The sequence below is a fragment of the Cajanus cajan genome, chromosome 11, assembly GCF_000230855.2.
Source record: "Cajanus cajan strain Asha chromosome 11, NIPB_CcT2T_4, whole genome shotgun sequence".
NCBI lineage: Eukaryota > Viridiplantae > Streptophyta > Magnoliopsida > Fabales > Fabaceae > Cajanus > Cajanus cajan.
Window position 1 is genome coordinate 11,008,211 of NC_138527.1, and position 72,089 is coordinate 11,080,299.

The 72,089-nt window shown below is 39.1% G+C and overlaps 1 protein-coding gene across 1 annotated transcript; it reads left to right on the forward strand.

Annotated features, from left to right (window-relative positions):
- The first annotated feature begins 42,405 nt into the window (after nucleotides 1–42,405).
- Nucleotides 42,406–60,302, forward strand: LOC109802243 (uncharacterized). The gene is made up of 9 exons (XM_083067307.1): nucleotides 42,406–42,729; nucleotides 42,847–43,234; nucleotides 43,358–43,554; nucleotides 43,633–44,037; nucleotides 44,275–44,326; nucleotides 58,360–58,996; nucleotides 59,129–59,240; nucleotides 59,616–60,099; nucleotides 60,187–60,302. The coding sequence occupies exons 1-9, from the start codon at nucleotides 42,406–42,408 to the stop codon at nucleotides 60,300–60,302; spliced, it is 2,715 nt and encodes a 904-aa protein (XP_082923433.1).
- Nucleotides 60,303–72,089: the final 11,787 nt, after the last annotated feature.

Genomic DNA, 72,089 nt, shown 5'->3' on the forward strand with positions numbered 1-72,089 from the left:
TCAAGCTTTATTTCCGACCCGGACAATTTTAGGGGTCTACAGCTGCCCCCCCTTTACTTTAGTCGGACGGCCTTTTGGTGTACCGGCTGACAAGTAAAGGAGTTGACCCAATTGTCCGGGTGATGCGCCGACCTTCTGACTTGTAGCGTCTTCCGGTGGAAAATTGTCGAGTAGCCTCTCCAGGTTTTGCTTTGCTTGCTGCCCAAGCTGGAAGCTGTGAGTACCCGCCTCTCCAGGCTTAGCTTCACCCTTTGTTCGAGCCGGAAGCTAAGTATCCTTGTGACAACGGTAGTAGTGTGAGTTTCGCCTCTCCAGGCTTAGTCTCGCTCTTTGTTCGAGCCGGAAACTAAGCACCTTCGCGACGACGGTGAGCAGTGTGAGTTTCGCCTCTCCAGGCCTTGCTTTGCTTGTTGCCCAAGCTGGAAGCTGTAAGTACCCGCCTCTCCGGGCTTAGCTTCACTCTTTGTTCGAGCCGGAAGCTAAGTACCTTTGTGACAACGGTAGGCGGTGAGTACCCTCTTTCCAGAGATAGCTTCGCTCATTGCTCGAGCCGGAAGCTGCATACCTCCGTGTTTGTGACGACGGGGTAGCGTGAATATCTCCTTTTCAGGGATTTGTGATGATTTTGTCTCCACAGTCCACGATGCTGCTTCGACGGTTGTTTTTTTGATTTTGTGCCACTGAGGGCTGGATAACGCAGGGATCCGTCTAGGGGATGTGCAGTCATTCACAGGTTCCTGTGCCCCAACTTGCATTGCATTGTTGGTACCCTTGGGGAATTTCTGACTCCTTGGGGTATAGACACAAAGATGCTCTTTCTGATGTGAGCGGTGCCTTATGATTGGCTGACGTCCTTTCGACGTTGGTGGAGTATCCCGGTTATCCTTGTTCGGGTAACTCTTTTTGATTTTCTGATTTTTTGCTGCCTCTGTGTAGGCTGTTATCCGCTGGGGATTCTGGATGTTGATTTTGTCTCCACAGTCCACGATGCTGCTTCGACGATTGTTTTTGATTTTTGTGCCACTGAGGGCTGGATAACGCAGGGATCCGTCTAGGGGATGTGCAGTCATTCACAGGTTCCTGTGCCCCAACTTGCATTGCATTGTTGGTACCCATGGGGAATTTCTGACTCCTTGGGGTATAGACACAGATGCTCTTTCTCTCTGAGTTGAGCAATGCCTTATGTTTGGCTGACGTCCTTTTGACGTAGGTGGAGTATCCCGGTTATCCTTATTCGGGTAACTCTTTTTAATTTTTGGGTTTTGTTGCCTCTGTGTAGGCTGTTATCCGCCAGGGGATTTTGTCATTGGTTGTGATTGGCCTCTTCTGTTAGGCAGATCATCTTGATGTTCAATGATAGGCTGAGAGCCAGATTCCGCTTGGGGAATGATTATTGATCTTTTCGATTTTTTTCTCTTTTTTGAAAGAGTGCCTCTGAATAGGCGAATTATCTTGATGTTTGATGATTGGCTGAATGCCAAATTCCGCTTGGGGAATGATTATTGATCTTTTTATGATTTTTCCGTTTGAAGGAGTGCCTCTTATGTAGGCGACTGGGGATTTGAAGTTCAGTGTTCGGCTGAGTGCCGGATTCCTTTTGGGGAATGGTTATTGATCTTTTTTATTTTTCCTCTTTTTGAAGGAGTGCCTCTTGAGTAGGCGATTGGGGAATGAGGGATCTTATGTATCCCAGAGTATTATTTAGGAAGCCTCTGCAGGCTTAGCCTCACTCAACACTTGAGCTGGAGAGCTATCTTCACTGAGGAAGTTTAAGTCCTTTGACTTGGATATTCTGCTTGGGAGATCGTACTTCCATTGGGGATTTTTGACGATCTTGCTTGATAGCTCTTGCTGGGGATTTTGAATCCAAGAGCATGAGTTGAGGTTCCCTCTGGGGAGTATTATTTCTGCGAGCCTCTCCAGGCTCATTTATTCTGTACAGTTGGGGAGTATTATTTCTGCAAGCCTCTCCAGGCTTTAGTTATTCTGAGGAAGTATTATTTCTGCAAGCCTCTCCAGGCTCAATTATTCTGAAAGAGTATTATTTCAGCAAGCCTCTCCAGGCTCAATTATTCTGAGAGTATTATTTCGGCGAGCCTCTCCAGGCTCAGTTATTCTGAAAGATGTGAAATCTTTGTCTTTTTTGTCGACTTTTGACTTTTTCTGTATGTTTGCCTTTTTTGTCATTCGGCTTTTTCTGTATTTTTGTTGATTTCTGTATTTTTGCCTTTTTTGTTGGTTTTGGCTTTTTCTGTATAGAAATGTCTCAGTTATTCTGAGAGAGTATTATTTCGGCGAGCCTCTCCAGGCTCAATTATTCTGAGAGAGTATTATTTCGGCGAGCCTCTCCAGGCTCAGTTATTTTGAGGGAGTATTATTTAGGCAAGCCTCTCCAGGCTCAGTTATTCTGAGAGTATTCTTTCGGCAAGCCTCTCCAGGCTCAGTTATTCTGTATGAGTATTGTTTCGACAAGCCTCTCCAGGCTCAATTATTCTGAAAGAGTATTCTTTCGGCGAGCCTCTCCAAGCTCAGTTATTCTGTATGAGTATTGTTTCGACAAGCCTCTCCAGGCTCAATTATTCTGAAAGAGTATTCTTTCGGCGAGCCTCTCCAGGCTCAGTTATTCTGTACAATTTTCTTGTTGGATTTTTTGTACCCATGCCTCTTTTCCGTTTTCGGCTTTTTGTTGACTGCTGTCATACACAATCAATTTTTCCTATTTTCTATTTTATGCAATTGCCTCATGACGAGGTCTTTGAAAATTTCTTTATGGCCAATACGGCCGTATCCATTTCAGTACGCCCATGTTGAGTTGAAAATTTGTTCATAACCCCAATTTTAGTACGGGTGTACTGAACATGGTACGGGCGCATTGTTTTTTCTGAAATTTATATTTTTTATTTTTTTTGTTTTTTCAATAAACAGAGAATAAGTGATCTTCCAGTACACCTATCATCTGTATGCATGTATGCAGTATGATGCACCTAATTCTATTTGATTCTTTTTTCAAAAGAATTAACCGATGCGTTTTTGTGTTTAGATTTTGCCATTCCTCCAGACGGACTGTGCTCTGCCGATTTCTGTTACCGAGGAATGATGCATATTTGATTTTGGTGTCATCAACCAAATGATTCTTCCCTTTCTTTAGAAGATGTGTCAACCCTCCTATTGACCACTATATCTCCATGTTTCCACTAGATTATTCAAAAATTGTTGGGACAAGAGAGAAAAGAAGGAAAGGATATATTTTCAAAGGTTTGTGTTTTAGAGGGGATTATTTTATTTTTGAAAAATGGTTTTTGTAAGAATGGCTGGCCATGGTAGGCTTATGTGTTTAGGCTTGTTCGATTAAACACTTATGAGGTTAAGCACATCTTTGTTATTAATGATTGTGTTTTGACAACTTGGATAGCTTTTCTTGAGCCCCTTGTTGAATTCAATTGATGGTACCATCATGGATTTATTTTGTTTTTTCTTTTTTTTGACGGCCCTAACTTTTGCCTAAAACACCCATTTGTGATGTCTTAGCGGGCTTTTGTTTTTGTTCATTATTTTGTAACCCTAATTTTTGCCTAGGTCACCCTTTTGTGGGATTCCTAGCGGGTCTTTTGGTCTTATTTTGTAACCCTAACTTTTGCCTAGGTCACCCCTTTGTGGGATTCCTAGCGGGTCTTTTGGTCTTATTTTGTAACCCTAACTTTTGCCTAGGTCACCCTTTTGTGGGATTCCTAGCGGGTCTTTTGCTCTTTAGGATTTCTTTATCCATGATGGCACTTATTGAGGCCAAGAAAAGGTGCTCCAAGTTGACACACACATTTCCACATAAAAATGATGTGGGTTTATTATTATTAAGATGATTTTAACCTCATTCATGTTTATTCAAACAGGGTTAAAATAATGTGGTCTAGAATTTTATTGCAAGCGAGAAAAGAAGCAATAAGAAATAATAATGAATGATTTTATTATAATCATAGTGGAAACATGTGCCCTATCGAGGCTCGGGGGTCGGGCTGTCCCCGAGGAGTGATCTCTAATAGTCACCGAATTTACACATCCCTATTAGAAGGAAAAGGACACTCGATGACGACAACCGGCCTCGACGATTGTGAACCGGCCTTCCTAAAGATCTGGCTTAAAGAACGTCGAGAAGGATCTTGGTTCCTCTTCGTCCTTTGATCTTTGTTAGGGTTGTATCTTAACCCTTGTTTCCCCGGATTGTCTTTGATAATGGGTAGCTCCGGGATTCCTTGGGAGTCCTTGCCTAATTCTTGTCTTGGCAAGTATCCGTTCTTTGTGAGCGTATGAGCTACCTTCTTCATTTCTCGGGGAAACGTTTCAACATTGGCGATCTCCAATGCTTGGAAGGCGGTTTCTAAAGCTTCCTCTGCTGCATCCACATAAAGTATGTTGGATGGCTTGCTGATGAGTATGTCATCTTTAGCTTGTACGGTCACCAGTTTGTCACCCACTATGAACTTGACTTTCTGGTGGAGCGTAGAAGGAATAGCTTTCGCATCATGAATCCAAGGTCGGCCGAGGAGACAGCTGTATGCGGGAGTGATATCCATCACTTGAAATTCGACGTTGAAGATAGTGGGTCCAATTTGGATTGGAAGATTGATCTCTCCCACCACTTCTCTTTTAGATCCATCGAAGGCTCGAACGATCATGTTGCTCGGGCACATTTGGATTCCCTTGATTGCCACTTGCTCGAGCGCTCTTTTTGGCATTACGTTCAAGGAAGATCCATTATCTACCAAGACTTTAGTGATGTGATACTCCTTGCACTTTATAGAGACGTGCAAGGGCTTGTTGTGGTTTGATCCCTCGGCGGGGATTTCTTCATCGATGAAGGTGAGGTGATCATTAGCCTTGATGTGACTAACAATCCCCTCAAACTCGTCTTGGGAGATAGTGTGCGACATATATGCCTCGTTCAAGACTTTCAACAGAGCTTGCCGATGCGGTTCGGAGCATAGGATCAACGACAACAGAGTAATCTTTGCTGGCGTCTTATGAAGTTGATCCATGATGGAATACTCGCTCTGTCGGATATATTTTAACAGCTTGTCTGTCTCCTCCTCGGATTCCTTATTTTCCTCGGTTTTTTCCTCTTTTTCTTTCCCTTTATTCTTGGGAGTTTTGTCATGAAGATCTTCGGGAGTGTAGATCCTGCCACTCCTAGTCATGCCCCCAAGTCCAGCGATGTTGGAGATATCGCTGTCGGCAGAAGAGTGGATGTCGTATATCCACGGTACAGCCTTATTTGATTTGTAAGGGAAAGGCCTTGGAACTGTGATCCTTAATGGTGTCGGACCTTCCCCTTTATTCGTCTTGATTACCAACAACGGAGTTGATGTGCGCTCGCTTGGCGCGGTTGTTGGCTTACACTTGATAACGAACGGCGTGCGATCCATTCTTTGAACATACGCATCGATTATTTCTTTCTTTTTATTAATATTTATTAATGGAATACTAGGAGAGATGTATGAAATGAATAACTCCTAGATCCCTCCATGATCTATATGCATGATATGAGATGATGGTGGTGGATATGCATGCATAGTGTTTATTCAACTAAGCATTATCATGTTTTTAGGATGTTCCTAAGATGATGCATGATATTGCTTGGTTTGGATAAATAACCCTTTTTTCTCTTTTTTTTTTTTTTTTTTTTTTTTTTTTTTTTTTTTGGTATTTTTATTTATTATATTTTTTTTGTATTTTTGGGTGAAAAGGGAAACTACCTATATGAATGTGATGAAGGTAGATGTTAACACCATGCAATGGAAGATCCTTATTCCTATTTATTTTTATTTTAAAAGAATAAGAATGTTGTATGTTTAAAGAAATGCAATGTATGCTCAAACAATTTCACATAAACAATGCACAAACAATTCACTCATCCACGAACAGTCACGAGCGAATCACGAGGTGGGGGTATCCTGCAGAAAAGTGCATATTCAAGGTGGATCTAACTGTTCTTACCAGTCTGAGGCCCCCAAGGTGCCCCCATTATAGGGACCCAATTCCTCTCGTCGTGGGTCGATGGAAAGTTCCAACGCACCGTCGGACTTAAGTTCATGGTTATCACCTTGAGTGATGTTTTTCCGACAACGGTCTCGTAGGCTCCTATAGACCCATTCAACCGGCCGTACTAACATCCACTCCCTATGGATTACCACTCATGCCCCCGGGTATAGAGGGAACTGTTGTGTGCAAAGGTTTGTGCGCAATTTTTATTTCAAACAATTGCGGAAATTTAAACAAACAACAGTTATTTAAAGCCAAATATATAAAGCATGTTATCATACAAGCAAGGGGTAATGAAGTAATTTTAACTATTATTTGTTAAAAATAATCTGTCACTAAATGGGACTGACTCTCGAAGCGTCCCCAGTGGAGTCGCCATCTGTCGCCACCGGCCCGAAACGGGCTTTCGGCATTCGCGAAGGATGGTTGGACTCGTTTATTTGTTTAAAAAATATGGATTGCTAGAATGACGTATTCTCAAACTGAGACCTTGTCAAACGAGCAATTTTATTAAATGATTCACCAATCCATGTTAATCCCAAGCGGGACCCTCCATGGATTAGTGGTTTTCGCAAAAGGAGGGTTCGTGGAGTCGCCACCAATGTTTTACTCAAAACATTGGAAAAAGGGATAAGGCAATTGATTTTATAAATCAACTTTGGCCATTACAACCAGAGTCGGGTAAGGGAGTCGGTTACGCGTGGGGAAGGTGTTAGCACCCCACAGCGCCCCTTTCGGGTTCCCTATGACAGATTATATTCTAAAATAACAGTATAAAATTACTAAATTACCCCTATTTATTATAAGCGATTATAAATTAATTATCTACATGATGACAGTTTAAATATGCACACAGAAAGCAGTAAAAGGAAGGATTTAAGAAGAAACCTCTTGAAGCGTGCTTTTATATATTGAGTAAAACTGGGAAGCTTTTTGGCGTTCCCTCGCTCTACAAACTCGCTCGCTCCTTCCTAAAAACTTTTGACTATGGAAATCCGGAGGATTTCCCTTCGACTAGGTTCGAATCTCCAAGCTAAGTGCTCGGAATTCCAGAACTTCGTCGGATCGACTCCTAGAGAGATTTCTAGGGCAGAACACTGCTCAAAAACCCCAGAATACTCAAGGAGGGAGTCAAAACTGAGTGTGAAAGTGTGGAATGACGTCCAATTGACGTCATATTTATAGGGAATAGGCGCAATACGGCCTACAGGAGCAATACGGCCGTATTGAAATTTTTGAACTTCAATACGGTCGTATTGAGTTCAATACGGCCGTATTGAAATTCAGAAATTTCAATACGCCCGTATTGGTTTCAGTACGGCCGTATTGAAGTTTCAGAAACTTCAATACGCCGTATTGAGTTCACTGCGGCCGTATTGAAGCTTCAATACGGCCGTATTAAGTTCAGTACGGCCGTATTGGGCTTCATTCCCTCCACTTCCTTATTTTGAGCTTTTCTAAGACCTCTAGACCTACAGAGAACCCTCCTAGGGCCTTCCGGGAGTCCTTCTGGCTGATCTTCCTTCAGTCTTCGAGAGTCTTCAAGCTTTATTTCCGACCCGGACAATTTTAGGGGTCTACAGGGGTGTAGACACGAAGATGCTCTTTCTGATGTGAGCGATGCCTTACGATTGGCTGACGTCCTTTGACGTTGTGGAGTATCCCGATTATCCTTATTCGGGTGACTCTTTTGGATTTTCTGATTTTTGCTGCCTCTGTGTAGGCTGTTATCCGCTGGGGATTCTAGATGTTGATTTTTGATTAGCCTCTTCTGTTAGGCGGATCATCTTGACGCTTGATTTTTGGCTGAAAGCCGATTTCCACTTGGGGAATGGTTTATTGATTTTCTTTTTTGGATTTTCCTTTTTGTAGGAATGCCTCTTGAGTAGGCGACTGGGGATTTAGGGATCTTATGTATCCCAGAGTATTATTTAGGAAGCCTCTACAGGCTTAGACTCACTCAATGCCTGAGTTGGAGAGCTATCTTCCACTGAGGAAGTTTTGACTGAATATTTTGCTTTGGATGATCGCGCTTCCATTGGGGATTTTCGCTGATCTTGGTTTGATAGCTTTCACTGGGGAATTTGGCCCGTGAGTGGAAGCTGAGATATCTCTGGGGAGTATTATTTCTGCGAGCCTCTCCAGGCTCAATTATTCTGTATGATGAATTGGTTTTTTTGTTCAGCCCGAGAATGCGAGCTGAGACGTCTTTTGGAGAGTATTATTTCGGCAAGCCTCTCCAGGCTTAATTATTCTGTGGGAGTATTATTTCAGCAAGCCTCTCCAGGCTCAATTATTTTGTGAGAGTATTATTTTGGCAAGCCTCTCCAGGCTCAAGTATTCTGTATGGTGAGAGAGTATTGTTTCGGCGAGCCTCTCCAGGCTCAGTTATTCTGAGAGTATTATTTCGGCAAGCCTCTCCAGGCTCAGTTATTCTGTATGATGCTGTTGATTTTCTGAATCTTTGTCTTTTTTGTCGAATTTTGGCTTTTTCTGTATTTTGCCTTTTTGTTTTTTGGCCTTTTCTGTTGACTGCTGTCATACACAAGCAATTTTTCTATTTTTTTTTCTTTCTATTTTATGCAATTGCCTCATGATAAGGTCTTTGAATGTGCAACTAATGTGTGTGTGATGCACAAATGAAAGTTTGATTATTTTATTAATGCTTTTTAGGAAAATGAATGGCTCTCCCTATCCTTCTTTTCTTGGAGGAGTTTCTGTCGTCGACGTGAGGGAATATTTTTGTGAGCCTTTTATGCAGGAGATTATGGATTTTATAGGAACCCCTCCAATTTTCTTTATTGACCGATTATTATACAATTTTTTAGAAATACCAATTTAGAGGCATAATCACATGGTCAAGAGAGAAAAGAAATGAATAGATATTTTATTAATATTCACAAGTGTTTTTACAGAAAGATATACAGAAGGTAATTTCTGAAGAATGGCTGGCCTGGGTAGGCTATTTACATTGGGCTTAACAATTATATCTGTAATTGTTGCTCCGTACGTTCTCCTAGTTGTCTTGGGTGATATGCCTGAGTCAGGAGTGTAGACACTGCAAGACGCTTGCTTCTAGAAGATAATCACATGAATCGCCTTTCGGTTTTCGATTCAAGCGATCGTCGCTTGCTTTATTTTTATGTCTTATTCTTTTGCCCCTAACTTTTGCCTAGGACGTATCCTAGCGGGGATAAATTCGCCTTTGTTTTGCCTAGTACCCTTGTACTGGCGGGCTTTTTATTTTGCCCTAACTTTTGCCTAGGACGCCCTTTTTGGGTTTTCATCCTAGCGGGCCTATGCAAGCAACGTCTTCAAGCATAGTACTTCTTTACCACGTCGGCGTTGACTGGGTATCGAAGTTCTTCTCCATCTATGTCTGTGAGGATCAATGCTCCTCCGGAGAAGGCTCGCTTCACCACGTATGGTCCTTCGTAATTCGGGGCCCACTTTTCGATTTTGTCCTTTTGGGCTGGTAGTAATTTCTTCATTACCAGCTCTCCCTCATGATAGACTCGAGGGTGGACTTTCCTGTCAAAAGCCTTTTTGATCTTTCTTTGATAGGCTTGACCATGGCATATGGCGTTCAGCCATTTTTCTTCAATAAGGTTTAACTGGTCATATCGGCTTTGAACCCATTCTGCCTCGGAAAGTTTCGCTTCCATGATTACCCTTAGAGAAGGTATCTCAACTTCAACAGGCAAGACCGCCTCCATCCCATAAACGAGGGAGAATGGAGTAGCTCCTGTGGATGTGCGCACTGAAGTCCTGTATCCATGGAGAGCGAAAGGTAGCATCTCATGCCAGTCTTTGAATGAGACAACCATCTTTTGCACTATCTTCTTGATATTTTTATTGGCTGCCTCGACTGCCCCATTCATCTTTGGTCGATAGGGGGAAGAGTTGTGGTGTTGGATTTTGAACTCTTGGCACAGTTCTTCCACCATCTTGTTATTTAGATTGGATCCATTATCGGTGATGATTTTATCAGGAATACCGTATCTGCATATCATATTCTTTTTGATGAAGGATGTTACCACCTTTCGGGTCACATGAGCATACGATGCCGCTTCTACCCATTTGGTGAAATAGTCAATGGCCACAAGAATGAATCTGTGCCCGTTGGATGCTTTCGGCTCAATGGGTCCAATAACATCCATGCCCCACATTGAGAATGGTCAAGGTGAAGCCAATACGTTGAGTGGGGTTGGTGGGATATGAATGTTGTCGGCGTATGCTTGACATTTATGGCATTTTCGCACATATTGGTAACAATCCTTTTCCATGGTCGACCAATAATATCCCGCCCTGAGGATCTTTTTAGCCATTGCGGGCCCGGGAATGTGGGTACCGAAAACCCCCTCATGAACTTCTTTGATCATGTTTTGGGCTTCGACTTGGTCTACACATCTCAACAAGACCGAGTCATAATTTTTCTTGTAGAGGGTTTCGCCGACTAGCAAAAATCCCATGGCCCTTCTTCGGATATGCTTCTTGTCATTATCACTGGCCATATCAGGATATTCCCCTTTTGTCAAATATTGCTTGATGTCATGGAACCATGAATGATCATCAACTACTTCATCTATCAGAAGGCAAAACGCTTGCTTATCATGCCTCCGGATATTGATGATGGGCATTTCATGCTCATTATCCAAGGCGAACATTGATGATAGTGTGGCAAGAGCGTCGGCAAACTGATTTTCCTCCCTTGGAATGTATTCAAAGATGACACTTTGGAAGAGTTGTGTCAAATCTTTGATGTGCTCAACATATGGTATCAATTTGGGATTTCGGACTTCCCATTCACCTCGTAATTGGTAGATGACTAGGGCCGAATCACCAAATACTTTGAGCTTTAGGATACCATTGTTGATGGCTGCTTGGATTCCCAACGCGCAAGCCTCGTATTCTGCCATATTGTTTGTACAATCGAAGTTGAGTCTTGCCGTTATGGGGATGTGTTTTCCTTGTGGAGAGATTAGCACTGTGCCAATCCCTCGTCCAAGCATGTTGGAGGCTCCATCAAAATACATGGTCCATGCATCATCTTTAAGCTCTTCATGTTGTAGATGCATTATATGCTCATCGGGGAAATCATCCTGAAGGGATTGGTAGTCGTTGGTCGGCCCGTGTGCTAGGTAATCAGCTAGGGTACTACCCTTGATGGCCTTTTGAGTGACATGTATGATGTAAAATTCTGATAACTGTACTTGCCATCGGGCAATCTTCCCAGTGATTATTGGTTTGTCGAACACGTACTTGATTGGGTCCATTTTGGAAACCAACCAAGTAGTATGCCTTATCATATACTGCCTGAGCCTTTGCGTTGCCCATGCTAACGCGCAGCACGTTTTTTCTAGCGGCGTATAGTGGGTTTCATAATCAAGAAATTTCTTGCTCAGGTAGTAGATGGCTTGTTCTTTCTTTCCTGTTTCATCTTGTTGTCCCAGCACAGCCCCCATAGACTCATCAAGCACCGTCAAGTAGAGGATTAATGGTCTTCCCTCGACAGGTGGCACCAATACCGGTGGATTGGCCAAGCACTGTTTGATCTTATCAAAAGCTTGTTGACAATTTTCATCCCAAACTTCGGAATGATTCTTGCGCAACAGCTTGAATATTGGCTTGCACGTGTCAGTCAACTGTGCGATGAACCTTGCAACGTAGTTCACCCTGCCGAGGAATCCTCTAATTTCTTTCTCAGTTTTAGGAGGAGGCATTTCCATTATTGCCTTTACTTTATCAGGGTCCACCTCTATGCCTTTTTCACTGACGATGAACCCGAGAAGCTTACCCGACCGGACTCCGAAAGTACACTTAGCCGGATTTAGCTTAAGCTGATACTTGCGAAGCCGATTGAATAATTTTCTCAAATATTGGACATGATCCATCTCATCTTTTGACTTTGCGATCATGTCATCCACATATACTTCAATTTCTTTGTGGATCATATCATGGAATAACGTCACCATCGCTCGTTGATAGGTGGCACCCGCATTCTTGAGTCCAAAAGGCATTACCCTGTAGCAAAAAGTACCCCAGGGTGTAATGAAGGAAGTCTTCTCGCGGTCTTCCACATTCATCTTGATTTGGTTGTACCCAGAGTACCCATCCATGAAGGAATAGAGTGTGTTTGTGGCTGTATGATCCACCAATGTATCGATGTGAGGTAAGGGAAAATCGTCCTTTGGACTAGCACGATTAAGATCCCTGTAGTCAACACAAACTCTAACCTTTCCATTCTTTTTAATGACTGGCACAATGTTAGCCAGCCATTCGGGATACTGGGACACAACCAGGAACCCCGCGTCTAATTGTTTTTCTACCTCCTCCTTGATCTTTAAAGACCATTCGGGCTTGACTCGTCGGAGCTTTTGTTTGACGGGTCGAAACCCTTCTTTCAATGGTAATTTGTGCTCGACGATATTAGAGTCCAAACCGGGCATATCATGGTACGACCATGCAAATACATCTTTGTATTCCTTTAACAACTGGATCAATTGCTCCCTTATTTCATCACTGATATGGGTTCCAATATTGACCTCTTTTATTTCTTGGCCTTGCCCCAAATTTACGGTCTCCAATTTTTCTTGATGCGGTTGGAGTAGACGAGCCTCTTGATCTAGCAGTCTTTGCAAGTCCGGAGAAATGGTCTCCTCATCACTGTCCAACTCAACCCATTCATCCTCAACTTTCGGATCCCGGTCGGAGCGAACAATCACAGACATAATTGTTTTATTGGTTCTGTTTAGGTTTAGAATTTATTAATATTAATGAGAGAAAGAAAGAAAAGAACAAATGAGAGAATAATGTGTGAAAAATGCCTCTTTATTGATATGTATTAAAATTTGTACAAAGACCCTTATTTACATGAAAAGGTTCTCATGATCTCGGGTACTGATCATGAGTCCCAAAAAGAAAAAAGAAAATTAAGGAGGGGCCCTATCGTGGCTTGTCATTCTCTACTCCTGCTTTGGTAGAGGATTCTTGCTCACGTCGGGTGCTGTCGAATCGAAGGTGACCCACCCGGCATCAATAAGGTCTTGGACCTTGTGTTTGAGAGCCCTACAGTTCTCCGTTGAATGTCCTGGTGCCCCCGAGTGGTATAGGCATTTATCTTGTGGTTTGTACCACTCGGGATAAGGTGGATCCATCTTCCTTGGTGGAATGTAAGCTAGAAGATGAGCTTCCACTAACTTCGGCAGGAGGTCGCTATATGTGGTCGGAAGTTTATCAAGCTTCCTCACAGGGTTATACTGCGACTTTCCTGACTTCGAAGTGGAAGAAGATGAAGAAATGGTTATAGCGTTGACTCCTCCTTCTTTCTTCTTCCCGAAGGCCTTCTTAGCTTCATATGGTTGGGAAGGCTTAGCCAGCTTCCCACTTTTGAGTCCTTGTTCCACCCTTTCTCCAATGGTGATGATGTCCGAGAAGAGTGTTGTCGTGTTCCCTATCATCTTGTCATAATAGAGACCAGTCAACGAATTGATGAACAAGGACACCGTCTCCTTATCCGACAGCGGGGGCTCTATCTGTGCCGCCAACTCCCTCCAACGTTGGGCGTACGCCTTGAAGGATTCATCGTTCTTTTTACTCAAGGCTTGAAGATCTGACCTATCGGGTGTTAGGTCGATGTTGTATTTGTAGCGCTTGAGAAAGGCGTCGGCCAACTGCCTCCATGTGTGTACTAGATTTCCATCTAGCTGCATATACCAGTTGAGCGCGGTATCAGCCAAGCTCTCTTGGAAGCAGTGGATCAAGAGCTTTTCGTTTGTGGCATATGCAGCCATTTTGCGACAGTACATGGTGAGATGACTCTTAGGGCAAGTCGATCCCACGTACTTTGGGAAATCCGGCACTTTAAATTTAGGAGGGAATTGGATGTCCCTCACTAAACACATGTCGGCGGCATCTTTAATGTCAAAATCATGCCCCTCCATAGCCCTCAACCGATCCTCTAGGGCGTGGAATTGGTCTTTTGAAATTTCAGGCTCTCTAATCGTAATCCCCGCCCCAAGGGGTACAGCTCTCGGAGGGTCTTCCTCGTGCCCTTCCTCCTCTCCATGATGGGACTCATGGTCACTGTGGTGTGATCCATGGATATTGTGGTGACGCATGAGCTCCATCATTTGCGCCATCTGTTCTTTGAGCTGAGAGAGCTCGGTTGTGAGCTTTTTATTTTGCTCTTCCAGCGCTTCCATTTTCTTGATTTTCTGCGCGCGTGTGAGGACAGAGAGATGACCAGCCACTTTCTAAAATGAATATTTTAATTAGTTTATTTATGGGATGAATACGCTCTTGACATGAGCTTGATAACCCTCCATTTTTAAGGCGCTGCCTTTTTAAAATGGAGTGTTACCACCCTCCTTGAATTATGATCCCTCCCCAACGGAGAATCTCGATAATTATGGGTCTCTTTTACTCATGTCAAGAGGTATTGGTGAACCTAGAACGCATGGTTTATGAGGATGCATGATATCTTATTGGTAATGATGCACATGCTCCTCACTTTTATTATATTTTCACACATTGGTTTTTCCTCTCATGTCATGACATTTTCATGCATGGGGATTATTCTTTAGACCTTATCGCGAGGTTATTTATTAATGCACAAACAATTGCACATAAGCATTTACACAAACAATTCACTCATCCACGAACAGTCACGAGCGAATCACGAGGTAGGGGTATCCTGCAGAAAGGTGCATATTCAAGGTGGTTCTAACTGTTCTCACCAGTCTGAGGCCCCCAAGGTGCCCCCATTATAGGGACCCAATTCCTCTCGTCGTAAGTCGATGGAAAGCTCCAACGCACTGTCGGACTCGAGTTCATGGTTATCACCTTGAGTGATGCTTTCTGACAACGGTCTACGGGCACCTATAGACCCATTCGACAACCGGCCGTACTAACATCCACTCCCTATGGCTTACCACTCATGCCCCCGGGTATAGAGGGAACTGTTGTGTGCAAAGGTTTGTGTGCAGTTTTTATTTCAAACAATTGCGGAAATTTAAACAAACAACAGTTATTAAAAGCCAAATAGGTAAAACGTGTTATCATACAAGCAAGGGGTAATAAAGTAATTTTAACTATTATTTGTTAAAAATAATCTGTCACTAAATGGGACTGACTCTCGAAGCTTCCCCAGTGGAGTCGCCATCTGTCGCCACCGGCCCGAAACGGGCTTTCGGCATTCGCGAAGGATGGTTGGACTCTTTTATTTGTTTAAAAATATGGATTGCTAGAATGACTTATTCTCAAACTGAGACCTTGTCAAACGAGCAATTTTATTAAAAGGCTCACCAATCCATGTTAATCCCAAGCGGGACCCTCCATGGATTAGCGGTTTTCATAAAAAGGAAGGGTTCATGGAGTCGCCACCAATGTTTTACTCAAAACATTGGAAAAAGAAGTTTAAGGCAATCGATTCAAAAATCGACTTCGGCCATTACAACCAGAGTCGGGTAAGGGAGTCGGTTACGCGTGGGGAAGGTGTTAGCACCCCACAGCGCCCCTTTCGGGTTCCCTATGACAGATTATTTAAAAAAATAATAGTGCGAAATTACTAAATTACCCCTATTTATTCTAAGCAATTATAAATTAACTATCTACATGATGACAGTTTAAATATGCACACAGAAAGCAGTAAAAGGAAGGTCTTAAGAAGAAACCTTTGAAGCGTGCTTTTATATTCAAGTAAAACTGGGAAGCTTTTTGGCGTTCCCTCGCTCTACAAGCCCGCTCGCTCCCTCCTAGAAAATTTTAACTATGGAAATCCTCCGGATTTCCCTTCGACTCAGTTCGAGACTCAAGCAAAAAGCTCAGAACTCGAGAACTTTGTCGGATCAACTCTCCGAGTGATTTCTAGGCAGAGCACTGCTCAAAAAAACCCAGAATACTCAAGAAGAGGGTTAAAACTCAGTGTAAAAGTGTCAAATGACGTCCCTTTGACGTCATATTTATAGGGAAGAGGCTCAATACGGTTCCTGGGGGTCGATACGGTCCGTATTGAAGTTTTGAACTACAATACGGCCGTATTGAAGTTCAAAAACCTCAATACGGCCGTATTGAAGTTCAGTGCAGCCGTATTGAAGTTCAGTGCAGCCGTATTGAATTCAATGCAGCTGTATTGAAGTTCAGAAACTTCAATACGGCTGTATTGAGTTCAGTGCGGCCGTATTGAAGTTCAAAATGTTCAATACGGCCGTACTGAACCTCTGGGAGGCCGTATTGGGCTTCATTCCTCCCACTTTTCTTATTTTAGCTATCCTAAGACCTCTAGACCTATAGAGAACCCTCCTTGGGCCTTCTGGAAGTCCTTCTGGCTGATCTTCCTTCAGTCTTCGAGAGTCTTCAAGCTTTATTTCCGACCCGGACAATTTTAGGGGTCTACAGGCACGACCTTGGGTAAGTGATGCTACAGGGATGGCGTGACCCTGGCATAGTGTGGGATAAGTGAGGAAATTAACACGTATCACTTATGTCTAGAGTGGCATGACCTTGGCAAGAGATGTTACAGGGGTGGCGTGACCATTGACATCGTGTTAATTGCAAGATTTGTGATAGATTGGTGTGATTGCGAATTGTGACATGAAAATGATGTATGATTATCATATATAGAAATGCTGGTGAATATTTCATTAAGTAATGAGTTATAATGAGATTATGTTATGTTTTTCCTTGTGTGTTGTACATATAGATGTTTTCTTTTCTCACCATACAATTTGTGGATGTTTTAGGTAAAGAGGATCCGGCTATGAGTGGCATCTAGAATGCCAACAGTTGAATTATGGGTATGCTTTGATATTGTGACATCGGGGCAGAAGATTTCTAGGACATGGATTTTTATATGGATTTGGAATTGTATTTATTATTTTGAAAACAATTTGTAAACTCTTAAGTTTTACTTTCCAAGTTTTATTTTCAATTATTTTAGATATTGAAGAACAATTATGAAGGTTTTATGTGAACCCTTTTACCAACGTTAAAAATTTTATTCTTTAGTTTATTTACATTGTTACAATATATATATGTGTTGGGGTAGTAAGGGTGTCACACATGGTTTAGAAATTCTGAGTTTTCACATCCTGGGGTTTGTTCAACATAAACTTGTTCTTGAATAAAACCATTTAGAAAATCACTTTTGACATCCATTTAATATAGTTTGAAATCCATTATTGATGCATAGGCTAGTAACATTCTAATGGCTTCTAGTCTTGCTATAGATGCATATGTTTCTTCATAATCTATGCCTTCTTCTTGATTATATCCTTTAACAACTAGTCTAGCCTTGTTTCTTATTACTATGCCATGTTCGTCAAGTTTATTTCTAAAAACTCATTTAGTTCCTATAATTGGATGATTACTTGGTCTTTCAATAAGTTCCCATACTTGATTTCTCTCAAATTGATTTAACTCTTCTTGCATAGCATTAATCCAATGTTCATCATTTAAGGCTTCATCAATGTTTTTAATTCTATTTCAGAAACAAAAACCATATTATTGCATGCATCTTTTAGAGAGTGTCTAGTAATTACCCCTTTTGATATGTCTCCAATGATATTTTCAAGGGGATGATTTCTTGAGATTCTCAACTCTCTTTGAGGAGTCATGTTTGTTTGATTCTCTTGAGTTATAGAATCCTCTCTTCCTTCATCTTCTTTGTCCTTTTGAGTTTGCTCATTAATATGAGTGTCTTCAAATCTTTTTACAATATCATCAATAATATCTTCTTCTTTTTTTGGAAAAACGAGGTTAGTCTCATAAAAAACAACATGGATTGATTCCTTTATTGTCATAGTTCTTTTGTTATATATTCTATAAGATTTGCTATTTAAAGAATATCCAAGAAATATCCCTTCATTTGATTTAGAATCAAACTTTCCTAAATTGTCTTTTCCATTATTAAGCACAAAACATTTGCATCCAAATATATGGCTGTGAAATATTAGGTTTTCTTCCATTGAACCACTCATAAGGAGTTTTCTTAAGAATGGGTCTAATCAAAGCTCTGTTCATAGTATAACATGCAGTGTTAACAGCTTCTGCCCAAAAATATTTAGGAAGATTTGAATCATTTAGCATTGTTCTTGCTAATTCTTCTAATGATCTATTATGTCTTTCAACTACTCCATTTTGTTGAGGAGTTCTAGGTGTAGAAAAGTTATATTCAATTCCATTTTCTTCACAAAATAAATCAAAGTCTTTATTTTCAAATTATTTTCCATGATCACTTCTAATGGAAACTATCTTAAGATTTTTCTTATTTTGAATAAGCTTGGCAAATTTTATAGAGACACGAAATGCATCACTTTTATGAGCAAGAAATAAAGTCCAAGTATATTTAGAGAAATCATATACTAACACAAAACCATAGTAACTTCCTCCAAAACTCATAGTTCTAGAAGGTCCAAATAAGTCCATATGCAATGAGTAGTCACCATTGTTAGAAAAGAATGACTCAATCCAAGAGGGAGGTGAATTGGATTCTATGACACTTAAAATTTTTTTCAGAGTTCTAAGGATCTTTATTTCAACTTAAACTTTTCTAATATGAATTCTCAAAGAAGTTCCTTGAAAGACTTGCTAATGGGAATGAGTCATATATGCTTTCTTGATTAATCTTGATAAAGATCAATGTTAAGAACACTTAATATGCAACACTTTGATTTAGTTTAAAGCAATGTTGTTCATGCAAACATATTAATCAAGATTATTCACTTTAGCACTTAACCAAGATTTTGCTCAAAGTAAAAGATAAGAGTGAGAGAGAAGAATGCACAAGTCTTTTATCCTGGTTCAACCACTCCACATCCACATGTGACCTACATCCAGTCCTCAATCATAACCTGATCAAGATTTGTTCCACTATCTCAATGAAGAAGTTTTTCAAGAATACAACACATGCATATACTCCTACATTCAAGATAACCACTTTCTTGCCCCCAAGAAAGCACTTCTTGTAGAAACCCACTACAAGAACTCCTTACCACTTGAGACACCTACTCAAGATTTCCCTTACACTTTTCACAAAGAATTAAAGGAACGAATTCACTTGGAAGCTGAACAAATTAGACTGTGAATTCCAAAAGCAAATCTTAATCTTCCTCTCCCAAGAATGTAATGATGATGATGATCTCTTTCAAAGCATTCCAAAATGTTTTACTTCTTTGTTTCACAAAGAAAACACTCCAAGAAGGTCACAAAGACTTCATAATATGGTTTTTCTCTTTTTGATTCTCAATTCATTCTCTGTTCTGAAGTTTCAAAGTGTGAAAGCTATTTATAAAAATTTCAGAACCAGATAATCGATTATTTTAAAGGATAATCGATTATTTTGTTCTTCATGATTTCTGGAAACCACTCAAGAACAGAATAATTGATTATTTTGCAGGATAATCGATTATTCCAGAGAGTGCTTCCTGAAATAATCGATTATTTCACAAATAATCGATTATTACAGCAAGGCTCTTTTCACCTGTTACTGGAATAATCGATTATATTTAATGATAATCGATTATTTTGAGTTAGTTCTCAAAAACTCAATTTTATACTTCAAAAATTCTTTCCAAGTATTTTAAATCATCATCATTCTCACTCTCAGTCAATTTAGATTAAAATTAACTCATGCACAAAGCACACACATGAAAAATAAACTAATCAAACCAATAAAACTCATAGGAACTTATAAACTATTCCTATTACTCATCATAATAGTCATATCTTCTTCTTGACTTTTTTTTTATTCATTGATGTCCTTGGTCAGCTTTGATTCTCAGAATCCACCCTTTGTTATCATCAAAACTTTCATACTCCAAATCTGAGTTGATTCACGAAAACATGAATCTCAACAACCATCAATTTGAGCAAAGAACTTTGCCACCAATAAATCATCCTGATTCAAACGTTGATTTTGCAACAAACTTAATTGACGATGATGATATCAATGTTGAACAAGATGATGAAATTGCAGATGATAGCTCATGAAACGAAGGTAACATTGATAGTAATGATAATCGTATGATAAACGTGCAATCACCATTTGAAGTTAAGCCTCCCAGAATGAACAAATCAGGTAATTACAAATTTTTTTGTACTGTCATTTTAATTTAGTCATATTTATTATTGATATTGTGGTTGTTGTCACCGAGTAGGTCCATCACAACCTCCATTTTGGAGCAATACTCCATATTATAATTACATTGATTGGTTTCATCCAGATCAAGAGATATGGTATGGTGGGTTAGATGTTCCTAATTCTTGGTGCGTTGGGGATGAGTTATATATTGGGCTACATTTTCATACAAAAGCTGATGTTCAAATGGTTGTTAAACACTACTCTATGAATGCTCACCAGACATTTGTAGTATGTCCGATGCCTTAATAGTAATGAAGGTTGCCCTCGAAAATTAAGGGCTATTATGTCGACTAAGTATAATAACAAGTGGGTGATAAAGAAATGGGGTGGACGACACACATGTATTAATGCAATGTTGTCTCAAGATCATAACAAATTGGACTCTGAATTTATTTGCTCTTGCATATTAGGTAACTTTATCTATACATACTCTTTAAATATTTAAAAATAAAGGTTATTTTTGTCATAACTATTAGTAGTATGCTTAACATTTCATTTCAGGAATGGTCAGGGAAGATGCTTCCGTGTCAATTTCATTAATTCAAGAAAGAATAAGTGGACAATTTAATTATAAGGTTTTGTACAAAAAGGCTTGGAAAGCAAAACAAAAAGCCATTTCAAAAGTTTTTGGTGATTAGGAAGATTCATACGACCTTTACCAAGGTGGTTGGATAGGATGCTAGAATGTTGTATTGGGTCTACTTATAAACTTGAGACAACAGATTATGTGTCTAATAATGTCGTTGACGCACATTTTTGCAAGTTTTGTCGTTTGTTTTGGACATTCAAACCTGCTTGTGATGCATTCAACTACACAAAACCCATCATACAAATTGATGGAACATTTTTATATGGGAAATATCGAGGCACTCTACTAATCGCTACCACACAAGATGGCAATGCTCGTGTTTTACCAATTGCTTTTTTTTGTAGTTGAAGGTGAAACATTAAGTGATTGGTCATGGTTCTTGTTAAATATCAAGTCAAGGCATTTTTTAATATCAAATTGACACCAAAGCATCAAATCAGATATGGCAAATCAAAATAATGGTTGGCAACCACCTTATGGCTATCATGTCTATTGTATTCGTCACATTGCAAGCAATTTCAACCACCAGTTTAAAAATGTAAAACTCAAAGAAGAGATGATTCACATGGGTATAATATTATTTCCTTCTTATATTCTATGTTTTTCATAGTGCATAATATGTTATGCTATTACGTAATGTTGATATTTGTGGTAAAATTTAGACAGGCTACACAACTTACAAACATAACTTTGTTAAGAGGCTTGAACAACTAAGAGGATGCAACATCTCACTAAATGGGACTGACTCTCGAAGCTTCCCCAGTGGAGTCGCCATCTGTCGCCACCGGCCCGAAACGGGCTTTCGGCATTCGCGAAGGATGGTTGGACTCTTTTATTTGTTTAAAAGTGTGGATTGCTAGAATGACTTATTCTCAAACTGAGACCTCGTCAAACGAGCAATTTTATTAAAAGGCTCACCAATCCATATTAATCCCAAGCGGGACCCTCCATGGATTAGTGGTTTTCGCAAAAGGAGGGCTCGTGGAGTCGCCACCAATGTTTTACTCAAAACATTGGAAAAAGGGATAAGGCAATTGATTTTATAAATCAACTTTGGCCATTACAACCAGAGTCGGGTAAGGGAGTCGGTTACGCGTGGGGAAGGTGTTAGCACCCCACAGCGCCCCTTTCGGGTTCCCTATGACAGATTATTTCTAAAATAATAGCGTAAAATTACTAAATTACCCCTATTTATTATAAGCGATTATAAATTAACTATCTACATGATGACAGTTTAAATATGCACACAGAAAGCAGTAAAAGGAAGGATTTAAGAAGAAACCTCTTGAAGCGTGCTTTTATATATTGAGTAAAACTGGGAAGCTTTTTGGCGTTCCCTCGCTCTACAAGCTCGCTCGCTCCTTCCTAAAAACTTTTAACTATGGAAATCCGGAGGATTTCCCTTCGACTAGGTTCGAATCTCCAAGCTAAGTGCTCGGAATTCCAGAACTTCGTCGGATCGACTCCCAGAGAGATTTCTAGGGCAGAACACTGCTCAAAAACCCCAGAATACTCAAGGAGGGAGTCAAAACTGAGTCAAAAAGTGTGGAATGACGTCCAATGACGTCTTATTTATAGGAAACAGGCGCAGTACGGGCACTGGGGGTCAATACGGCCCGTATTGAAGATTTGTTCTTCAATACGGCCGTATTGAATTCAATACGGCCGTATTGAAGTTCAAAATCTTCAATACGGCCGTATTGATTTCAGTACGGCCGTATTGAAGTTCAAAACTTCAATACGGGCCGTACTGAGTCTCAAACAGGCCGTACTGAGCTTATTTCTTCCTATTTGCTTATTTTTGCTACTCTAAGACCTCTAAACCTACAGATAGTCATCCTTTGGCCTTCTAGGAGTCCTCCTGGTTGACTTTCCTTTGATCTTTGAGGGTCTTCGAGTCTTATTTCCGACCCGGACAATTTTAGGGGTCTACAGCTGCCCCCCCCTTTACTTAGTCAAACGGTCTTTTGGTGTACCGGCTGACAAGTAAAGGAGTTGACCCAATTGTCCGGGTGATGTGCCAACCTTCTGACTTGTAGCGTCTTCCGGTGGAAAATTATTGAGTAGCCTCTCCAGGTTGTTGCATACCTCGGCACTTCTGACAACCTCGGTAGCTAAGTTTAACACCAACGTGCCTCTGACGACGCTGATGGCTGAGTATTGTCTCTCCAGACCTTGAGTATTGTCTCTCCAGACCTTGAGTACTGTCTCTCCAGACCTTGAGTACTGTCTCTCTAGACCTTGAGTACCGTCTCTCCAGACTTTGTTTGAGTGCCGTCTCTCCAGACTTTGTTCGAGTACCGTCTCTCCAGACTTTGTTCGAGTACCGTCTCTCCAGACCTTGTTTGAGTACCGTCTCTCCAGACTTTGAGTACTGTCTCTCCAGACTTTGTTTGAGTACCGTCTCTCCAGACTTTGTTTGAGTACTGTCTCTCCAGACTTCGTTTGAGTATTGTCTCTCCAGACCTCGTTTGAGTATTGTCTCTCCAGACCTTGTTTGAGTATTGTCTCTCCAGACCTTGTTTGAGTACTGTCTCTCCAGACTTCGTTTGAGTATCGTCTCTCCAGACTTTGTTTGAGTACTGTCTCTCCAGACTTCGTTTGAGTATCGTCTCTCCAGACTTTGCCTCTCAAAGATGAGGTAGTTGAGTATAGTTTGTCTCCACAGTCCACAATGCTGCTTCGACGGTTTGTTTTTCTGATTTTGTGCCGCTGAGGGCTGGATAACGCAGGGATCCGTCTAGGGGATGTGCAGTCATTCATAGGTTCTTGTGTCCCAACTTGCATTGCTTAGTTGGTACCCATGGGAATTTTTGACTCCTTGGGGTGTAGACACAGATGCTCTCTCTCTGATTTGAGCGATGCCTTATGTTTGGCTGACGTCTTTTGACGTTGGTGGAGTATCCCGGTTATCCTTATTCGGGTGACTCTTTTTGATTTTCTGATTTTTACTGCCTCTGTGTAGGCTGTTATCCGCTGGGGATTCTGGATGTTGATTTTGTCTCCACAGTCCACGATGCTGCTTCGACGATTATTTTTGATTTTTATGCCACTGAGGGCTGGATAACGCAGGGATCCGTCTAGGGGATGTGCAGTTACTCATAGGTTCTTGTGTCCCAACTTTCCATTGAGTAGTTGGCGCCCATTGAGGAATTTCTGTTTCCTTGGGGTGTAGACACGAAGATGCTCTTTCTGAGATGAGCAGTGCCTTATGATTGGCTGACGTCCTTTGGACGTTGGTGGAGTATCCCGGTTATCCTTATTCGGGTATCTCTTTTGGGTTTTCTGATTTTTGTCGCCTCTGTGTAGGCTATTGTCCGCTGGGGGATTTTGTCATTCATTTTGATTAGCCTCTTCTGTTAGGCGTATCATCTTGACGCTTGATGTTTGGCTAAGAGCCAGATTCCACTTGGGGAATTGTTGTTGATTTTTTTATTTTCTTCTCCTTTTTGCAGGGATGCCTCTTGAGTAGGCGATTGGGGATTTGGGGATCTTATTGTATCCCAGAGTATTATTTAGGAAGCCTCTACAGGCTTAGCCTCGCTCAGCGCTTTGAGTCGGAGAGCTATCTTCCACTGAGGAAGTGTTAAGTCCTTTGACTTGTATATACTGTTTGGATGATCGCACTTCCATTGGGGATTGCGTCGATCTTGCTTTGATAGCTCTCGCTGGGGATTTTCCCGTGAGCTTGAGCTGAGGTTCCCTCTGGGGAGTATTATTTCTGCGAGCCTCTCCAGGCTCAGTTATTCTGCATACTGTGGAGGATGTGGAGTATTATTTTGGTAAGCCTCTCCAGGCTTAGTTATTCGGTACAAATTGTTTGTTGGATTTTCTATATCCTTGCCTTTTTTATTTTCGGCTTTTTCTGTATTTTGCCTTTTCTTCTGATTTGGCTTTTTCTGTATTTTGCCTTTTTTATGTTTTTGGCTTTTGCTGTACAGAAATTAAAAGTGCTAAAGAAATTAAATTCAGTTATTATGAGAGAGTATTATTTCGGCAAGCCTCTCCAGGCTCAGTTATTTTGTAGGAGTATTATTTCGGCAAGCCTCTCCAGGCTCAATTATTCTGAAGGAGTATTATTTCGACAAGCCTCTCCAGGCTCAATTATTTTGTGGGAGTATTGTTTCGGCAAGCCTCTCCAGGCTCAGTTATTCTGAGAGTATTCTTTCGGCAAGCCTCTCCAGGCTCAGTTATTCTGTATGAGTATTGTTTCGACAAGCCTCTCCAGGCTCAATTATTCTGAAAGAGTATTCTTTCGGCGAGCCTCTCCAGGCTCAGTTATTCTGTAATTTTCTTGTTGGATTTTTTGTACCCATGCCTCTTTTCCGTTTTCGGCTTTTTGTTGACTGCTGTCATACACAATCAATTTTTCCTATTTTCTATTTTATGCAATTGCCTCATGACGAGGTCTTTGAAAATTTCTTTATGGCCAATACGGCCGTATCCATTTCAGTACGCCCATGTTGAGTTGAAAATTTGTTCATAACCCCAATTTTGGTACGGGCGTACTGAACATGATACGGGCGTATTGTTTTTTTTTCTGAAGTTTATATTTTTTGTTTTTTGTTTTTTGTTTTTTGTTTTTTTGTTTTGTTTTTTTGTTTTTTTGTTTTTTTGTTTTTTTGTTTTTTTTGTTTTTTTGTTTTTTCAATAAACAGAGAATAAGTGATCTTCCAGTACACCTATCATCTGTATGCATGTATGCGGTATGATGCACCTAATTATATTTGATTCTTTTTTCAAAAGAATTAACCGATGCATTTTTCTGTTTGGATTTTGCCATTCCTCCAGACGGACTGTGCTCTGCCGATTTCTGTTACCGAGGAATGATGCGTATTTTGATTTTGGTGTCATCAACCAAATGATTCTTCCCTTTCTTTAAGAGATGTGTCAACCCTCCTATTGACCACTATATCTCCATGTTTCCACTAGATTATTCAAAAATCGTTGGGACAAGAGAGAAAAGAAGGAAAGGATATATTTTCAAAAGTTTGTGTTTTAGAGGGGATTATTTTATTTTTGAAAAATTGTTTTTGTAAGCATGGATGGCCAAGGTAGGCTTATTGTGTTTAGGTTTGTTTGTTTAAACACTTATGAGGTTAAGCACATCTTTGTTATTGTGCTTTGACAACTTGGATAGCTTTTCTTGAGCCCCTTTGTTGAATTCAATTGATGGTACCATCATGGATTTATTCTGTTTTTTCCTTTTTTTGATGGCTCTTACTTTTGCCTAAAACACCCATTTGTGGTGTCTTAGCGGGCTTTTTATTTTGTAACCCTAATTTTTGCCTAGGTCACCCTTTTGTGGGATTCCTAGCGGGTCTTTTGGTCTTATTTTGTAACCCTAACTTTTGCCTAGGTCACCCTTTTGTGGGATTCCTAGCGGGTCTTTTGGTCTTATTTTGTAACCCTAACTTTTGCCTAGGTCACCCTTTTGTGGGATTCCTAGCGGGTCTTTTGCTCTTTAGGATTTCTTTATCCATGATGGCACTTATTGATGCCAAGAAAAGGTGCTCCAAGCTGTCATGCACATTTCCACATAAAAATGATGCGGGTTTATTGATTATTAAGACGATTTTAACCTCATTTATGCTTATTCAAACAGGGTTAAATAATGTGGTTTAGAATTTTATTGCGAGCAAGAAAAGAAGCAATAAAGAATTAATGAAGAATGATTTTATTATAATCATAATGGAAACATGTGCCCTATCGAGGCTCGGGGGTCGGGCTGTCCCCGAGGAGTGATCTCTAATAGTCACTGAATTTACACATCCCTATTAGAAGGAAAAAAAAAACATTTTGACGACGACGACCGGCCTAGACGCTTGTGAACCGGCCTTCCTAAAGATCTGGCTTAAAGAACGTCGAGAAGGATCTTGATTCCTCTTCGTTCTTTGATCTTTGTTAGGGTTGTATCCTAACCCTTGTTTCCCCGGATTATCCTTGATAATGGGTAGCTCCGGGATTCCTTGGGAGTCCTTGCCTAATCCTTGTCCTGGCAAGTATCCGTTCTTGGTGAGCATGGAGGCTACCTTCTTCATTTCTCGGGGAAACGTTTTGACATTGGCGATTTCCAATGCTTGGAAGGCGGTTTCTAAAGCTTCCTCCGCTGCATCCACGTAAGGTATGGTGGATGGTTTGCTGATGAGTATGTCATCTTCATTTTGTACAGTCACCAGCTTGTCACCCACAATGGATTTGACTTTCTGGTGGAGCGTAGAGGGTACAGCTTTTGCATTATGAATCCAAGGTCGGCCGAGGAGACAGCTGTATGCAGGAGTAATATCCATCACTTGGAATTCGACGTTGAAGATAGTGGGTCCAATTTGGATTGGAAAATTGATCTCTCCCACCACTTCTCTTTTAGAACCATCGAAGGCTCGAACGATCATGTTGCTCGGGCGCATTTGGACTCCCTTGATTGCCAATTGCTTGAGCGTTCTTTTTGGCATTACGTTCAAGGAAGATCCATTATCTACCAAGACTTTTAGCGATGCGATACTCCTTGCACTTTATAGAGATGTGCAAGGGCTTGTTGTGGTTTGATCCCTCGGCGGGGATTTCTTCATCGATGAAGGTGAGGTGATCATTAGCCTTGATGTGACTAACAATCCCCTCAAACTCGTCTTGGGAGATAGTGTGCGACACGTATGCCTCGTTCAAGACTTTCAACAGATCTTGTCGATGCGGTTCGGAGCTTCGGATCAACGACGACAGCGTAATCTTTGCTGGCGTCTTATGAAGTTGATCCTCGATGGAGTACTCGCTCTATCGGATATACTTTAACAGCTCGTCTGTCTCCTCCTCAGATTCTTTTTCCTCGGTTTTCTTTTCTTCTTTTTCTTTATTCTTGGGGGCTTTATCATGAAGATCTTCGGGAGTGTAGATCCTGCCACTCCTAGTCATGCCCCCAAGTCCAGCGATGTTGGAGATATCGCTGTCGGCAGAAGAGTGGATGTCGTATATCCACGGCACAGCCTTATTTGATTTGCAAGGGAAAGGCCTTGGAACTGTGATCCTTAATGGTGTTGGACCTTCCCCTTTGTTTGTCTTGATTACCAACAACGGAGTTGATGTGCGCTCGCTTGGCGCGGTTGTTGGCTTACACTTAATAACAAATGGCGTGCGATCCATCTTGAACATACGCATCGATTATTTCTTTCTTTTTATTAATGTTTATTAATGAATTACTAGGAGGGATGTATGAAATGAATGACTCCTAGATCCCTCCATGATCTATATGCATGATATGAGATGATGATGTTGAATATGCATGCATTGTGTTTATTCAACTAAGCATTATCATGTTTTCGGGATGTTCCTAAGATGATGCATGATATTGCTTGGCTTGGATAAATAACCCTTTTTTTTTCTTTTTTTGGGTATTTTTATTTATTATTATTTTTTTTGTATTTTTGGGTGAAAAGGGAAACTACCTATATGAATGTGATGAAGGTAGATGTTAACACCATGTAATGGAAGATTCTTATTCCCATTTATTCTTATTTTAAAAAAAAAGAATGTTGTATGTTTAAATAATGCAATGTATGCTCATACAATGTCACATAATCAATGCACAAACAATTCACTCATCCACGAACAGTCACGAGCGAATCACGAGGTAGGGGTCTCCTGCAGAAAAGTGCATATTCAAGGAGGATCTAACTGTTCTCACTTGGTCAAAGGCCCCCAAGGTGCCCCCATTATAGGGACCCAATTCCTCTCATCGTAGGTCGATGGAAAGTTCCAACGCACCGTCGGATTCAAGTTCATGGTTATCACCTTGAGTGATGTTTTCCGACAACGGTCTCGTAGGCTCCTATAGACCCATTCAACCGGCCGTACTAACATCCACTCCCTATGGATTACCACTCATGCCCCCGGGTATAGAGGGAACTGTTGTGTGCAAAGGTTTGTGTGCAAATTTTATTTCAAACAATTGCGGAAATTTAAACAAACAACAGTTATTTAAAGCCATATATATAAAGCATGTTATCATACAAGCAAGGGGTAATAAAGTAATTTTAACTATTATTTGTTAAAAATAATCTGTCACTAAATGGGACTGACTCTCGAAGCTTCCCCAGTGGAGTCGCCATCTGTCGCCACCGGCCCGAAACGGGCTTTCGGCATTCGCGAAGGATGGTTGGACTCTTTTATTTGTTTAAAAGTGTGGATTGCTAGAATGACTTATTCTCAAACTGAGACCTCGTCAAACGAGCAATTTTATTAAAAGGCTCACCAATCCATATTAATCCCAAGCGGGACCCTCCATGGATTAGTGGTTTTCGCAAAAGGAGGGCTCGTGGAGTCGCCACCAATGTTTTACTCAAAACATTGGAAAAAGGGATAAGGCAATTGATTTTATAAATCAACTTTGGCCATTACAACCAGAGTCGGGTAAGGGAGTCGGTTACGCGTGGGGAAGGTGTTAGCACCCCACAGCGCCCCTTTCGGGTTCCCTATGACAGATTATTTCTAAAATAATAGCGTAAAATTACTAAATTACCCCTATTTATTATAAGCGATTATAAATTAACTATCTACATGATGACAGTTTAAATATGCACACAGAAAGCAGTAAAAGGAAGGATTTAAGAAGAAACCTCTTGAAGCGTGCTTTTATATATTGAGTAAAACTGGGAAGCTTTTTGGCGTTCCCTCGCTCTACAAGCTCGCTCGCTCCTTCCTAAAAACTTTTAACTATGGAAATCCGGAGGATTTCCCTTCGACTAGGTTCGAATCTCCAAGCTAAGTGCTCGGAATTCCAGAACTTCGTCGGATCGACTCCCAGAGAGATTTCTAGGGCAGAACACTGCTCAAAAACCCCAGAATACTCAAGGAGGGAGTCAAAACTGAGTCAAAAAGTGTGGAATGACGTCCAATGACGTCTTATTTATAGGAAACAGGCGCAGTACGGGCACTGGGGGTCAATACGGCCCGTATTGAAGATTTGTTCTTCAATACGGCCGTATTGAATTCAATACGGCCGTATTGAAGTTCAAAATCTTCAATACGGCCGTATTGATTTCAGTACGGCCGTATTGAAGTTCAAAACTTCAATACGGGCCGTACTGAGTCTCAAACAGGCCGTACTGAGCTTATTTCTTCCTATTTGCTTATTTTTGCTACTCTAAGACCTCTAAACCTACAGATAGTCATCCTTTGGCCTTCTAGGAGTCCTCCTGGTTGACTTTCCTTTGATCTTTGAGGGTCTTCGAGTCTTATTTCCGACCCGGACAATTTTAGGGGTCTACAATGGTCATACTTGGACAGTAGTTCTTAATGAACGAAAATGTGAGTGTGGTGTTTTCCAAGCTTACAAATATCCATGTTCACATGCCATTGCTGCATGTGCTTATGTTCGCATAGATCCCTTTATGAATGGTTATTTACATGCCCAAATTTAAATTAAGCGATTAACCCTTAAATGTCTACATATTTTCTTTTATTATAACAATATTTAAAATAAAAGAAGTGAAAGATGGAGCAAGAGATTGATGAGAAATACCTCGTAACAACCTTTATTAGATCTTCAACTATGGAGACTTTTAGGCGCTTTTTGGCTACCTTTCACACTACAATATGACTCACAAAACTCAATAAATATAATAGGGGAGAGAGAGAGAAATTTCGAGCTCTAAAGAGTCTTGGATGAAATTTTGTGCCCTTGAGAACTTTGCTCGAGACTACTATTCATAGACATCAAAAAGTTGCCAGAACGGCCCATTCCAGATTCAGAACGGCCCGCTCTGGATCTATACGTTATGTGTTAATTTCGCCTCCTAGAACGGCCCGTTCTGAAACTAGAACGGCCCGTTCCAGAGTTGAGTTTAACACATAAATGCCTATGCTGAAATGGCCCGATCGAAACTAAGGTTTTAGGCCTTTTTTGTAACTTGGAACGACCTGTTCCAGTTTTGGGAATGGCCCGTTCCAAACTTAGGTTTTAGCCTTTTTTTAGAAACTTGGAACGGGCCGTTCCAAACTAGGGTTTTAGGCCCTTTTTGTAACTTGGAACGGCCCGTTCTAGTTTGGGAACGGCCTGTTCTAGGCTACTAAAACCAACTTATTTGGGATTTAGGCTTTCTGATGTCATGTCATGTTGTTTCCATGCTTCGGGAGCTTTTTTCCTTGATAATAGATGTCCATTTCATTGCTTTTGGGGGTCTGGACAAAATTGGGTGTCTACAGCTGCCCCTCTTTACTTGTCCTTTGGAATAGCTATGTGTTGATTTTCCAAAGGCAAGTAAAGACGTAGACATTTCGTCCAGGTCTTCTCTCCATCTCTTTGTCTTGGCGCTTCTATGTTGCTTCCCTTGGATAGGTGTATTTGCTTGTATCCTTACCCTTTTAGAGCAACTAAGTGTTGGGTTGCGTACTCTATTGGGTAACAAGGGTGAAAAATTATACACCTGATCTTCAGTCTTTGAGTAGATGCTCAATTGTTTCTCTTGTGATAGTGAGGTGAAAATTTAGATCTTCACTCTTGCTTTGACAATAGATACCTTCACGTTGTTTCTTTCGCATAGACGGTGTTCCCTATATCCTTGCCCCTTGGAGCAACTGAGTGTTGGGTTGTATGCTCTGTTGGGTGTCAAGGATGGTAAACCGAAACATTTAGGCTTCAAGATCCATGTGAAAGCCCCATGTCGCTTCTTTTGTTACTGCATCTGAATCTTCTCCTTTACTTCAACAGTGTAGATGCCCCCTACATCATTTCCTTCGGGTAAATGGTACTTTCCTATATCCTTGCCCTTTGAAGCAACTGAGTGTTGGGTTATATTCTCCGTTGGCTGTTCAAGGATGGTAAACCGAAACATCTAGGCTTCTGGTCTTAATGTAGATGCTTCCTACTGCTTCTGCTTGTCTCATGGTAGTTTGTTCCTTTATTTGTAGCTTGTTGAAGAGGGAGTATTATCTTAGCTCAGCTTCGCTCACGGCTTTGTCGTATACCGGATTGGGAGGTGACTACAGTCTCTCCAGACTTTTCCCTCACAACTCTATTGTATACTGAATTGGGAGGTGAGTATAGTCTCTCCAGACCTTTTCCCTCACGGCTTTGTCGTATACCGGATTGGGATGTGAGTACAGTCTCTCCAGACCTTTCCCTCACGACTTTGTCGTATATCGGATTAGGAGGTGAGTCTAGTCTCTCTAGACCTTTTCCTTCACGGCTTTGTCGTATACCGGATTGGGATGTGAGTACAGTCTCTCCAGACCTTTCCCTCACGGCTTTGCCGTATAACGGATTGGGAGGTGAGTACAGCTCTCCAGACCTTTCCCTCACGGCTTTGTCGTATACCAAATTGGGAGGTGAGTACAGTCTCTCCATACCTTTCCCTCACAGCTTTGTCGTATACCAAATTGGGATGTGAGTACAGTCTCTCCAGACCTTTCCCTCATGGCTCTATCGTATACCGGATTGGGATGTGAGTACAGTCTCTCCAGACCTTTCCCTCACGGCTTTTTCGTATACCAGATTGGGAGGTGAGTATAGTCTCTCCAGACCTTTTCCCTCACAGCTTTGTCGTATACCGAATTGGGATGTGAGTACAGTCTCTCCAAACCTTTCCCTCACGGCTTTGTCGTATACCGGATTGGGAGGTGAGTACAGTCTCTCCAGACCTTTCCCTCACGGCTTTGTCGTATACCGAATTGGGAGGTGAGTACAGTCTCTCCAGACCTTTCCCTCACGGCTTTGTCGTATACCGGATTGGGATGTGAGTATAGTCTCTCCAGACCTTTCCCTCATGGCTCTATCATATACCGGATTGGGAGGTGAGTACAGTCTCTCCAGACCTTTCGCTCACGACTTTGTTGTATACCAGATTGGAATGTGAGTACAGTCTCTGCAGACTTTTGTTGTATTTTGAGGAAATTGTCGGTGCCCTCATTAGTTTGCTTGATTTGTGGTAGAGTTTTTTTTTCTAAATTTCATTTTTTTTAGCTTCGGCTCTTTCATGTTTGAAGCTTACCTTTTTCTGCTATTTTTCTAAATGCTTCGGCTTTTTCAACATATACGAAGCTTGCCTTTTTTCATGTTGTTGCTTTTGCTCTTTATTGTCATCATTGGTGGAGGAATCACATCCCATGATGATTTTATTTGCTGAATCTTTATTGATGAGTATTATTTTGGAAGCCACTCTTGGCTTTGGTTAGGAAGTCAATCCTGGTCTTGGCATTTTCTTGGATCATCCTTCATTCAGTTGAGGAGTAGGGCGCGATGGCCTCTTCATGCTTATGGGTTTGCTTATTCGGTCGATTCCATTCTATTCCACTATTGATATGTCTTTTCTTAGTGGGCACATAGAATTACTTGGGGTTGCCATTTGACACTGCTTTGACTCATGCTTGGCTATTGAGATTTTACGAGTGTTTTGTCCTGATGACTCCTTCTGACCCATAGCAAGTAGCATGCATGGATGCATGGATGCAATGAAAATGCAAGACAGGAATGATTCTTTTATTTATTCCATTTTTTTTGTAACGCCCTTCCATATGCCCCTAACTCATATGCATGCGATGCAGTTTATGCTCATGTGTTTAGTCCTAAATATGCAATTCAATTTTTTTTGTCAGGAAATTTACTTGTGCACGTTAAGGTTAAAGTTGACGATTCCTTTTTATTCATGCCGTTTGTGATTATTGCCGGGATATGTTCTTTTGAACTCAAGGTTTCAGTGGCTCCTCAATTATCAGTGTGTAGTCAAACGTCTCTAAACTCCGTTTGGGGACATCTTAGCCTTCCCTCTGTGAGTATTCACTGTGCATTTTCCATGTATCTTTTCAGTACCATTTTAATGCCATAAGGGTCAAGAGAAAAGAAGAAAAGGGATGTTTGTATTTTTTTCAAAAGGTTGTTAGAAGGGATTTTTTCAAAAGGGGTTTTTAGAAGAATGGATGGCCAAGGTGGGCTTTAGTGTTTATGCCTTTTTTTAGTGTTTATGTCGTTCCAAACTTAGGTTTTAGCCTTTTTTTAGGAACTTGGAACGGTCCGTTCCAAACTAGGATTTTAGGCCTTTTTTGTAACTTGGAACGACCCGTTCTAGTTTGGGAACAGCCCGTTTCAGGCTACTAAAACCAAATTATTTGGGCTTTAGGCTTTCTGATGTCATGTTCTGTTGTTTCCATGCTTCGGGAGCTTTTTTCCTTGATAATAGACGTCCATTTCATTGCTTTTGGGGGTCTGGACGAAATTGGGTGTCTACAATATGTACCAGATGAAGGTGGTAAATATGTATCACATGGAGATGAAACATAAGCAGCAGAAGTAGGACTTTCTCTACTAGTATCACCTGAAGTATATACATATTGACTATAACCCCTAGATGGTGTCATTGGATAAGCGTAATAACTACCTGTAGGGGGGTCAAGTGATGGCACAGATATATCTATAGGCTAGTGATCCACACGCCTGCGTCAACGTCCAAGGCCATGACCCTCTTGTCGGCCCGCATCAATATCTTCCACAACAACTACTTCAGGCTCATCATGTGATGGTGGTGGAGCACCTGTAGTGGGATATTGAAGTCGGTGAAATTCACAATATACCTTTAAGTAGTTAGCAAGATTATTACTCAATTCTTCCATTGAAAAACTGTTTCTAGGTTCTGTTTTGACCTTATGATACATTTCCTCAATATTTTCCTCCTATAAATAAAAATATAGTTAATTTTATATGTTCAACTTAATATAAAACACAAATATAAACAACCAAAACAATTAATTATAAAACATTTATTGTTATATATGACTTACCACATAACCTTATTTTGCAGTAATGCACCCAATTGAATGTCTGATGTGTCTTTTATACCACACCTTGTACTCTAAACTACTACTTAAATGTGTAGTAGTACAAGCTTCTTGTGTCCAAACACGATCTAAACTTGTTTCTCACTCGTGTACAAAGATAGCGTGCTGAACTCGCCAATCAATATCATTTTTGCCACATAGAGTTAGATCATGCAAATTGTAACGCCATGGAAATATCGAGCTATTTGGTATATATACTTTATGTATATATATATATATATATATATATATATATATATATATATATGTATATATGTATATATGTATATGTATATATATGTATATATATGTTGTTTTTATGGATTTGGGTTGCATTGTAGATGTGTTGATTTGAGGTGTACTTACCTTTGTGCATATTATACATTTAGGTGGTTTTGATTAGTTATTTGGATTCATGATTGATTTCATAGAATGAGACGAGATATAGTTGTTTTGAGATGTTTATATAGGCATGTGTATCATGAGCGTGGTGAATGATGCATTGTACACCATTATACTGAATTGGTACTAAGAGGGAAGAAGACTGATCACCTTCCTTCTCATCTTAGTTAAGTAAAGTATTGTGGCATGCAACTCATTATTCCAAGAGTATGTATATGAATGTGATGTTTTTTGTATGTTAATATATGTTGCATTTCATATGGTGGTGAGTTGTGAGTATTGAATAGAAAGGAGTAGGAATGGTAGGAAATTAGAGGATAGGAACATAAGATAAATTTGGCTTTCTGAGTGAATTTGAAGTTGTTTTAGAGCTTAGGAAGTTGAAATATTTCAAGGAGTAGGATATTTAAGGTGAATAGGTGCTAAGGGTGAAATTTGGAAATTTTGGAAAATGGTTATATATAAGGACTTAGGACTAGAGGATTTCATTTGTCAAATAGAAACAGTTTCTAGAGAGAGGAAGTAGAGAGAGAAGATCTGGTCCAGAAGGAAGCTGAGAATACATTTGGGAAGTTTATCAAGCCGGGATCAATCTTCGCAACTGGAATTTCAAGAGATTTAGTCTATAAAGCCTTGAAAAGTGGGATCGAAGTTTGAGTTGGGATTTGAGGATCTAGTTCAAATCTTTCATTTCTGAGGTTTCTAAGGTAAGGGTAGTATACTTATAAGATTTAATCTAGTATGTATAGATTTGAAATATCACATTGATTCCATGTTTATTGCATGATTAAGGTTGGATTGAGCTGAAAGGGTTTGGTTGGGTTTCTTCATTATTTTCATGGATTAATTGTTAATACTTGATTTTATCACTTAATATGTTGTTTTTGGATGGTGTTTATACTCTATAATGGTTCGAAATCATGTAATTTGGTTTGGGATTCATGATGGGATGGATTTGAGGGTGGAAATCAGAGTTTTTGAACTTTCGACGCACTGTCTGATGCATGCACGCTGAGCGCACACGACGACGCACTGAGTGCACTGAAGAATAGAACTTTTTGTTCAAGATGCATGTTGAGCGCATGCGACAACGCGCTGAGCGCATTGAAGAACAGGGCTTTCTGTCTCGAGTGCGCTAAGCGCACAGGTCTATGTGCTGATCGGGCAGCTTCTAGTGGCTCTCTGTCTGAAGAGCGCTGAGCGCACTGGTCTATGCGTTGAGCGCCTATAGCCATGGGCTGAGCGGATTTGGTGACGAGTTGAGTGGGCAAAGCCTGATAGGCTCCCAGTTTTGGTTGCGTTGAGCGCAAATACCGCTACGCTGGCGCGTGGTCTCTTTGAGGAAAACCTTTTATAATTGAGTTTTTACGAAACTTTTAAATGTTGAATTATACCATCTTTTGATGTTATATATTTGGTATGGAATGTGGCATAATTATGGAAAAGATTGCATGTAATTATGGAATATGCTTATATGTGTTTGGTTTGGAAAGCTAATAGGACTTAGAGGAGTAAGGTTATGGTATGGATTAGGAGATCTCTTGGTGAGGTCTGGATATAATCTTTTGGAAAATATGGAATTTGGGGGTCACATGGTGAGGATCCCAATATGGAGCTTTTCCAAAGATTATATAATAAACCACTTCAAATGTTAAGTGGATTCTGAAGTACTCCTCTAAGCATTCTATTTGTTATCGGTATGGGGGCAAGGTCGAGTCATACCGATGGATGAAGTGGTCGGGATCACTAGGGTTACGTAACGACGTAATCCAACTGTGTATTTTCCATGAGAGGTTAGGTGTGTGACATGGGCAAGTGACATTTTCACAAACTCAACACTTGGGTTGGATGTGTTGAGGCCAAAATTTGGTTTGGATGTGTTGGCTACTTCATAGGATTATACAGTGGTGTGACTTTGGTTTGGATATGGAATATGTATGCATTTGGTATGGATTGTATACATTGGTTATGGATTCTTTATTATTATGGAATATGCATGCATTGGTATGGATGTGTATACATTGGATTTTGGATTTGTTTATATTGGCATGGAGATGGGCATGTAATAATGTTGGCATTCCCTTGGTATGGATAAATGTTAATGATGAATATCTAGTTTGATGATATTTCATCTATATTGTATTATGGTTGGTTTTATACGTGCTAACCCTTATATTTCCATGATGTGGACTGTGATGATCTCATTATGTGGGGGAGCAGATCAAGTGTGAGGCTTTAGGATGGCAAGGAGTCTTTTGGTAGCTGCTTTGAGAAGTGGCTAGATTTAGAGCTTGACATGTACCTAGGGTGTCTTATTTTGATGTTTTCTTGATGTTGTATCTATATTATCTTTTGGATGACTGTATAACCTTTGATGGAACATCTTGAAGAAGATTGTTGTTTCTCCAAGTTGAACCGTCCAAATCCCTTCTTCTCTTGAGTTTTTTCCCATCAATGGATGAATGAAGGAGATTCAAGCTTCAAAGCTTGAAGATGTAACTCAAAGTGGTTCGGTTTCTCTAGAAGGAGAGAGACTTGAGGAACCAAGCACAAAGGAGAAGTTCCTTTGTGAAGCTTCTAGGAGAAGGAAAATTCTCCATGATTTTAGAGACTCTTGAATGAGAGAAAATTTCTGAATTCTTATTCTGATATATGTCAAAAGTGTGGTACAAGGTAAGGTTTACAAATATATAGGGAGAGGTAGCTTAGGGAGCAAGCTAACCTTAACCATGGTTCACTAGGAACAATGGTAAGGTTACTTGACTGTCCAAGTGAGTCTAGAAACTTGTGGAGCAAGCTTCTCACTTAGTTTGCTTGGGAAGCAAGCTAAGGAGAAGCTTGTAGCACAAGCTTCTCAAGCTTAGATGAGTGAAGAGGAAATTCGGCCAAAAATGAGAACTAAGGCTAGGCGACCATTTAGGCTAGTTTGCTCCAAACCGGTTTTTTTGAAAAATGTTGATTTGGTTTAGTTAGGTTCATCCAATGTTGATGAGACCTAGCTAAATCAAATCCTTGAAAAATTAGGAGCAAAACAAGTCTAATATGTAAAATTTTGCCTAGGCCCAATTCTGGCCCAATTACTAATCACATCCTCAAGCATTGCTAATTGCCAACCCCCTCTCCTACTACTGAAAAATAGAAAAATAATGTACTTCAAGGTTAGGTTAAATGGAGTCAAAGTTCCCAAGTAACCTATCCTAGAAACAATATACAATGAGAAATAAAAGGAAATAAAGTACCTCACAAATACAAAAACAAAAATAGACCTATACAAGGAAACTATGTACAATTTATATACAATTAGAACTAGGCCTTCTCTTCATGATAGAGTAGTCCAAGTGAAGAGTACCTTGGGCTTAGAAAGCCCACTAGTCTTCAAGTTGTCCAACTCTTCCTGTATGCGCCTGGCCATAGCTCTAGTGATTGGGCCCTTGGCCCATGGTCCATCAACCTTACTGTTGATAACCCTTTTATAAAATCACGTTTTATATGATGAAAACAATTTGTACGATTTAGACTATTTTCACTCTAGGATAGCTGGAATGTGCTCTCTTTTCTTTTCATTTTATATTTATTTTGAATTGTTCGGTTGCTTGTTGATGTGATGGCCTAAGTCGGGTCGTTACACTTGTTGGTATCAGAGATGGTCAAGTCTCTTTAGGATTTGTGGGAAATGGTCTTGTTGTGTTTCTAGTTTGAGGAAATGTATTTTGAAAAGGAATTTCTTATGTGTTTTAGTGTAAACTCATGGGTTCCTTGATCTTTTATCTTAATTAGGATGGTTGGTAGGGGAAACCATTCTAATCCTTCTTCAGGTGTGGATGAGTGATGAGTCATTATTTTCCCTTATTTTCTTACCTTTCTGTACTTATTTTAATCTCTGATTTGTGCTTAATTGTTTATATTCTGCATTGTTTTCTATTTGGGCTTTAATTAGACCGATAATTCATATTTTAACTAATTTGAATTTCCTGAATCTAATTATTCCAAATTTTATTTTCAGGGCAGTTTAATAATTATTTGGGCTTGGAATTAATTTCTGGACTTCAAGTGGAGCTGCCACGTCATCTGCCATGTCACTGCTACACCATTTTCCACCTCAGTATTCATTTTTAGTTTTTAGTCTATTTTATTATAGTTGGGTCAGACTTGTAATTATTGGGGGGCCCAATTTCGTTTCTAGGTCATAGGTGCCTAGCGTAGGGCTGACTTGGCAGCCACTAGCAAAAGGAATAATCTGATGTGACTACGTGAGGGGGCTGCCTCCTTCTTTGTTCCTGAACTTTTTGGCTTCCCTATTGTTCTTTCTTCCTTTTTACATTTTGCTTCTTCTTTGCTCTGGTTGTAATGGGAGACTCCATTTTCATTTGAAATACAGATTACTCATTTCGTTTTCTCTTCTCTGCCTTGCATTTTCGTTTTCCTTCTCTTCTCTGCCTTGCATTTTCGTTTGTGTTCCTGAGTTGTTTTAATGGAAGGCTAAAAACCCCTTGGTTGGCTTCTTGTTGCGGATTGTAATCTCTGTTTGAGGTTCGGTTATGGTTGTATATCTCTGTTCTACTTTGTCTTCTTCATTTAACCTCTGTATCACGGTTGCTTAATCTGTGAAGAGGTTGATGTTGTATACGTTTGCTTAATTTGTGTAGGGAAATCTTGAGTTAATCTTCGCTTAGTTGGTTAACTCGGATGGAACAAGGATTAAGTGGTTAATAGAGTAATCTTTTGAGAACCAGGGATAAAAGAGTTGGAATCCGAACAAGGAGCTAATCTATTTTACTTGTTGTGTTATCTGTGTTTATTGTGTTACAAACTGAAAATTCTGAACCAAACCCCCCCTCCGTGTGTTTAAGCCTTTAACAGTAAAAGACGGTCCTTGGGAGACGACCTAGGAGTCACTTCCTAGTACTACATTTAATTGCATTTATTTGACCGGATACGGCTTCGATCAAATTTGGCGCCGTTACCGGGGACCATCGATTCCTGTTAGAGGCTGTTTTTTTGTGTGTTATTTTTTCTTGTTGTGTTCTGTTGTGTGTTTTGTGTTTTAGAGCTCTGTTATGTTATGTGTGTAGTGTATTAGTGTATCAGTGTATCAGTTTTTGTGTATCAGTTTTTGTTTCAATTTTGTATGAATTTTGTGTATCAGTTTGGTGCTTGCGTTTTTGTGTGTCATTACATGTTATGTTGTGTATTTGTGTTTGTTATTAGTCTCCCCAGGTGTAGCAAGTAAGCCAGTTGAAGAATTAGAGAGAACCAATGAACAGTAAACCAATGGAACAGTAACTCGAATTTGGTTTTGGTGCAATTGCTGTCATGTGTTTGTCATAGCTGATCTTTATTGCATTTGATAGCCCATTGTTAACCAATTATATTGATTCCATTTGGTGTGCTAAAATCATTGTTCTGTTGATTTTCAAATCTGGTGCAATTTCGTGGTACATTCTGGTGCAATTTTGGTGCATGTGAATAGTGCTGAATAGTAGCAATTTTCCAATTAATTGTGATTTTTGGTTTTGATAGCTAGACTCGTTATTTTTTTCTCAAATTTTTTGTGGTAACTTCTTTCAACCTAGATTTTGTGTAAAAAATAGCTAGGGCACCCAGTTTGGTCAAGATTTGAAGATACCAAAATTTTAAAAAAAAAATTCAGCAAAACATCAAAGGGCCATAACTTTGGCTCTGGTTATCGGAATTAGGCAAACTTTTTTTTCAATTTGTGTAGAAAAAATAGATCTATCAAAGGCGGTGTGGCCCCAGTAGATTTTCCAAAAAAGCCCTTTTACTATTTTCTTTCTAATTTTGAATTTTTATGTCCCTATTTTTCCAAACTTTTCTTAGGTTTTTAAAATAGTTAGGTTTTCAATTTTGCTCTCAACTTTTTTGTGGTAGTCTCTAATGATTTTAGGGTGATATTGGTGCATTGGTTTTGATAGTTTCCAAATTTGCATGAAAATTCTAATTATTTTTTTGGTAGTTTTTACCGTTCACTGTCACTATTCATGCAGTAGTTCATGTAGTGCATGACTAGGAGTAACCCCGATTTTTTGCACCAATTTGATCCTGAGATTGATAGGTCATTCCATAGATTAATTAGAGATCATATCATTCCATCTTTAGATAGTGTTAGTCATAGTCTTAGTGATAGTCTTAGTGTAAGTGTTACATCTGAGCTTGATTCAATTCAAACAGAAAACATGGGTGAACAACCTTATAATGGACCCCGTGAGAGGACTCTTAGGGAGATGGCTGCACCTGATTTTACTTATGAGAGTTTGTGCAGTCAATATCCTGAAGAAGATGTTCCTTTTGTGCTTAAAACTGGACTAATCCATTTGTTGCCCAAGTTTCATGGTCATGCAAGTGAGGATCCACATAAACATCTGAAGGAGTTCCATATTGTTTGTTCTACCATGAAGCCTCCTGATGTTCAAGAGGATCACATTTACCTGAAGGCATTTCCACATTCATTGGAGGGAGTTGCTAAAGACTGGTTGTATTATTTGGCTCCCAGGTCCATCACTAGTTGGGATGTTCTTAAAAGAATGTTTCTGGAGAAATTTTTCCCTGCCTCAAGGACCACTACAATCAGAAAAGATATATCAGGGATCAGGCAACTAGGCGGAGAGAGCTTGTATGAGTATTGGGAGAGATTTAAAAAATTATGTGCAAGCTGCCCCCACCACCAGATTTCTGAACAGCTCCTATTGCAGTACTTTTATGAGGGCCTGAATAGCATGGAGAGGAGTATGATTGATGCTGCCAGTGGAGGAGCCCTTGGTGACATGACTTCGGCTGAGTCTAGGCACTTAATTGAAAAAATGGCCTCCAATTCTCAGCAGTTTAGCACCAGGAATGATGCTATTGTGCTCAGGGAATTAATGATGTAGCTGCTGATTCTTCTTCATCTGCAGATAGGAAGCTTGAGGGGAAGCTTGATACCTTGGTCAATTTAGTCACTCAACTTGCCATGAACCAGAAATCTTCATCTGCATCTGTGGCAAGGGTTTGTGGCATTTGCACGTCAAATGAACATCATACAGATTCATGTCCATCATTGCAGCAGCCTTCTGATGTTCATGCTCCTCAAGCATATGCTGCAAATATTTACAACAGACCTCCTGTCCTGTAGCAACAGCAGCAGAGTTATGACCTCTCCAGTAATAGGTACAATCCAAGTTGGAGAAATCATCCTAACCTCAAATGGTCTAACCAGCAGCAGCAACAACAGCCATCCCCTCCCTTCCAAAATAATGTTGGTCCTAGTAGATATGTACCTCCTCCTATCCAACAGCAACAGCAGAGACAACATGAAGCTCCTGCACCACCAACTCCTCAACCTTCTACTTCTGAACCTTCATTGGAGGAGTTAGTGGGGCAGATGACTCTTCAGAATATGCAATTCCAGCAAGAGACTAGAGCTTCCATTCAGAGCTTGACCAATTAGATGGGGCAGATGGCCACTCAACTTAATCAGGCACAGTCTCAAAATTTAGATAAGTTGCCTTCACAGACTGTGCAGAATCCAAAAAATATGAGTGCCATCACATTGAGGTCAGGGAAACAGATTGACATACCCACTGCAGTACCTCCACCTCCATCTGCACCAGTACCAGTTCCAGCAGCTGCACCTAAACAAAATGATGAACCAGTTGGTGCCCAAAATTCTCATGCAGGTGGACCTTCTTTCAACACCAATTCTGATTTGCAGCAGCCTCCTATCCCTCTTACATTTCCTCCTAAATTGATTCCAAGTAAAAAGATGGAAGAGGTGGATAAGGAGATATTGGAGACCTTTAGGAAGGTGGAGGTGAACATACCTCTACTAGATGCCATCAAGCAAATTCCCAGATATGCTAAGTTTCTGAAGGAGTTGTGCACTCATAAGAGGAAAATGAAGGGCAATGAGAAAATCAGCATGGGCAGAAATGTCTCAGCACTCATAGGTAAATCTGTTCCGCACATTCCTGAAAAATGTAAGGACCCAGGTACATTCTGTATACCTTGCATTATTGGTAACAGTAAATTTGAAAATGCCATGCTTGATTTGGGTGCTTCAATAAATGTCATGCCTCTGTCCATTTTTAAATCTCTGTCTCTTGGTCTTATGCAACCTACGGGTGTGGTGATACAGTTGGCAAATAGGAGTGTTGCCCACCCTACAGGTTTCATTGAGGATGTCTTAGTTCGGGTTGGTGAACTAATTTTTCCTGCTGATTTCTATGTGCTTGACATGGAGGAGGGATTCGCCCATGGTTCCGCCCCAATCATTTTGGGTAGACCATTTTTGAAAATAGCCCGAACTAAGATTGATGTGTATGCTGGCACCTTATCTATGGTATTTGGGGATATTGTTGTTCATTTTAATATTTTGGATGCCATGAAATTTCCTTCTGAAGATCATTCTGTTTTTCGTGCTGAATTGATTGATAATCTAGTTGATGAGCACATTCATGATTTTGATTCTTCTCATGCTAAGAAGCATTCATTTTCATTTGATTTGTATAGTTGCCTTTCATGCATTGAGTTTGAATCTGAATATGAGTCTGAATGTGAAACTGATTATGAGGCATCAGAATTTCACACTTTGGGTGTTGTACCTCTTGCTCTTGATTTTATACAGTCAGAATGCACTAACCATGTTGCAGGAAGTACAAAAGAATCTGACTTGCAGGTTGAGGTACAGGCTGCGAAATCCCTTCTCCCTTCTTTGGTTCCTTCTGATGTTCAGCCACCACCCACACCAGAATTAAAGCCTCTACCAGAAAACCTCAAGTATGCTTACTTGGAAGATGATGAGAAGTTTCCAGTGATCATTTCCACCTCCCTTGATGTTGTTCAAGAGGAGAAATTGTTGCACGTTCTTAAAAAGCATAAGAAAGCCATCGGTTGGACCCTGGCGGACATTCCTGGTATCAGTCCATCCACATGCATGCACAGAATATTACTAGAGGATGGAGCTAAACCAGTGAGACAGCCCCAGAGGCGACTCAACCCTGTCATTTTGGAAGTTGTGAAGAAGGAGGTGACCAAGCTTCATCAAGCTGGGATCATTTATCCTATATCAGATAGTCAGTGGGTGAGTCCGGTCCAGGTGGTCCCCAAGAAGACAGGTCTCACTGTTGTGAAAAATGAGAGGGATGAGCTCATTCCCACTAGAGTGCAAAATAGTTGGAGGGTCTGCATCGACTACCGGAGGCTCAACCAAGCAACAAGGAAAGATCATTTTCCTCTGCCCTTCATTGATCAGATGCTTGAGCGTCTGGCAGGTAAATCTCATTACTGTTTTCTTGATGGGTTCTCTGGTTATTTTCAGATTCATATTGCTCCTGAGAATCAGGAGAAGACCACATTCACCTGCCCTTTTGGTACTTTTGCCTATAGAAGGATGCCTTTTGGCCTATGCAATGCCCCTGACACATTCTAGTGGTGCATGCTCAGTATTTTTAGCAATTTTCTTGAAAATTGCATAGAGGTGTTTATGGATGATTTTACTGTTTATGGATCCTCTTTTGATGCATGTTTGGATAGTTTGGATAGAGTTCTAAATAGATGCATTGAGACTTGTAGACACCCAATTTCGTCCAGGAGGCAAACAAACAGCAAGATAGGACATCAGAGGGCCCAAAGGCCCAAACCAATTTTTTGTGTCCCGGAACGGACCGTTCCAAAATCAGAACGGGCCGTTCCCAAGTCCGGAACGGGCCGTTCTCGATCAGAACGGGCCGTTCTAGGTTTCTAAAATGCCTAAAAAGATATAGGTTGGAACGGTCCGTTCTAGACTAGAACGGGCCGTTCTGAACCAATCAAATGGCCTAAAATGTGTATCCCAGAATGGGCCGTTCTGAAATCAGAACGGGCCGTTCTGGTTCCCTGGAATGGCCCGTTCTGATTTCAGAACGGGTCGTTCTAGGGTACGAAAATACTACATAACGGCTATAGCCAGAACGGGCCGTTCCAGTTTCGGAACGGGCCGTTCTGGACCCTGTCTGAAGCCTATAAATAGAGAGCTTGGGCACATTTCTGGAGGACCTCAAAAATTTCGTCCAAAGCTTCATAGAGCTCGAAATTTCTCCCTTTTTTTTCTCTCTCTCTCCTATTGTACTTCTTGAGATTTTGTGAGGCATTGTAGTGTGAAAAGTTGCCATAAAACACCTAAAATTCTCCATAGTTGAAGATCTAATAAAACTTGTTACGAGGTATTATTCATCAATCCCTTGTTCTATTTTTCTCTTCTTTTATTTTAATTATTGCTAGCATAAACGCAATCATGTAGATTTTTTAGGGTTCAACCGTGTAATTTAATTTTCATGTAAATAATCATTAATAAAGAGGATTAAATATTTTAATTATTATTATGTTATCTTCATCATAGGGTACCGATTTAGGGCGTTGTAGGGGTGCTTAATACCTTCCCTACACGTAACCGACCTCCGAACCCAATTCTGGTTATCAAGACCATTATTGGACTTTTAAAAACCTTTTCTTTTTCCAATGTTTTGAGTAAAACATTGGTGGCGACTCCATAAACCTATTTTCAAAACCATTAATTAAGGATTAGTCTGGTGTCCGGGCATTCCTTAATTGATGAGACTTTTAAAAGGATGTCTAAACCATAGGTCGCAAGATCGAAAATTTTCGGGTTGCGACAGATGGCGACTCCACTGGGGACGTTTTAAGAGGGTCAGGCCCATTTAATTGATGAAGTTAATAAAATAAAAATAATAATTTAAATATTTTTCCCCTTTATTAAATAAAAATAATAATTTAAATATTTCCCTTTATTTTGTTTATTTTATTTGTTTGGCTTTGATATCTGTTTGCTTATTTAAATTTCGCACCTATTTGAAATAAAATTGCACACAAACCTTTGCACACAACAGTTCCCCCTACACCCGAGGGCATGAGGGTATTAAACATAGGGAGTGGTTGACGTACGACCGGCCCAAGTTTGGCCTTGGAGCCTGCGAGCCTTGTCGGAAATCACACTCAAGGTGATAACCGGTTACTCTAGCCCGAAATACTGCGACAGACCTTAGAGTTTGCCAGGTGACGGTGACAGAGATACTGGGTCCCTATAATGGGGGCACCTTGGGGGCCTTAAAGACTAGTAAGATTAGAACCATCCTATACAAATCACTTTTCTTGATAGGGACCACAGACCAAGGATTTGATCATGATCGTTCGTGGGTGTACGTTGATTGAGCATGTGTGTGCATTTGTTTGTATTATTTTGTTCTAATAAGAGTGGATTGGAATTTTAAAATAGGCAACCAAATAATATAAAAAAATAATAATTAAATTTTATACCCCTTTGTACATTCTTAGGTCAGCATTCCATTAACATCATATAGGTAGTTTCCTTTTTGTAAAAAAAAATGAATCAATAAAAATCAATATAGGTAGTCTCATCTTTACCATGCATCATTCCCCTTTAGATAATAGAAACATGATAAAGATTAGGCAAAAAAAAAAGAAAAAAAAAGGACATGCATTCTAGATTAGTTCATTAATTTCATGCATTTTATTTTATTAGCTAAGGAGGATTAGGTTGTCGTATGTGTAGAAAGTTAAGAAAAGTGAATGCTCTAATATACGACAGTATCTGCTTTATAAAGAAAAAAGCCCAAATCAAATTTTTTTTTAAAAATATTATGGTTGGGCCCTTGCGTTGATATGTTTCTCGAAGTAAGTCTTCTTAGAATCTAATATAGATTCTCACTTACTACTGTTGAAATCTATTTGAGCATTCACAAATAAACAAATCAATGAGACTGATATTTATTATTCTCAACTTTCTCTACATTCTGCATTACATTCATTTAGAACATATCCCTCCTTGTAAAAGAATAAATAAGAATAAAAAGGGAAATTAACCTATGTGCGTTAATCGGAAGTAATGGAAACAAGCCATGCATAAAGAGTTGAGGGTAAGGAACTCCACAATCATTAAGACGCCAACTCTTACCCTAAGAGGATAAAGTCGTGTCGTGCAACCGTGAAATCCAAAGGGAATGGATGGATCCACACTCTTAACGAGTTGCAAGCTAGTAGAGAGAACCTGAGGATGACGAATCTCTCAAACACTAAGGCAAAACGATTAGAGCTTTCTCAAAAGGTGATTTCAACAAGAGAGAAGCATTGCTTGTTAAGAAGCTGCTAGAATGAAAACCCGCAAAGGGCGTTCTAGGCAAAAAAAAAAAAGGGCAATGTTTGTTCGAGCTGAAAATCGAGAGACAGCTTGAATGATTTCATAGAAAGCTCTATCATCGCTTCTACCCATTCCTACATCTCAGGAAAGATACGGGTTGAGAAAACCTTCATGAGAGAAGAAGCCAAGGGCCCTCCCTTTACACGAAATCTTCTGAAGCGCCACATCCAAGCAAGTGGAGGACTAGCTCTATAGTTAGATGACCTAAGCCTCTCTAAGGGGCAACCTCCTTCTTTTTCTTTGTGTACGAATCACGAACTTGGGGCATGCCCGGGCCCTCAAGCTACATTAAATGGGCACGTGTAAATTGACAATTATATTTTAATGCCATACACTTTTCTACTTCATTTCTCTTCTCCCTTTTATCTACTCTAAGCCTCGTCATCAAACCTTAAATGAACAAGTACATTTGAAATAAGGACGTCATCAGAAACAATGGCTTAATACGCAATAAAAAACAACACATAAAGATCAATCAAATTGGGCATGACTTGTGGATAAAAGTCCAAATGAAATCAGTGCAAGGGGCATCCCCCTTTAATGAAGGAATGAAAGATGATCACAAATGCTGCAAGGACAAGGCCTGGCAGGAAACCCACTAAGGGGGCTGCGCAAAAATTAGGGCAAGGTCCGCTAGGAGACCCACAAACAAAAAGGGTAGCCTAGGCAAAACTAAGGATCAAAGAAAAAAAAAAAAGAAAATGTCCGCTAGGGAATACATCTTAAGTAACCTAGGCAAAAGTTAGGACAAAGCAGCATCCCGAGCTGAAAACCGAAAGGCGGCTCGAGAAGATCATTTAATCAATATGCAATCCCAAGTCATCGCTTAACTCTGAAGGAAATAATAAGCTAACGCAGAAAATGATTTCCTCACTTTGAATGTGCTTGTTCATCAGCCTAAACCACTAGCCTACCTCGGCCAGCCATTCTTCTATATGGCAGTCTTTCTACCAAAACTTTTACAAAAAAATATATATATATCCTCTTCCTCTCTTTCCTCTTGACCTATATGGCATTAAGATAAATTTAAGAGATACATGGAGTATGCACAGTGAACACTCACAAGGAGAAGATGGAGGTGTCCTAGAACAGAGTCTAGGTACACCTAATCTAAGAGCTAACATATCACATTCGGTACAAGCAAGAGGGCCGAACTACACAAACCTCAGGTTCAAGAAGCAACACTGAATTCAACAGGGCTAAAGGCTAACAGTCCATGTCATTGATCAATGCGCATAGATTAATTTCTTGAAAGTAAAAATAAGTTTGCATTTTAAGCATTAGCATAGAAGCATCACTCCATAACATGCATATGGCACAAGCGTGCACAAAAGGGTATAAGTTCATTTAAAAAAAAAAAAGAAATTTGTAAAAAATCCAATCCACTTCTGCTTTGCATTTTCTTTTGCATTCTTGCATTCTTCGTGTGTGTCTATCCATCACTTGCTGGAGGAATCAAGAGGCCGAAGCATTCATAAAAGCTCAACAATCAAACAAGCAAGCCTATAAGCATGAAGAGGCCATCGCGCCCTACTCCTCAACCGAATGAAGGATGATCTAAGAGAATGCCCAGACCAGGAATGACTTCCTAACCAAAGCCAGGAGTGGCTTCCAAAATAACACTCATCAATAAAGATTCAACAAATAACATCATCATGTGATCCCTCCCCCAATGAGGACAACAAAAGATAAAAAAAAACAACAGAAAAAGGCAAGCTTCATACATGTTGAAAAAAAAGCCGAAGCATTTATAAAAATAGCAGAAAAAGGCAAGTTTCAAACATGAAAGAGCTGAAGCTAAACAAAAATGAACTTCAAAAAAAAAAATCTACCACAAGCAGCGCTTGGAGAGGCGTCACAAAACTCACGTGGTAGGGGCAACATTGGAGTCCCTGCCAGCCATCCACTTCTCTGCCCACCAACACAGGGGCACAACAAACATCTCCTGCCCATCCACTTAGGGGCAGTCTTTCATTCCACAACAATCAGTCATCAATGAATCAAAAGGACTCAGCATTGCGCCTGGAGAGGCATCACAATACTCACATGGCAGGGGCAACACCAGAATCTTTGTCAACCATCTACTCCTTTGCCCACCAACACAAGGGCACCACTTATCAACAATCCTCGTCAAGGGGCAATCACATCATCAACTCCAGCAGACGGCCTGGAGAGGCTATGAAAATACTACGGCCTGGAGAGGCTATGAAAATACTACGGCCTGGAGAGGCTATGAAAATACTACGGCCTGAAGAGGCTACGAAAATACTACGGCCTGAAGAGGCTACGAAAATACTACGGCCTGGAGAGGCTACGAAAATACTACGGCCTGAAGAGGCTACGAAAATACTACGGCCTGAAGAGGCTACGAAAATACTACCACAACAACGAGGGTACCGCCGAGTTCCTCGAAATTGAAATCGGGATGCCGCCGAGCTCCCACCATAGGTTGGTTGAAGCCTTAAAATCAGCCAAGCTTGATCGAGAGCCGCCGTTGAGCCTCTCAAATCAGTGAACGACAACGAGGGTACCGCCGAGTTCCTTGAAGTCAAAATCGGGACCGCTGTCGAGCTCCCACCTGTGGGCCGGCTGAAGCGATGGAGGACCATCCTTGGTACTTCACTTCATGTGAGACCCATCACATGGTTCATGGCTATGGCCAATTTGATTAGTATAGGATTATTTTATTTTCCAATTTTACCCTTGTATTTTGGGGTATTTTAGTCATAGGATTTATTTTTTGTATTTCCCATTTTACCCTTGTATTATGGGGTGCTTTAGATGATTAGGGTTTTAATTTTGGGCTAGGGTGTTTTAGTGAGGAGGTGACACATTTTTGGTGAGTCTTGGACATATTTTTGGTGTTAGAAAGGCTTAGGCCCAAGTGGAGGGCAAAGGTTGCATGGACTTATCATGCACCTAGTTGTAGCCAATCTAACCCCTTAGATTCCATCCTTGGCCACCAAGTAGCATCTAGGGTTCATTTGGCATTGCATTTGGAGTGCATTTGCCTTGTGAATTTCGGCCATGCATTGCTCCAAATGCAACCCTAGATGCCTCCCCTCCTATAAATACCCAACACCCCACCACTTGTAAATACTTTGGATGTATATGAATTTGAGTGAGCATTCTTATGCCTCAAGTCCCTATCCTTAGTCCCTATCTAAATTCGGCTAGCCTACCTTCATTCTCCACCCTTGGAGAGTGAGACCTAGAGTGGCCTCCACCTACCTTGGAGTGAGCCAACCTAAATCACCAAACACCATCACCTAAATAGCTTCCGCCAAACACCTCCCTTCTCACGCCAACTTCCTTTCCTTCACCAAGTACCTACCTTTTGTCTACCTTGTTGAACCTAGATCAAGGGCCAAGGCTTCCTCTATATATTCCCTACGTCAAGCATGGAGGAGGAACCCATCAAGTGGTATCAAGAGCCAAGGTTCTTCAAGGGTAACATCTAGTACTTTTGTGTCTTCTTTGAGTCTTCTTCTTGTTTTTTTTTTGCTTTCGGTCATTTTCTTTCTCCTTGCTTTCTTTGTGTGGCCGAATAGCTTTAGGGTTCACACTTTGTCCTTGTGAGCCTTCCTTGCCATTTTAGGTTTCCATGTTTTTTTAGGGTTGCCATGCTTTTCATTTTTCTTGAGTCTCATATGAACATGAAGAACATGCTTTTTGATTTTTGAATCCACCTAAAGTTTTGTCATTTCTTTTGTTTCCTATATTTTGTCAACATAAATTCCATGTATGTGCCAAACACTTTGCATGAAACACATGAACAAAATATGCCATATTGCATGATAGTGGGCGTGACATTTAGAAGTTCTTTAGAGGTCATTCATGCATGCTAAATAGTCCTAGCATGTTCCTTGTAATTTTGAGTTTCCATGTGTGAAATGCTTCCTTGCACATGCATATAACTTGCTGCCCACTTTTCCCTTGCATTCCACTTGTTTTGGTTAATTTTGTATGCTTAAAGGAACCCTAAAAGAATCTAAGAGGTGGCTGAAAAAGAAATTGTGCCAACAACTTGTACCAACTAGTACAAACCTTTTCCACTAAAAAGATTCCTTAAGGAACCACTAAGAAACGCCACTTGTCATCCTCTTTTCTCCTAAATTTTTAACCTAATTTTTGACCAACCACAAGTGCAAAACCTAAGCAACATTTGGGCTTAATTTTAAAAAAAAAATTCGGACCCAATATATATTAAAAACAAGATTGCCGTGAGCAACAAAGAACAACATCAAAGAACAAAAAAAAAAATTCTTGGACCAAAAAGGACTTGTTGCTAGACTTGTGGACTTGGACAAATACCTATGCATTTGGGAGTTGGACTTATGACAATTTGACCTTATTTTGGGACTTTCCTTTGGCTGGACCGAAACACAAAAAGAACTTAATCAAGTGGACTAAACACTAACCTAATTCTAGTGCCTTTCTAGGATTATTCTTTGTGTGCTTCCTTTCTTTGATTGAGTCTTAATTTTTTTGCTTGTCTTTCTTGGCCTCTTTTGTTTTGTCATCTTAAATTCTCTTTGAGTTTAGCCTTTCTTAATTGTGCTTTTCAGTTTTTATTTCTTGGACTCTTGTTTTGGGTTGGTTTTAATTTCATTGTAGGTCAAAACCCACTCTAGTCAATTTTCACACCTTTGGTGGATTTGAGTGGAGGGGTGAACCGAATCCAAGCCTAGCCTTTGGAGGGACTTACACCACACATAAAGGAGTGAACAAACACTTGGAGAGGTCTAACACGTTTGTTCATTGTGAAGGAACCCCATTGGAGGAGTTTGAAGACTTAAATTCTTGTTTTTGTCTAATTTTTTTGCTTACTTTTCTCTCTCGGCCTCTTTGTTGTTTTTGGCCTTAGTTTCATTCTTTTGGTTTGTAATTTGGCCATTTCTAAACCTCTTCAACTTGGTTTTAGTTCGTGTAGTTGAAGGTGATTTGAAAACCTTCACCTAGGACCTCGACTAGAACATGTTTTAAGTGCTTTCCTTTTGCATGTTTTAAAGCTTTTAGTAGTATAATTGCTTAGGACTTTATCTTTGTGCAATTACGTTTAGAAGGCTTGTTTTGCCTACTAGGGGTAACGTGCACACACTCACCTTTGATTGTGCCAATTCGTTTTTGTAAGAAAAAGTATAAAAGGCTTAGTGATTTTTACTTGATAGGGCTTGGTTATTAAGTGATTCCTTGTAGTCCACCTCCCCTTGAAAGTTCACTTTGTGCACTTAGGCCTTTCCTACCTATCTTGCACCTTGAAAACCTTTTTGTGAAAACCTTTTATCACTCACTCTTTGTGAAAACCATTTTCAATCCCTTTTTGAAAACAATTTGTGAAAACCTTTTCTTGATCAAAGATGAGTGATCATTCTAGTGTCCATGGTCATAATTCTCGTAGTACTAGGTCTAGTGTTAGGGATGAACTTAGGGAATTGAAAGAGTACCTAAGAAAAAAAGAAGAGGACAATATAAAAAGAGAGGAAGAGTTGAGAAGAAAAGAAAAAGAGTTTGAAAAAAATAATGAAGAAATTAAAAGATTGCTTGCTAGGCTAGTTGTGGGAGGAGAGGCTAGTGGTTCAAGACCAAGAGTCACTTCTCCTCAACCCTCAAGAGGAAAGGGGCATATGCATGCAAGTGTTCATGAGGAGGAAGGGCATCATACCCAACCTCCAAGTGATATCTTCTTTAGTAGTCATCACAATGATGATTACTATCAAAGACCCCCAAGGCATCATAGACATAGGGAGTCTTCCAATAAGGAACCTAACATCACTCTTCCCCCATTTCATGGCAAAGATAATGTTGAAAATTATCTAGATTGGGAAATGAAAGTGGAGCAACTTTTCTCTTGCCATGGAGTGAGTGAAGATAGGAAGGTTTTTTTAGCAACCCTTAGCTTCCAAGGGTATGCTATGTATTGGTGGACCTCCTTAGAAAAAGAAAGAAGAATAAACCATGAGCCTCCAATTCAATATTGGAATGAGCTCCGTAGTGCCTTAAGAAGGAGGCATATTCCTCCATACTATGACCGAGAGCTTATGGACAAGCTACAAAGATTGAAACAAGGGTCCTCTAGTGTGGAAGAATATAGGCAATCTATGGAGTTGTTAATGATGAGGGCTGGGATTAGGGAGGAAGAGAGGACCACAATCTCTAGATTTCAAAGTGGTCTTAATCTTGAGATAAGAGACAAAGTTGAACTTCTACCTTATAGGGATTTGAATGAACTTGTTCAACTTTGTTCAAGAGTGGAGCATCAACTTACAAGAAAACCTTTTCGAAAAGACTCCACTCCCTCTTATTCCAAGAGTTTTAAGAAGGAGGGCCACTCTTCCCTACCTTATCCCAAGGAAGAAAAAGAAAAAGAAAAACCATCTTTTAAGGCATCTTCCAAAGACACTAAAACAAGTGACATCAAGTGTTTCAAGTGTCTTGGCCGTGGGCACATTGCTTCACAATGTCCCACCAAAAAAACCATGCTTTTAAAGGGCCAAGATCACTATAGTAGCCTTGATGAAGCTACTTCCTCATCTTCAAGTGATGAAGAAGAAGTTTTAGCATCCGAGGAAGAAATCTTACCTTGCGAAGGAGACCTATTGTTGGTTAGAAGGCTCCTTAACAATCAATCTAGTGAAATTGACCAATCACAACGAGAGAACTGATGTTGTGTATTTTACTCGTATTTTAGCACTTTAATTCACAAGAATTCATAGCATAATCATGCATATCTTTCATGTTTTTAATAAATTTTTATATCATTTTCCTATTTTATGTTTTTCTTGGTATGTGTTGTGTTTTCTCTGAGCAGGATCAAGATTTAAGAATTAAAGAGGAAATGCTGAGCTACAAGGAAAATCACGGCCGTGATTCTAAATCACGCCCGTGATTCACCAGAGAAAATCACGGCCGTGACTCCCAATCACACCCGTGAACGCCACTGACCCTTCATAGATGTGCTCCAGAGAAGATCACGGTCGTGATTCTCAGTCACGGCCGTGATTCACTTCGCGTCCCAGCTTTTTAAGTTTTATGTTTTATTTTTATTTTTGTAATTTTTATCTTGGTAGTTTTACCTTTTTACCCTTTTAGGTTATAAATTAGATGAGGTTAGCCTAGAACAGCACTTTTGGTTTTCGGAGACAGTTTTATTTAGTTTTTGACACTTGGAGAAGGTTGGGCGCCTGTGCCATCGACTCTAAGGTTTGTTTTTCTTTTATTCTTCTTTTCTTGGAGAACTACTATGAACTCCTGTGAGTAGTTTCCCTTTTTCTGGGATCAGGGCTTAGCCTCTGAGAACCTCTTTATTAATGCATTATTCAGTTTCTTAATTTTATTCCAATTCTTGATTTGTTCTTTTATATTTTATATATGAACTTTAACATTATAGTTTTCATAATAACATTAATTAAGGATGAACTGAGAGGAGAACTTGATTATAATTATGATAAACAATTAATCTTAATTTTCATAATCATAGATAATTAGGGATGAACTGAGAGGAGAACCTAATTATCGGAACCTAAAGGAACAGACTTGAGTGTTAAATCACGAGAGTTGATTTAAGCTTTCGAGGAGCAATAGATTAACAAAGATCTTAATGGGTTTAATTGAACGTAATTACCACGAGAGTAGGGATTAATTTTAATTAAACACGTCCTCGTAGCCTGAGAAGGTGCAAGGATTAAATTAGGTTAAGACTACCTTCAAGATGGAATAGAATTAATTAATGAAAATAATAATTCAATATTGTTGGAACTCTTTGTGCGAACCCTAGATTCCCGGAAATCTCCTTATCTTATCTTAAAGTTTTATCTTATTCATTAATTGCATTACTATCTCTTTTACCAGCGAATCTGATCTTATCATCTCAAAACAAACATTCTATCTGTTTTAAAATTCAAATTAAAATACTAGTAATTCTAGGTCAAACACGTAGTCCCTGTGATTCGATATTTATTACTTGACGACAACCGTACACTTGCGGTTTTCCATACATCAAGAACTTGTTTCAAACAAAATGCAAGATCTTAGAAAGTACTTGTTCTCTCATTGTCGATAATGGGTCTACTTCTAATTGTTGTAGTACTAGATTGGTTGATAAGCTAGCCTTAACTACAAAACCTCATCCTAAACCTTACAAAATGCAATGGATCAATGAGGAAAGAGGTGTTGTAGTCAACCAACAAGCAAGCATACCAATCTCTATTGGCAAATATCAAGAAGAAGTTTTGTGTGACATAGTGCCATTAGAGGTTAGTCATGTCTTGCTTGGGAGGCCATGGCAATTTGACAAGCACATAATCCATGATGGCCTCACCAATAAAATAAGTTTCCAACACCTAGGTAAGAAGTTTGTGTGGTGTCCTCTATCACCCTCTCAAGTGAATAAGGACCAACTCAAACTCAAGGCTAAGAAAGATGATGAAGAGAAAAGCAAAAACAAAAACCAAAAGAAAAGAAAAGAAAAAAAGAAGTTTTCCTTTGAAGACAAAGGGCTAGGATCAAAAGAACCTTAACCCTTGTGCCATCCTCCTTCTTTTGGTGCCAAAGAAAGATGGCAATGGAGGATGAGCACGTTTTTAAAAGCCATCATTGCATAAAAGGCACCCAATCCCTAAGATAGATGATTTGGTGAATGAATTGCATGGGGCCAATAATTTAAATGGTGATGCCTCTTTGGCTCTCTCCTTTCCCTAGCACTTTCATTCAACAAATTGTGTACTTAAGGATTGCATCGCTAAAGTTTTAGTATTTTTTTACTTCCCTAATTGTGGTTTCACATTTTTTTTGAAGGATCAATGGAATGGAAGAGCTTAAAGATTTGAGGTCAAATCCTTCTCAAGAAGGAGGGTATGATGGAGGACCATCCTTGGTACTTCACTTCATGTGAGACCCATCACATGGTTCATGGCTATGGCCAATTTGATTAGTATAGGGTTATTTTATTTTCCAATTTTACCCTTGTATTTTGGGGTATTTTAGTCATAGGATTTATTTTTTGTATTTCTCATTTTACCCTTGTATTATGGGGTGCTTTAGATGATTAGGGTTTTAATTTTTGGGCTAGGGTGTTTTAGTGAGGAGGTGACGCATTTTTGGTGAGTCTTGGACATATTTTTGGTGTTAGAAAGGCTTAGGCCCAAGTGGAGGGCAAAGGTTGCATGGACTTATCATGCACCTAGTTGTAGCCAATCTAACCCCTTAGATTCCATCCTTGGCCACCAAGTAGCATCTAGGGTTCATTTGGCATTGCATTTGGAGTGCATTTGCCTTGTGAATTTCGGCCATGCATTGCTCCAAATGCAACCCTAGATGCCTCCCCTCCTATAAATACCCAACACCCCACCACTTGTAAATACTTTGGATGTATATGAATTTGAGTGAGCATTCTTATGCCTCAAGTCCCTATCCTTAGTCCCTAGCTAAATTCGGCTAGCCTACCTTCATTCTCCACCCTTGGAGAGTGAGACCTAGAGTGGCCTCCACCTACCTTGGAGTGAGCCAACCTAAATCACCAAACACCATCACCTAAATAGCTTCCGCCAAACACCTCCCTTCTCACGCCAACTTCCTTTCCTTCACCAAGTACCTACCTTTTGTCTACCTTGTTGAACCTAGATCAAGGGCCAAGGCTTCCTCTCTATATTCCCTACGTCAAGCATGGAGGAGGAACCCATCATGAAGCCCTAAATATCAGTCCAGCTTGGAGAGGCTGAGCTCAGAATATACTCCCTCGTTAACAAGCCACAAATAAAGAGATATACTACCATGAGACAAGCAGAAGCGTAGAAGCATCAACATAGAGATGAGAAGAAGACCCGGACGAAATGTCTACGTCTTTACTTGCCTTTGGGAAAACAACACAGCTATTCCAAAAGACAAGTAAAGAGGGGCAGCTGTAGACACCCAATTTCGTTCAGGAGGCAAACAAACAGCAAGATAGGACATCAGAGGGCCCAAAGGCCCAAACCAATTTTTTGTGTCCCGGAATGGACCGTTCCAAAATCGGAACGGGCCGTTCCCAAGTCCGGAACGGGCCGTTCTCAATCAGAACGGGCCGTTCTAGGTTTCTAAAATGCCTAAAAAGATATAGGTTGGAACGGGCCATTCTAGACCAGAACAGGCCGTTCTGAACCAATCAAATGGCCTAAAATGTGTATCCCAGAATGGGCCGTTCTGAAATCAGAACGGGCCGTTCTGGTTCCCCGGAACGGGCCGTTCTGATTTCAGAACCGGAACGGGCCGTTCTGATTTCAGAACGGGCCGTTCTAGGGTACGAAAATACTACATAACGGCCATAGCCAGAACGGGCCGTTCCAGTTTCGGAACGGGCCATTCTGGACCCTGTCTGAAGCCTATAAATAGAGAGCTTGGGCACATTTCTGGAGGATCTCAAAAATTTTGTCCAAAGCTTCATAGAGCTCGAAATTTCTCCCTTTTTTCTCTCTCTCTCTCCTATTGTACTTCTTGAGATTTTGTGAGGCATTGTAGTGTGAAAAGTTGCCATAAAGCACCTAAAATTCTCCATAGTTGAAGATCTAATAAAACTTGTTACGAGGTATTATTCATCAATCCCTTGTTCTATTTTTCTCTTCTTTTATTTTAATTATTGCTAGCATAAACGCAATCATGTAGATTTTTTAGGGTTCAACCGTGTAATTTAATTTTCATGTAAATAATCATTAATAAAGGGGATTAAATATTTTAATTATTATTATGTTATCTTCATCATAGGGTACCGATTTAGGGCGTTGTAGGGGTGCTTAATACCTTCCCTACACGTAACCGACCTCCGAACCCAATTCTGGTTATCAAGACCATTATTGGACTTTTAAAAACCTTTTCTTTTTCCAATGTTTTGAGTAAAACTTTGGTGGCGACTCCATAAACCTATTTTCAAAACCATTAATTAAGGATTAGTCTGGTGTCCGGGCATTCCTTAATTGATGAGACTTTTAAAAGGATGTCTAAACCATAGGTCGCAAGATCGGAAATTTTCGGGTTGCGACAAGACTAACCTTGTTCTTAATTTTGAGAAATGTCATTTCATGGTTGAGCAGGGTATAGTTTTGGGGCATATCATTTCTAGTCGAGGCATTGAGGTTGACCCTGCCAAGATATATGTTATTTCACAGTTGCCTTACCCCTCTTGCGTGCGAGAGGTTCGATCTTTTCTTGGCCATGCAGGTTTCTACAGGCGCTTTGTCAAAGAATTCAGCAAGAAGGCCCTTCCACTGTCCAATCTACTACAAAAAGAGGTTGATTTTGTTTTTTATGACAGGTGTAAACAGGCTTTTGACTGCCTCAAGGAAGCACTCACCACCACACCAATCATTCAGGCACCTGATTGGACAGTCCTATTCGAGCTGATGTGTGATGCATCCAATTATGCATTGGGAGCTGTCCTGGCACAGAGAGTTGACAAGTTGCCCAGAGTGATATATTATGCTTCGCGGACTTTGGATGCTGCCCAAGAAAATTACAATACCACTGAGAAAGAGCTTCTTGCCATTGTTTTTGCTCTTGATAAATTTAGATCTTATTTGCTTGGTTCTCGTGTTATTGTCTATACTGACCATGCAGCTCTGAAGTACCTACTGAAAAAGGCTGAGTCAAAGCCCAAATTGATCAGGTGGATGCTCTGGCTCCAAGAGTTTTATCTGGATATACGGGACAGGAGTGGAGCTCAGAACTTAGTGGCAGACCATCTCAGTAGAATTGAAAGAGCTGAGGATAGTGCTGACGTCTTGCCCATCCAGGATAACTTTCCTTATGAAAATCTTTTGATTGTTTCTTCTGTTTCTGTTTCTTCTACCACCCCTTGGTTTGCAAATATTGTTAATTTTTTAGTTGCCTCTGTTTTTCCTCCCTTAGCATCACGAGCTCAAAGTGATAAAATTAAGAGTGATGCTAAGCATTATATTTGGGATGACCCCTATTTGTGGAAGTTGTGCAGTGACCAGGTGATTAGGAGATGCATACCAGATCATGAGATTAATTCGGTCCTGCAGTTTTGTCACTCTTCCGCACCAGGTGGCCATCTAGGCATTCAGAGGACAGCTCGCAAGGTGCTCGATTGTGGTTTCTACTGGCCCACCATCTTTAGAGATGCGTGGAAGATTTGTAGCACTTGTGAGCAGTGTCAGCAAGCAGGAGGATCCCTTACATGGAGACAGTAGATGCCTCAACAGCCCATGCTATTCTGTGAGGTGTTTGATGTTTGGGGTATTGATTTCATGGGTCCCTTTCCTGTTTCTTTTGGTTTTTCCTATATTCTTTTAGCCGTTGATTATGTTTCAAAATGGGTGGAAGCCAAACCCATCAGAACTAATGATGCTCGGGTTGTTGTGGATTTTGTTAGATCTCACCTATTCTGCAGGTTTGGAGTACCCAGAGCCATTGTTAGTGATCAAGGCACCCATTTTTGTAACAGATCTATGTAGGCTTTGCTCAAGAAGTATGGGGTAGTGCACAAAATTTCTACACCCTACCACCCCCAAACCAATGGGCAAGCTGAAATTTCAAACAAGGAGATCAAGAGAATCTTAGAGAAGATTGTCCAGCCCAACAGAAAAGATTGGAGTAACAGGTTGGAGGATGCTCTTTGGGCGTATAGGACTGCCTACAAAGCACCCATAGGAATGTCTCCTTATCAGTTTGTCTTTGGCAAGGCATGTCATTTACCTGTTGAGATTGAGCATCGGGCCTACTGGGCTGTGAAGACCTGCAACTTCTCCATTGATCAGGCTGGTGAGGAAAGGAGGTTGCAACTAAATGAGCTTGATGAGATCCGCTTAGAAGCCTATGAGAATTCAAAATTCTACAAGGAGAAAACCAAGAACTTCCATGACAGATTGATAGCTAGGAAGGACTTCGTGGTTGGCCAGAAAGTTCTGTTGTACAATTCTCGGCTCGGACTCATGGGTGGTAAGTTACGATCAAAATGGATTGGACCTTTTGTTGTTACTAATGTTTTTCCTTATGGTACAGTTGAGATCAAAAGTGAATCCACAGACAAGAGCTTCAAAGTTAATGGGCACCGTTTGAAGCCTTTCCTCAGCAATCCTTCCATGTTGAATGTAGTGGTAGAGGAGATGTCTCTGCTTGACCCTGCTTCTCTCCCACCATGATTTAGGGAGTTTTATTTCCCCTTCTCCTTCTTTACTTTTATTGCACTTGTCCAGATTTATTGATTGTTCTTATTACTCTGATCTTCTGTTTGGGCCACATTGGGACAATGTGTGATTTAAGTGTGGGGGAGAACTGTTTTGGTTACATACTTTTAGGGTTTATTTGTTATTTTAGGTTTTATGTTTAGTTGTTATGTACAGTTTTGCATGTTTCTCTTTGATTCCTGGGTTTTGATTGTTTGTAGGCACTCACTTCATTCTTGGATAGGAGTTTCTTGATACTATATGGTTTGAAATCCCTGTTTTTCTCTGCTTGGAAAGATGATTTTGAGGTTTGAGAGGTTGTTTTAATTGTGACAGATTTACCCTGTGTGAGGATTTGAGCCACTCTCTGTTCTTACTTGTGTGTTATGCCTCTTGATTACTTGCACAGTTGCCTTGTCTTGACTCTGTTTGATACTTCTTGATTCACATGCATGTTTGGATATGATTAAGGCATTTTGATTCTCATAAGCCTCTAGCCAAATAAGCTTACCTTGAATTAACTCCTCTGATAACCCCTGTTGATCCTATTTCCCCTTCTTTGTTTGAAGCTCATTACAAGCCTTAAGCGAAAAACCATGATTACCTTAACCTTAGGGAGTTTTGGAGCTTTGGAATTGTTTTGGGAATAAGTTTTTGAATAAGTGTGGGGGTGTGTGTATGTTTCATTGGATGATGTATATTGCCTAGTTGATTCCTTATGCTGTACACTTTACTTCTCTGCATGTTATCTTATCTCATTTCAAATTTTCGTGTGTACTGTTCACACGTACTGTTCATTCAAAAAAAAATCCAAAAAAAAAATGAAAAAAAAAAGTTTTTTGAGGCAAGAGAAAGAGGATTGATCATCATAGAGGTCATTAGAGGTTTCTGGGTTTGTTTCTTGTGCGTATTCTTGACTTATTCCCCATTGCTCCTCTGGTTCCTCTGGTTTGTAGTTACTTATCCCATATATTATCCTCTACCCTATCCTTGGCCTCATTACAACCCTAAAAAGACCTTTCGATCCTTATGTGCATGTTTATTAGGTGTTGATTTTAGAGGCTTGCCAAGTCTATCTGTTGCTTGTTTTTCATGAGTGCTTTGAGAGTATACAGTTGCCTAGACACTTGACAGATACAGTGATACAGTGCACCTTGTGAGGTTCTGTTGCTTTTGATTCACCTCTTGAGCTGATTGATTGTCTTGCCATGTTTTGAAATGCTTGGATGATTTCCATAAGTATCTGGTTTCTCTGACTCTTTGCATGTTGGATGTTGTCTACTCCTTTTCATTTCCCATGATTCATTGAGGATTGTGAAAATATGTTTGTTTTCTTGTGTGTATTATTGTTTCTGTTTCTTCATGTTGTGTCACTCTCTTTGCTGTCTTTGGAATTGTTCCTTGCTCTGCTTTTGATTTTGCTCAGGAGTGCAAAAGGCTAAGTGTGGGGGAATTTGATGAGTCATTATTTTCCCTTATTTTCTTACCTTTCTGTACTTATTTTAATCTCTGATTTGTGCTTAATTGTTTATATTCTGCATTGTTTTCTATTTGGGCTTTAATTAGACCGATAATTCATATTTTAACTAATTTGAATTTTCTAAATCTAATTATTCCAAATTTTATTTTCAGGGCAGTTTAATAATTATCTGGGCTTGGAATTAATTTCTGGACTTCAAGTGGAGCTGCCACGTCATCGTCCATGTCACTGCTACACCATTTTCTACCTCAGCATTCATTTTTAGTTTTTAGTCTATTTTATTATAGTTGGGTCACACTTGTAATTGTTGGGGGGCCCAATTTCGTTTCTAGGTCATAGGTGCCTAGGGTAGGGCTGACTTGGCAGCCACTAGCATAAGGAATAATCTGATGTGACTACGTGAGGGGGCTGCCTCCTTCTTTGTTCCTGAACGTTTTGGCTTCCCTGTTGTTCTTTCTTCCTTTTTACGTTTTTCTTCTTCTTTGTTCTGGTTGTAATGGGAGACTCCATTTTCATTTGAAATACAGATTACTCATTTCGTTTTCTCTTCTCTGCCTTGCATTTTCGTTTTCCTTCTCTTCTCTACCTTGCATTTTCGTTTGTGTTTTTGAGCTGTTTTAATGGAAGGCTAAAAACCCCTGGGTTGGCTTCTTGTTGCGGATTGTAATCTCTGTTTGAGGTTCGGTTATGGTTGTATATCTCTGTTTTGCTTTGTCTTCTTCATTTAACCTCTGTATCACTGTTGCTTAATCTGTGAAGACGTTGATGTTGTATACGTTTGCTTAATTCGTGTAGGGAAATCTTGAGTTAATCTTCGCTTAGTTGGTTAACTTGGATGGAACAAGGATTAAGTGGTTAATAGAGTAATCTTTTGAGAACCAGGGATAAAAGAGTTGGAATCTGAACAAGGAGCTAATCTATTTTACTTTCTGTGTTATCTGCGTTTATTGTGTTACAAACTGAAAATTCTGAACCAAACCCCCCCCCCTCCGTGTGTTTAAGCCTTTAACAGTAAAAGACGGTCCTTGGGAGACGACCTAGGAGTCACTTCCTAGTACTACATTTAATTGCATTTATTTGACCGGATACGGCTTCAATCAATGAGCAAAAGTTTGCTCAAGCTATGGAACTAATTGCTGCCGCTATTGAACAACAAAATACTTTGTTGGCTCAGATGGAATTGACCCATCTCGATGAACCATTCATTAGGAATTGACCCATCTCGATGACCGCTTTTGGTAACTCTTCTAATATGAAGAACTCTATTAGTCTCATCATTCCATATGTGCTCAGAGACATGAATTGATTGCATAGTCAGCAAAGAATCATTAACGGTCCCGGATTAACTCTTTGACGAGCCATTCTAAAATTTTACAAAATCAAGAAATGCACGCGTAAAATTGAAATAATAAATATTTAAGCCCATAAATAAGGCATAATCAATTAAACCCTAAACAAAATATTATTATACCTTAAACAAAATATTATTATACCCTAAACAAAATAATCTCACACTACTACATCAAAATTAATATTAATAATAAACATTACATTTAAACATTAAAACATTTTCACCCTAACCAAATAAATCTTATACTATTGCATCACAATTATAAATTTAAAACCATATCAATTTAAATTTTATTACTTCATCCTAAACCTTAAAATAAAATTATTTTAACATCTACAAAATTTCTTTATTTAGTGTAACATTTATTTATTACATTCACAATTATGTAATAGAGGTGAGTCCATTTTAGTTTCACGCACCTGTAGGTCCAAGGCAAAAAATACTAATAGATACCATATTAAAAAAATTATAATTAAACATATAAATTTCAACCCTAACCAGGACAGAAACTACTAATAGTTCACATATACTAAATTTTAATCATCAACATATTTTTCGCATGTAAATATTTATAACTTAAAAATTACTAAATATACATATTGATAACAAAATATAATTCTTTTAAAACATTAAAAAAAGACTTACATTTTTCAAATTTATTTCAATTAACAAAAAATTTAACGTCATATAAATTAAAACCCTAATTATATATTTAAAAAACATATAAATTTTATTCATCAACAATATTAACAAATATTTCACATAAACAAATCTATAACATAAAAATATAAATGCAAACAACAAATTATTATTAAAAAAATTACATTTAAACATAAAAAAATTTAACCCTAACCAAATAAATCTTATACTACTACATCACAATATATTTACAAATCATATAAATTTAAATTTTATTATTTCACCCTAAACCCTAAAATAAAAATTATTTTGACATCTACTAAATTTTAATAAAAAAATTTCTCACTAATATTTTTTTTTAAACTTAAAATAAACTTAAACACAAACATACTATAATTATTTTAAAATATTAAATAATTTAAAATTTTGAAACTTATCTCATGTTCTCTTTTCTCCTCCTTTCTTCTTTTTCTTTTTCCCGGTATTCACTCACGTTGTGAGTCTCTCCCTTGGCACCTTCTCTTCTTCGTTCTTTTTTTCTTTCTCTTCCCTCTCTTCTCTTATTTCTTTTTCTGTAAGATATTATGTCTCATGTGGAAAATATGTGATATATAAAGGGACTAATAAATAAATAATTAAATAATTAAAGACTAAATCATAAATGGGTTTAATGGAGCATCTATGAATCTTTAGGGGTTATAAATATCCACTATTGTGAGACAAGGTCCACACACCTGACTGAAAGTATTCTCTCAAACCCTAGCCATCACGAAAGATAGAGAGAGTAGAAAGAAAAGTCAAAGGGAGTGAAATCTTGGTTCTCTTCTCCAGAAGATCATTCTAAGGATCAACATCTTGGTTCTTTTCTCCAGAAGATCAAAGCACTCTAAGGGTCAACAGAGATTTCCATTATAGAGAAAGGTACACACTTTCTTATTATTATGTGAGTATCATAAATTCAAAGATCCTTTAATTTTCTATAATTGATGTATTAGAAAATTATAGAACTTACATGTGGTATCAGAGCATGGTTTTGAAATTGAATGATTCTCCGTGAATGATATGTGTTGTAAGATTGTATAATTCTCCATGAATGTTATGTATATACATATATATAACGATTTTGCAATGATCCAGAAGACATTGTCAAATTAAGAAATTTTAAGCATTTTTTTTGTCACTAGAAGTGAGATAATTGTATAACAATGAAAAATAAAAGAATATTTTCTCACCAGAAGTGAGATAATTGTGCAACAATGAAAATAAAAGAATATTTTTTCACCAGAAGTGAGATAATTGTATGATAATGAAAATAAAAGAATATTTTCCTTATCGGAAGTGGGAAAATAATATGAAAAGTGAAAAGAAAAAGGATAAATAAAGAAACAAATATGATATAAATATTATATTTGATCCTTTGAGTACCACCGAAAGTGGAATAATTTTATCAAGGTCATTGTTGCAATGTTTAATGATGTTTGGGACAATTATATACATATAAATCCCAATTCATATGAACCCTAATTTTATAAATTAGGAATTATGATTCAATTTTCCGTTGCATGTTGTTTGTTTGGATCATGAATGAAATTCTTAATTTTGAATTATGATCAATATATTAAATTTCACATTATCGAAATCCTAATGGCAATCGCAAAAGAATTATTTTCATGAAATCGAGTGATTGAAAGAAAGTTTCCTTTTTTGAAATGCATGAATTTGTATTTTAAATTGGAAAGAATTGATTTTTTCCTTTTAGTCAAATTTTGGAATTCGTGACTGCACATTCTACCCTTATGTATTTCAACGTAGAAATTAGTATTTCAAATTGGAAATAATTGATTTTTCCTTTTAATCAAATTTTGGAATTTGTGACTGTGCATGTTACCTTCATGTATTTCAACATAGAACTTCAATGGTCTCAATTTTCTCAAGTATGAAGTTTTATTTTATTTTCTTTTATGAAATTCATGAATGACTTTAAATTGGGACTAGTAAAGTTTTTATTTACTTGGAATTAATTGTATGATGAATTTGTTAGTCACCAAAGAGGCCAGATTTTATATTTATTTAATTTCAAATTAATGGTGATTTAATTCAATTACCCATAGAATAATGGATGCTAAATAAAATAATTGTTTGTTTATGGGTATATTGAAATTCATTATTATAAGACATTTATGTATCGCCCAAAGGTTGATTAGTTGTTCTCATAATTAATGAATATAATTGTGTGTGACTTATGTGTGCTATTAAATTATTTATATACCCAAAGGTATTTGATAATTTTAATTGGTGCATGTTTAGTTGCAAAATAATGATTAAATTTATTAGCATCATTATGTTTGTATGTTGTGTGTTGATGTATCACCCAAAGGAGAGCATCAATATACTATTGATTGATGTTTGTATATATTATATGTGTAGCATGTGCTTTATGTCTCAAAACACTCATGTGAAATTTTATTATAAAGTATTTGTTCCTAATTCACTGAATTCTCTTGTAGCGTCTGTTCCAATTTTAATAGGCTTAACTTCTTTGAATGGAATGAGCAAGTCTAATTTCACCTCGGTGTATTGGATTTAGACCTTTCTATATTGGAAGAGAAACGTGTTGCTATTATTGATTCTAGTAGCGATGAAGAGAAAGCCTATTATAAAGCTTGGGAAAAGTCTAACATATTTTGCCTAAATGTTCATGAGAATGATTGTTGCTGAAAGTATTAAGACAACTCTTCCCAAAACTGAAAGTGCTAAAGATTTATGGGATTTATGGGAGAGTGCTCTCAAACAACTGATAAGTCTTTTGCTGAGACACTAATGAGTACATTAACCACCATGAAGTTTGATGGTTCACGTACTATGTATTAGCATGTCATTGAGATGACAAATATTACAGCAAGACTTAAGTCTTTTAGAATGGCTATGAATGAGAACTTCCTTGGGAATGTTCTGCTTTCTTGTGGCATAAACGTTTAGGTCACATTTCTAGAGAAAGAATGGAAAGATTAATTAAAAAAAATCTTCCAAATCTATATTTGATGGATCTAAATATTTGTGTGGATTGTATTAAAAGAAAACAAACAAAACATACAAAGAAATGAGCTACAAGAAGCACTCAGCTTCTTGAAATTATGCATACCGATATATGTGGTCCTTTTGATGTCAATTCTATTATAAAAAAAATACTTCATTACCTTTATGGATGACTATTCACGTTATGGTTATGTCTATCTGTTGCATGAGAAATCTCAAGCAATCGATGCCCTAAAAATTTACTTCAATGAAGTAGAAAGGCAATTAGACAAAAAAGTGAAAGTTGTAAGATCTGATAGAGTCATAGAGGTGGTGGGTATTATGGAAGATATAATGAAACTAGACAACACCTAGGTCCATTTGCTAAACTTCTTCAGAAACGTGGCATTTGTGCTCAATATACAATGTCAGGTACACCAAAACAAAATAGTGTATCAGAAAGGCGTAATAGAACATTAATGGATATGGTTAGGAGTATGTTAAGCAATTCAACTTTACCCATATATTTGTGGATGTATGCCTTGAAAACTGCCATGTATTTGTTAAACAGGGTTCCTAGTAAGGCAGTTTCAACGACACCTTTTGAACTGTGAACTGGTAGGACACCTAGTTTAAGGCACCTACATATTTGGGTTGTCAGACAGAAATAAGGATTTATAATCCACAAGAAAAGAAATTGGATGCAAGAACAATCAGTGGATATTTCATTGGTTATCCAGAAAAATCAAAGGGGTATATGTTTTATTGTCCTAATCATAGTATAAGAATTGTTGAAACTGGAAATGCAAGGTTCATTGAAAATGGTGAAGTCAGTGGGAGTACAATTTCACAGAAAGTGGAAGTCAAAGAAGTTAGAATGCAAGTTCTTTTGACTTATGCCTCTGGCAATAAAGTAAGTGTTCCTCTAACTGTTGTGTCAAACAACAATGAAGTAGAGCAACACAATAATGAACCCATGATTCATAATGAACCTATTGTAGAACAACCACAAGAAATAGCATTAAGAAGGTCACAAAGAGAAAAAAGACCAGCTATTTCAAATGACTATATGGTATATCTACATGAGTTAGAAACTGACTCAAGTATTAATGAGAATGATCCAGTTTCGTTTTCACAAGCTGTAAGTTGTGATAATTCTGAAAAATGGTTAAATGCCATGAAAGAAGAATTAAAATCCATGGAACAAAATGATGTTTGGGACCTTGTAGAATTGTCAGAAGGTTGCAAGAGAGTTGGTTGTAAGTGGGTCTTTAAGACTAAACGTGACTATGATGGCAACCTCTGAAAGGTACAAGGCTAGACTTGTTGCTAAGGGTTTTACTCAAAACGATGGCATTGATTACAAAGAGACTTTTTCACCCGTCTCACGAAAAGATTCCTTTAGAATTATCATGGCATTAGTAGCCCATTATGACTTGGAGCTACATCAAATAGATGTGAAACCACCTTTCTAAATGGAAATTTGGAGGAGAATGTTTACATGGACCAACCAATGGGGTTCTCGGTTGAAGGAAAGGAACACATGGCGTGCAAATTAAAGAAATCAATATATGGACTTCAAGCTTCCCGCCAATGGTATTTAAAGTTTAATGATACCATTGTTTCCTTTGGATTTAAAGAAAACATTGTTGATCGATGCATATATTTGAAGGTCAGTGGGAGTAAAGTTATATTTTTAATTTTGTATGTTGATGACATCTTGCTTGCAACTAATGATCTTGGTCTTCTTCATGAGACTAAGAAGTTTCTCTCTAGTAACTTTGAAATGAAAGATATGGGCGAGGCAAGCTATGTGATAGGAATAGAAATATTCCGAGATAGATCACAAGGATTGTTAGGCTTGTCTCAGAAAGCATATATCAATAAAGTACTAGAGAATTCAGGATGGAAAAGTGCTCATCATCGCCTGTTCCAATTTAGAAAGGAGATAATTTTAGTCTCACTCAATGTCCTAAAAATGACTTGGAACGAAAACAAATGGAAGCAATTTTGTATGCATCAGTTGTTGGGAGTATCATGTATGCTCAGATCTGTACTTGACCTGTCAACCAGATATAAGTTTAATTTACAGCTGGAATGTTAGGAAGATACCAAAGTAATCCAGGAATGGAACATTAGAAAGTTGCAAAGAAAGTTCTGAGATACTTATAGGGAACAAAGTGTTACATGCTTACATATAGGAGGCCTAATCACCTTAAGGTGATTGGATATTCAGACTTTGATTTTGCTAGATGTGTGGATTAAAAAAAATCCACTATTAGCTATGTATTTCTTTTAGCTAGAGGAGCAATATCATGGAAAAATGTAAAACAAATAGTTGTTGCTTCATCGATTATCGAAGCTGAATTTGTAGCATGTTTTGAGGCTACAATTCAGACTAATTGGTTGTAGAACTTTATTTCAGGGCTTGGAATTGTCGACAGTATTGCCAAACTGCTAAAAATGTAATTTGATAATTCTACAGCAGTATTTTTTTTAAGAATGACAAATACTCTAAGGGTGCTAAGCATATGAAATTAAATTACTTTGTCGTGAGGGAAAAAGTTCAGAAACAAATAATGTCAATAGAACATATTAGCACAAACCTTATGATAGTTAGCCCTTTAACAAAAGGATTATTGCCCAAAACATTTATTTAGCATGTTAAAAATATGGGCATTATTGTTACTAATGATTGTTGGGTATTATGTTTATTTGATATTAAGTGATTGACATTTTGAGCTCATTAATGATATGTTTCTGAGTACCTATTTTCTATGGTTTTATGCATATTTGTGTTAGAGTAATGTAAACAGGTGTTATCTTGAATAAAGATATAATATTGGACCAATTATGTGCTCCTTATTAACGATCATATTAAGAAGAAGACTTGTTTGTAGTACATGGAAGGGACTATGTCGATTAAACTGATGTACAACCACCATGACTCAAATTAGTTCATATTTTTAAATATGAAATTATGATGAACCCAATGTATAAAATGATTTAGCCATTTTAATGTGCATTATGTTAATTTAATTTATTTATTTATTTGTCTGTTGTGAGAAATGTCACATGAGTCAAGTGGGAGAATGTAAGATATTATGTCTCATGTGGAAAATATGTGATATATAAAGGGGCTAATAAATAAATAATTAAATAATTAAAGACTAAATCATAAATGGGTTTAATGGAGCATTTATGAGAATAATTATTATTTGATCGAAATAACAATCTTTAGGGGTTATAAATATCCACTAATGTGAGACAAGGTCCACACCCCTGACAGAAAGTATTCTCTCAAACCCTAGCCATCAAGAAAGATAGAGAGAGTAGAAAGAAAAGTCAAAGGGAGTGAAATCTTGGTTCTCTTCTCCAGAAGATCATTCTAAGGATCAACATCTTGGTTCTCTTCTCTAGAAGACCAAAGCACTCTAAGGGTCAACAGAGGTTTCCATTATAGAGAAAAGTACACACTTTCTTATTATTATGTGAATATCATGAATTTCAAAGATCCTTTAATTTTCTATAATTGATGTATTAGAAAATTATAGAACTTACATTTTCTTCTTTCAAAACACTACTCACACGTCCTTTGTTGTAATATTCATTTTTCTAAAGGGGGTATTTTTGTAATTTCTATTAATGGCATTTTCGCAAATTTTATTAAAATTTGAGGGGTAAATGGGTAACTTGGAACGGGCTGTTCCAAAATTGGAACGGGCCGTTCCAAGCAATAAAAAGACACTAAATTTTAAGTTGGGAACGGGTCCAGAACGGGTCGTTCCAACTGGGAGAACGGGCCGTTCTGATTTTGGAACGGGCCATTCTGGAGGGAGAACGGGCCGTTCCGGAAGGAGAACGGGCCGTTCTGGATGAGTATCGGAACGGGCCGTTCCGATTTTAGAACGGGTCGTTCTGCTTTTTGGGAACGGGCCGTTCCGATTTTGGAACGGGCCGCTCCAGTTTAAAAATTTGCGTACATTTGAAAGATTCGGAACAGGCCGTTCCGAATTCAATACGAGCTGTTCCGGGTGACTCTGGTTGCCTATAAATAAGAGGCAGGGGGTGAAAAAAATATAACTGGAGAGAAGAGAATCCTAGAGAGAGAAAGAGGAGAGAGAGAGAAAGAAAGAGAGGGGAGGAGAAAAGAAAAGAGGAGAGAGAAAGAGGAATCCAGTAGAGGAGGTTCTGCCAGGGGAGAGAAAAGATGAGGGAGAGGAGGAGATTCTGCCCGAGTTTCGATCCTTGTTTAAGGAGAGAGGTGGAGATTCTGCCCGAGTTTTGGTTCTTGTTTAAGCAAGAAAGAGGAGAAGGTTCTGCCCGAGTTTCAGTTCAGGTTTATCCAAGTAAGGGTAGTGCTTATAAAATTAATCTAGTGTGTATGAGCATGATAGGAATAGTATAATTTTAATATGCTATTTTATGTGGAGATTTTCATTTCACATAATATAATTTGGATCAATTGATGGTTGTTTTGGATATTTAATTATTTATATTATTATTATATTGACAAATTGGCATGGTTATGGTTATGTTTAATTATGGAATATGCTATGTGTATGTAGTTTGGAAAAGTAAATAGGACTTAAAGTAGTAAGGTTATGGTATGGATAGATCTCTTGGTGAGATCAGGATATAATCTTTGGAAAAATATGAAATTTGGGAATCCCATGGTGAGGATTCCAATGTGGAACTTTTCCAAAGATTATATGATAAACCACTTCAGATGTTAGGTGGATTCTGAAGTACTCCTCTAAGTATTCTATTTGCTACCGGTATGGGTCTAGGCCGAGTCATACCGATGGATGAGGTGGCCCCACCAGGGTTACGTGACGACGTAATCCAACTGTATATTTTCCATGAGAGGTTAGGCGTGGGACATGGGTTGCTGACATGTTTCACCGTATCAACACTTGGTTTGGATGGTGTTGAGGCCAACATTTGGTTTGGATGTGTTGGTTACATCATGGATTATACAGTGGTGTGACTTTGTTTTGGATGTGGAATATGTATACATATGCTATGGAATGTATACATTGGTTATGGATTATTTTATTATCATAAAATATGTATACATTGGCATGGACGTGTATACATTATATTTTGGGTTGGTCTATATTTAGCTTGAAAATGACTTGTTGGTCTGGATAAATACTGTGGATAAATATTTGTTTAATGATATTTTATTATGATGTACTATGATTGGTTTTATATGTGCTAACCCTTATATTTCCATAATGTGGACTGTGATGATCTCACTATGTGGGGGAGCAGA

Bases quoted from the DNA above. Each gene is read 5' to 3' on its own strand.
- LOC109802243 (XM_083067307.1), top strand. From the start codon at position 42,406: ATGGGGCAGATGGCCACTCAACTTAATCAGGCACAGTCTCAAAATTTA. The intron at 42,730-42,846 runs GTGGATAAGGAG...TGCACTCATAAG, and splicing joins CAAGTAAAAAGATGGAAGAG to AGGAAAATGAAGGGCAATGA. The intron at 60,100-60,186 runs GTAAGTTACGAT...GTGAATCCACAG, and splicing joins TCGGCTCGGACTCATGGGTG to ACAAGAGCTTCAAAGTTAAT.